The sequence below is a fragment of the Heteronotia binoei genome, chromosome 11 (assembly GCF_032191835.1).
Source record: "Heteronotia binoei isolate CCM8104 ecotype False Entrance Well chromosome 11, APGP_CSIRO_Hbin_v1, whole genome shotgun sequence".
Taxonomy (NCBI): Eukaryota; Metazoa; Chordata; class Lepidosauria; order Squamata; family Gekkonidae; genus Heteronotia; species Heteronotia binoei.
In genome coordinates this window covers 83,650,996-83,718,825 of record NC_083233.1, presented here as the reverse complement: position 1 = coordinate 83,718,825, position 67,830 = coordinate 83,650,996, and the positions used below count along the sequence as shown (strand labels likewise).

Here is a 67,830-nt window from a genome sequence, read left to right as displayed (position 1 = left end):
CAGCAGCGCCAAGGTCCACAACCCGCTCCCCAGGCCTCAGAGGTCACGAGGCCAAGCGGCTCCGCAGAGCAGCTGAAAGGATGGCTCAGAGCCAATGCCGGAGCAACTCCCCCCCCCTCCCATACAATAGATGGGCAGCGCAAGGGGGGGGGCAGGCACTCCTTTGATAGACACGTCCCCAGAGTTCGGAGGGGGGTGGGGAGGAGCATGCAGCAGCGGATAACTCAAGCCAGAGAGAAAGGAGTGCACTGCAGGGCATTCCTGCAGCCATGAACGTAAAAACATAAGAAGCCATGCTGAATCAGGCCAATGGCCCCTCCAGTCCAACACTCTGTGTCACAGAAGAACATCAGAGAAGCCCTGTTGGATCAGGCCAGTGGCCCATCCAGTCCAACACTCCGTGTCACATAAAAACATCAGAGAAGCTATGTTGGATCAGGCCAATGGCCCATCCAGTCCATAAAAACATAAGAGAAGCCATGTTGGATCAGGCCAATGGCCATCCAGTCCAACACTCTGTGTCACAGAAGAACATAAGAGAAGCCATGTTGGATCAGGCCAATGGCCCCTCCAGTCCAACACTCTGTGTCACAGAAGAACATAAGAGAAGCCGTGTTGGATCAGGCCAATGGCCCTTCCAGTCCAACACTCTTTGTCACAGAAGAACATAAGAGAAGCCCTGTTGGATCAGGCCAATGGGCCACCCAGTCCAACACTCTGTGTCACATAAGAACATAAGAGAAGCCATGTTGGATCAGGCCAATGGCCCATCCAGTCCAACACTCTTAGTCACATAAGAGAAGCCATGTTGGATCAGGCCAGTGGCCCATCCAGTCCAACACGAAGCGGCCAAAAAAACCAGGTGCCCTCAGGAGGTCCATCAGTGGGGCCCAGACACTAGAAGCTCTCCCACTGTGCCCCCCATGCACCAAGAAGACAGAGCACCACTGCCTCAGACAGAAGAACATAAGAGAAGCCATGTTGGATCAGTCCAATGGCCCATCCAGTCCAACATGAAGTGGCCAAAAAAAACCAGGTGCCCTCAGGAGGTCCATCAGTGGGGCCCAGACACTAGAAGCTCTCCCACTGTGCCCCCCATGCACCAAGAAGACAGAGCACCACTGCCTCAGACAGAAGAACATAAGAGAAGACATGTTGGATCAGTCCAATGGCCCATCCAGTCCAACATGAAGTGGCCAAAAAAAACCAGGTGCCCTCAGGAGGTCCATCAGTGGGGCCAAGACACTAGAAGCTCTCCCACTGTGCCCCCCATGCACCAAGAAGACAGAGCACCACTGCCTCAGACAGAAGAACATAAGAGAAGCCATGTTGGATCAGTCCAATGGCCCATCCAGTCCAACACTGTGTCACACAGGGGCCAAAAAACCCAGGTGCCATCAGGAGGTCCATCAGTGGGGCCAAGACACTAGAAGCCCTCCCACTGTGCTCTCCCAAGCACCAAGAAGACAGAGCATCACTGCCCCAGACAGCAGAACATAAGAGAAGACATGTTGGATCAGTCCAATGGCCCATCCAGTCCAACATGAAGTGGCCAAAAAAAACAGGTGCCCTCAGGAGGTCCATCAGTGGGGCCAAGACACTAGAAGCTCTCCCACTGTGCCCCCCATGCACCAAGAAGACAGAGCACCACTGCCTCAGACAGAAGAACATAAGAGAAGCCATGTTGGATCAGTCCAATGGCCCATCCAGTCCAACACTCTGTGTCACACAGTGGTCAAAAAACCCAGGTGCCATCAGGAGGTCCATCAGTGGGGCCAGGGCACGAGAAGCCCTCCCACTGTGCCCCCCTCAAGCACCAAGAAGACAGAGCGTCATTGCCTAAACAGAAGAACATAAGAGAAGCCATGTTGGATCAGGTCAATGGCCCATCCAATCCAACACTCTGTGTCACACAGGGGCCAAAAAACCCAGGTGCCATCAGGAGGTCCACCAGGGGGGCAAGGACACTAGAAGCCCTCCCACTGTGCCCCCACCAAGCACCAAGAATACAGAGCATCACTGCCCCAGACAGAGCGTTCCAACAATATGCTGTGGCTAACAGCCACAGATGGACCTCTGCTCCAGATGTTGATCCAATTCCCTCTTGAAGCTGGCTATGCTTGCAGTGCTAGTAGCAGAGCCCTGCCTCTGTTTAAGGAGCCCGCCGCACCCCCTCTTCGCTCATGAAGACTCGTGCCCCTGGGCTGGCATTCACCCCCGCCCAGTAACTGGGAAATCATTGCAGAGGCAGGCTGGTGGCACCAGAGGGCGCTATGGCTCGCTGCTGTTTCCAGCCCACCTTTTGAAGAATGATCGACTGGGCTTGTACGAATTCCATTTTGCCTTATGAAGTTTCAGCATCGCGTTTTATATGTGGTGTGGAGAAATATGGCTGTGGCCAGAAGTAATGCTTGCTTCATATGAAATTCAGACAGGTAACCACGTTGGTCTGAAGCAGCAGTCAAGTTGCCCCTTCAAGACCCACAAAGTTTAATTCAAGTTTTATTCATGCTTCCTCACATACATTGGAATGGCGGTTACCAGGAAGAGACTCCAGCCTTCCAGGACGTTCAATGGGTGACCTCAAAGCAGCTGTTTTATTGCATCTGTTAAATTCTTTTATTTGCTGCTCAGCCGCTACCTGTATGTACCGACTGGAAACCTCAATTTCAAAGTATGAAGAAGTGGGCACGTTCATACCTTGAATAAAACTTTGCTGGTATTAAAGGTGCCTCTGGACTCAAAATTTGCTCTGTTTTTCTTTTATACTAGCACCCATGTTCCAGACCAAAATGGTTTCTTTATTAATTGTACTTCTGTCCCCATTTTCCACCCAGACAACAGGGGCAGGGTCTGTTCACAAGGTCTCCTGTTCAGGCAATAAGCTTCAACAAGACAGGAGAAGGAAAAAGAAGATCATGAGAAGGAGGGCAGGAAGGGCTGCATCAGGGCTTCGTTCTTGTGGCCCCTTCTTACAAGTCCAGGGAAATGCTATTTGCCACTTTGGGGTCAGGCAGCAATTTTTCTCCTGGCCAGTTTGGCCAAGAATCCTGGAGGTTTTTACTATCTTCTGGGCATGAAGCAGGGGTCACTGAGGATGTGTGGGGGGGAGATATTTGTGAAGTTCCTGCACTGTGCAGGGCGTTGGACTAGGTGACCTTGGAGGTCCTTCCCACTCTATGATTCTAAGAAGAGTTGGATTTATACCCCGCCCTTCACTTGGAGTCTCAGGGCTTACAATCTGCTTCCCTTCCTCTCCCCGCAACACATACCCTGTGAGGGCTGAGAGAGCTCTGAGAAAATTGCTCCTGAGAGAACAGCTCTGAGAGAACCCAAGGTCACCCAGCTGGCTGCATGTGGATGAATGGGGAATCAACCCCAGTTCTCCAGACTAGAGTCTGCTGCTCTGAACCAGGACACCAAACTGGCTCTCTGCTGGGTGTCACCCCTCCAGACCAATGGGTTCTGGACTCTGACCTGAATGAAGCCTCAGTATGTAGAGTGGAGTGGACTCAGTTGGGCATTTCCCAAGGGCTAGAAGAGCAGGCTTTTGACAACTGTGTGACTGGCAGAAATCCAGCAGGTGCAGCTGACTCCCAGCTTGAAGAAGCAATAACGCTGGGAGTTTTCCCTGGTGAGTTTCAGCCTGTTAGCTGGTAGTTAAAGCCTGAGGGAATCCAACCACTAAGAAGGCAGCGATGGCTTGGGCCCATGAAAGTCCCTTCTATGTGGACTCTTGAGGGCCGCACCGGATCCCCAGGTGGAGCTGCAGATTCCTGCGCGAGAATTTTCGGAGCCTCAGATCTCGCGAGAGAAGAGAGACCACGGCCACACCACAGACAGCACCTGCCCATCGCTCTCCCCCTCACCTACCACTGACTGAGTTGCCACTGGGGCAACGAGGCTCCCCCCCCTTCCTTTCCCTTGGCCCTCCTCAATTTGCCTGTCTCCCACTCCCTTCTTCTCCCCGGTTGGAGTCTGTGCCCCTCCCTGCTCCCAGGAGCCCACCGGTCTGGCACTCCAATAGTGGTGCAGCTGCCCCCTTCCCCTCCTTTGTGGGGAATGGCCTTTCCCATCACCCCCTCCCTGGACCTCTTTATCTGGAGATGCTGCCGGGGATTGAACCGGGGACCTCCTGCATGCCAAGCACAGGCTCTGCCACTAAGCCACCAGGGCCCCTCCCTTAGCACAGCACCCCCCCCCCACCCCACCTCCGAAGAGAGACAACCCCTGTTGGGTGGAAGGAGGAAACGCAACATTCTGGCATCTGCAATAACACGAGTGACTGGTGAGATCCTGTCTGTATATTGTGATGCTGACTGCCGGCTCCATCCAGAATGCGTCAGTGAGGCAAAGATCCCCACAATAACACAAATCCAAACCACCCTTCGTAATGGCTGCCCCCCACCCAGCCTGCTCCCCACCCACCCAGGGAGGAGAAGGAGAAAGGTGGGTATAAATGAAATAATTCAATAAACATCTGTTCATCATCATCGCACTGGATCGCCCTCTGGCGGCTGCTTGGCATGTGTGCAGAACTTGCCAGGTGACTGGAAAGCTGTCGTCCGCCCTAAGACCAGGGCCAGGGGTGTTCAGTTTAAAATGTGGCCCTAAAATAAAAGCAAATGAGGAAGGATTTTTTTGGGGGGGGGGAGGGACAAAACTGTTCTTGCTTTTCTAAAGAGCCTGAACACCCACCCACCCCCAGCCACTTGAAAGGTTGCCAGATACCCACCCAGAGAATTGTGCAGTTGCCTGGGGGAGCCAGTTTGGTGTAGTGTGCGGACTCTTACCTGGGAGAACCAGGTTTGATTCCCCACTCCTCCACTTGCAGCTGCTGGAATGGCCTTGGGTCAGCCAGAGCTCTCTTATCTGGGAGAACCGGGTTTGATTCCCCACTCCTCCACTTGCAGCTGCTGGAATGGCCTTGGGTCAGCCAGAGCTCTCTTATCTGGGAGAACCGGGTTTGATTCCCCACTCCTCCACTTGCACCTGCTGGAATGGCCTCGGGTCAGCCAGAGCTCTTTTATCTGGGAGAACCGGGTTTGATTCCCCACTCCTCCACTTGCACCTGCTGGAATGGCCTTGGGTCAGCCAGAGCTCTAATAAAGAACCAGTTTGGTGTAGTGGTGAAGTGCAAGGACTCTTATCTGGGAGAACCAGGTTTGATTCCCCACTTTTCCACTTGCACCTGCTGGAATGGCCTTGGGGCAGCCATAGCTCTTGTAGGAGTTGTCCTTGAAAGGGCAGCTGCTGTCAGAGCTCTCTCACAAGGTGTCTGTTGTGTGTGGGGGGGGAGGTAAAGGAGATTGTGACTGCTCTGAGATCCAGAGAACAGGGTGGGATATAAATCCAATATCTTCTTCTTCTTCCTCCACACAGTCCTCACCATTCCCATGGGACAGTGCAAGAGTGCTCTGGCACCAAGCATCGGGAATCCAGTTTCGGAAGCTCAGCAAAAAGCAAACAATTTGTCAAATATTTGAGGGTTCGGCTCGTAATCTGCAGTCACGTTGCAGTACAAATAGGGGTGTAATCTCACACAGCTGAATTATTAATATATTGAGCAACCGCTGCAAGCTGAAAGCACCCTCACAACTTCCCTGCAAAGTCGGCCAGTCCTGTTCCCTGGAGTGGCATACGGGCTGAGAGAGGAGCTGTTGTGCTTCAGGTTGAGGCACAACTTTGTAAGGGAACTTTGGGGTTCTCCGCTCCCAGTTTGGGCTCTCGGTGTGTTTCTTAAGCTCGGCACCCCAGAGGGAGGTGTGCATTCAGCCATCTTGCACCTCAGGAATGCACCAGAGACAAGAGATGCCCTCCAGGAACAAGGAGAGGTAGCTTCCTTGCCCTTTGCCGGCTGAGGCTCGGGGGTCCTGTGAAATCTCCACTCCTGTCAATCTTCCTGCGCCCCCACAGGCCAATGAACATCGGATCAGGCAGACCTGTCGCTTCCCATCACTCTGCAGCAAAGGCCTGACTTCACAGAGCAACTTCCAGACTTTGGAGCAGAGACCCAAAGGGGGCCATGATGCTCCCTTCCTAGGCCCGCTCCCCAGGCGGCTAACCTGCAGCCAAAGAGCACCCCCCCCACACACACACAAATCTGCACTTTCCCATGAGGAGCGGCACTGGCCCAGCATTTCCTTCCAAGTGGGCCGCAAGAAGCAGCGGTGGGTGCGGGCAGGGCTGGGGCGTGGTGGGCCGAGCAGCCCCTGTGCACAAGACGGAGCCCAGTTCAGGCAAGGGGGACGCTGAATGTAGAGTCAAGACTTACACACCCTGCCTTTTGTAACAATACAGATCTAGCCAGAAGTAGCCAGACCTTTTCTTGGTAACCAGTTATGGCATTAGGCTTTTGTGCAGAAGAATGACTATATTAAAACATGTTTCGCAAAAGGGAAAAAAAAATGTCACTTGAAATTAAAGCCAGTATTGATTACCATATGGAAAATAATAGTGTGGAAAAAGTCATGCAACTACTGAGTCAAGATTAAAATGAGAATTAGACGCAGACTTTCTCAAAACAGCCCATTCTATTCTTATAGAACTGGGGTGGGGAACCTTTTTGCTGCCAAGGGCCCTATGGATATTTATAACATCATTTGTGGGCCATAAAAAATTATCAACTTAAAAAACTGTTCCGCCGAGGGAGAATGATTCAGGCCATTGCAAAATTAATACAAATAATTGTTTTTCTATTTCTTGTTTTCTTTCCCTGGTCACATGGAAAGGGCACTTTGGTCAGCTCTTCCAGGAGAAGAAGGAGCATCAGAATAGTGTCAGAGGTCCTGTTTGGTCGAGCTCCGAAATGTGTGGGGTTGCCCAGCCTCTGACTGACTCCGGTTCCCGCATCTTGGGCGGGCAGCACCTATGATCTGCAACCACAAGTGACGAGATCTAAGAGGGCAGCCGTGTGGGTCTGAAGCAGCTGAACAAAGCAGGACTCGAGTCAAGTGGCACCTTTAAGACCAACCAAGTTTAATTGAGAACGTAAGCTTTCGTGTGCTCTCTAAGCACACTTCATCAGACGAGGAATCCAGCACAGTGAGCAAAGCCATACAGAGCTGAGCAGAGCCATACAGAGCTGTATATCTATGTATGCCTCTGCTCAGCTCTGTATGGTTTTGCTCACTGTGCTGGATTCCTCGTCTGATGAAGTGTGCTTAGAGAGCACACGAAAGCTTACGTTCTCAATTAAACTTGGTTGGTCTTAAAGGTGCCACTTGACTCCTGCTTTGTTCAAGTGACAAGACTGACTGATGCTGGACAAAGCACTGTCTTGTGAGCCGCCCTGAGCCTGCCTCGGCGGGGAGGACGGGATATAAATAAAAGTTTATTATTATTATTATTATTATTATTATTATTATTATTATTATTATTATTATTATTATTATTATTATTATTGCCTCCTGATTCCTGCTGCTGTTCTTAAAGGGGCAGTGGCCCCCTTTAACTTTTTCGGGCCTGTTGGCAACCTTTCCCTTCTTATCTTGGCATACTGAGCCGTGTTTGTGGAACTTCTAGCCTTGACTGCTGTAATCTCCCCCCCTCCCCAGGCTGCCCTTGGAGACAATTTGGCAGCTTCTGCTGTTGCAGAATGCAGACTCTGGTTTAGGGTGGCTGGCGTGTCTCCATGCAAGGTTCTGGTTCTCACTCTGGAGCCCTTTGTGGGCAGAGACCCCTTCGCCTAGAAATGATCTCCAGGCTCTCTGTCCCCGCTGGTCTAAGGGTTTTCCTCCTATGCCCATCTCCACTGGGGTTTTATTCCCACATTAAAGGTTTCTGGAGCTTGAAACTGGGACAGGTAGAAACCTTCAAGCCTCACAGCAACCGTCCTCTCTGATACACCACTGGATGGCTTTTTAAAAAATGATTAGAACACACCTAGAGAGGCAAAATCTGTGAACAGCCATTAGCTAAATGGAACCTTCAAGTGTTGAAACAATACCCTTTGGCTACCAGAGCCCCGTGGCGCAGAATGGTCAGCTGGTACTGCAGTCCAGGCTCTGCTCATGACCTGAGTCTGATCCCAGCGGAAGCTGGTTCAGGTAGCCGGCTCCAGGTTGACTCCGCCTTCCATCCTTCCAAGATCGGTCAAATGAGTACCCAGCTTGCTGGAGGGAAAGTGTAAAAGACCAGGGAAGGCAATGGCAAACCACCCCGTAAAAAGTCTGCTGTGAAAACGTTGTGAAAGCATCGTTGGCTTGCACTTTACCAGAGACTAGTCCACGCAGTTCTATAACTGTGTTTTATTACTGCCTTGCCAGTCCCATGATGCATTTTGAGTCTCTGCATTGGCTGTTTCACAGTTTGGTTCAAGGGGCTGTTTAGGGCCCTTCCATCCCTTCCTGACCTGGCCCTGACCCAGCTGAAGCCCCGACTCTCCTGGCTGAGTTCTCCCTGCAGTTCTGCCAAACCTGCCATGATGCAGTCCCAGGCCTTTTCTGTGTTGGCCCCTTCTTGTGGAATGGCTTCCCTGACCCTGCAAGGACTGCACCCCACCAGTGTTCCCTCTAAGCTGAGTTCACGTGAGCCAGCTCACAGGTTTTTAGCCTCCAGCTCACACATTTTTGTCTGAGCTCAGGAAGGACAGCTCCAGAGCACACTGATTGATGCAGCAGCTTACCACTTTAAGGCCAGGAGCTCACAAAGAATTTTTGCTCAGAAGACTCTGCAGCTTAGAGGGAAGATTGCACCCTGCTCTCCTGACTTTTAAGAAGTTGAACTTCAAGAGGACACATGAGGGTGGCTAGTGATGTAGGCAGGCTGTTGACCCATTTTGGGGTTTATTCAGCTTGAGTTATGTGGCTCTGTTATACCTGCACATGGCTTTGGTTCTGTTCAGGAGAAAAATGTATGAGAAGTGTTTGAAATCAGTCAAAGCAGCCCCCCTCCCCTGGTTTGCATTCCTTGATTTGCTCCCATGTCCTTCCTTGGGATCTCCAAGTCTCAATGCTTCCCTTCCTCTGATCCAATAGAAGGATGCTCGGCTCATGGAGCCAGAAGGAAGAACTTCTGTGGTCCCAGAAGGCAGGACCAGAACCAAGGGGTTGAAATTAAGTCAGAAGAGTTTCCGGCTCAACATTGGGAAGAACTTCCCGAGCAGTTCATCAGTAGAACAGGCTTCCTCCTTGGGAGGTGGTGGGCTCTCCTTCCTTGGAGGTTCTTAAACAGAGGCCAGATGGCCATCTGACAGCAATGAAGATACTGTGAATTTAGGGGGAGGTGTTTGTGAGTTTCCTGCATTGTGCAGGGAATTGGACTAGATGACCCTGGGGGTCCCTTCCAACTCTTCTATGATTTTGACAAGCTTCCTCCTCGGGAGATGGTGGGCTCTCCTTCCTTGGAGGTTTTTAAAGAGAGGCTAGATGGCCATCTGACAACAATGAAGATCCTGTGAATTTAGGAGGAGGTGTTTGTGAGTTTCCTGCCTTGTGCAGGGGGTTGGACTAGATGACCCTGGGGGTCCCTTCCAACTCTATGATTCTATGACCCGCAATGGAGCCTGGCCAAGCAGAGGAGGCCTGCCTGCCTGTCATGCATGATGGAGCCGGTGCTCACAAGACCAGGGATGCTCGCCTGGAGCGCATCTCCTCAAACTTCTGCCTTTGCTGCTCCGTTGACTGGCAGCCTTGAGAGCCAGGTCTGTGGAGGAGGAAGAGAGCTCTGAACATCAACCTGACAGAGCACAGCAGGGCAGCAAAGAGGCTGCAGAAGGGCCCGGTGGCTCCTGAAAGGGCCGACGGAAAGACAAGTTGCTTGTTTTCAAGGAGCCCTTGGATGCTGGTCTGATTTTGCCCAGGCTTGGTGCACAGTTCCCAGACAGCCCAGGATAGTGTGACTCCATCAAGTGTGTGTCTGTGTGTGTGTGTGAGAGAGAGAGGGGGGGGATTTGTCTGTTTGCGGGGTGGGGGGAGAGAGAGGGATATAGATTCTCTACCCAAGCCTCCAGATCCAGATTGCAAATACAGGCGAAGAAGAAGAAGACTGCAGATTTATTCCCCGTTCTTCTCTCTGAATCAGAAACTCAGAGTGGCTTACAATCTCCTATATCTCCTTCCTCCACAACAGACGCCCTGTGAGGTGGGTGGGGCTGAGAGAGCTCTCACAGAAGCTGCCCTTTCAAGGACAACTCCTGCGAGAGCTCTGGCTGACCCAAGGCCATTCCAGCAGCTGCAAGCGGAAGAGTGGGGAATCAAACCCGGTTCTTCACCACTGCACCAAACTGACTAACAGAGCCAGGCAGCCAGCAAAGGAGGCCTCCGGTCCATGCACGGTGGTGTTGGGCCTGGTGAGATCTGGATTCTGGGCAGCAAAGAGGGGCCCAGGGAATCCTCCTTTGGGAACTTGCAAGCCAGGTGAGGGAGGTGCAGGAGAGACGTCAGAAGAATCCTGCAGCCCAGCAGCCTGCCTCCAACAGTGGCCAGCCACAGGCAGGGGATGAAGGCAACAGCCCTCTCCAGGTCTTCCCAGACAGTGCCTGGTATACTGCCTCTGAACATGGAAGCTCCATCCAGTTCTCCTGATGAACGGTTTGTGATAGACCAAGACTAGGGATAAGCCCCTCTTAAGCCCCACTGAGGCTGGGGCCCCTCCCCTCTTCTGGTGGCAGTGAGTCCCACAAGCAAATGGTGTTTTGTGAGAAGAAGCTTTTCCTTGCCCTGAATCCACCAGTGTCTTTGGGCTGCCTGAACTTCTAATACTAATATGGAAGAGAGGGGAAAGTTCCTCTCTATTGACTTTCTCCATCCCATGAATAATTTTCTAAACTTCTTTGTGTGTCCCCCCCAATACCCTAACCCCCGCCCCCCCCAGTCACTCCTCCAGAGGGCCAGTTTGGTGTAGTGGTTAAGTGCACAGACTCTTATCTGGGAGAACTGAGTTTGATTCCCCACTCCTCCTCCACTTGCACCTGCTGGGATGGCCTTGGGTCAGCCAGAGCTCAAGCAGAGGTTGTCCTTGAAAGGGCAGCTGCTGTGAGAGCCCTCTCAGCCCCACCCACCTCGCAGGGTGTCTGTTGTGGGGGGAGAAGATATAGGAGATTGTGAGCCCTCTGAGACTCTGATTCAGAGAGAAGGGCGGGGATGCAGGAACTCTGTCATTGCTGCCCCTGGGCTTCTCCCCCCCCCCCAGCCAGCCCCTCCACACCATATCCTTGTGCTTGGCCCCCCCACCCTCCCTCACCCACCCAGAGCTTCCGTGGCCTCCTCAGGCTGCTCTCTTTCTTGCCCTCCTGGCCCCAGGCCCTGACTGAGAATCTCCCCCTCTTCCCAACTGGCCAGTCAGTAGAACACGGCACTTGAGCCCGAAAGATTCTACAAACCCTAATGATGATGCCAGCCGTGAAAACTTGAAATCTTTGGCCAGTCACTCTTGTCCCCCAACAGACCTGCTCAGCAAACCTGGCCCCGGGAATCACCCCAGCTAGGCCTTTGCCCCACAGAGGGCAGGAGCTCCAGAAGGGGTGGGGGTTGCATTTCAGCAGATGCCACTTCCAAAGGACAAGGCACTTCTGCAGCTCACCTGGCAGGTCCACGTGGCCCTCCCAGTGAGTAAGGGAAGGGCCGACTTCTCCGGGGTGGAACACAGCACAGGAGACTGGAGCCCTCCCTAGCAGGGCAGTTGTGAGGGGAAGGAAAGGCCGGGCAGACTGTGCCGCCAGGGTCTCCCAACTGCGAACTGGGCTCCTGCGCAAGGTTCCCTCTAAGCTGCAGGATCTTGGGAGCCAGAATTCTGCTTGTGAGCTGCTCGCATTCCAGTGGGGAGCTCCTGCAGCAACCGGGGTGCTCTGGGGCCACCCTTCCTGAGCCTCAGACAAAGAGGTGTGAGCTGGAGCCTCAAGATCTGTGAACTCAGCTCAGAGGGTCCCGAGTGTCTGTCGTGCCGGGAAGCAGCGACCTTCCTCCCCTCCTGGGGGGGCAGCTGGCCCCTCTCCCTCCAGCACTGCCCCCCCAGGTGGGAGAGGAGGCGGGGCGGAAGGGGCGCAGGCAGCCTCCCCTGCGGGGTGGGGGGACTGGGGGGTCTCTCCCTCTTGCCCAGCTGGTGGCCATGCCCAGGGAAGAAGCCCACCGCCTCCCGAGCAGCCAGGAGGGGCCAGGAATTGGGGGGTCTCTGCGCCCCTCGCCGGCCTCCCAGCAGCCCCGAAGGCCCCTCCCCTCCCCTCCCCTGGGAGCCAGAGGCCGGCCTTCCTCTTCCCAGCCGGGGGCTCCTTCCCGCCCCCTCGCACCGGGCCCTCCCCTCCTGGGGTCTACCTCCTCTCCCCGGGCTCCTGGGGCCGGACTCCTGCCGGGACTTGGAGGGGAGGCGGCATGGCCACGCCAGCGGAGTCCCTGCCCCGGCCGGCGCCCCCCACCCCGCCCCCCGCCTCGACGTCCCGGGACAGGTGGCGGAGGAAGGTGGACTTCCTGCTGTCGGTGGTGGGCTTCGCCGTCGACCTGGGCAACGTCTGGAGGTTCCCCTACATCTGCTACCAGAACGGAGGCGGTAAGGAGGGAGGGCGGAGGCCTTGGCGGGTCCCCTCGCCCCCTCGGAAGGGCTGAGCCCCTCGCTTAGCCAAACTGCCTCGCCTTTGCCTTAGTTGGGCAGCGCCGTCCAGGCAGCCCGCAGCTTCTTCCTGCCTTCTTCGGGGGGGGGGGAGGCGTGGGGGGGTTACAGTTCAGGGCAGGGATCGGAGCCCCCTTCCTGGCTGCTTCGCCCGGGCCAGGGAAAGCAAGGAGGAGTCAAGGCGCCCCTTCGAGAGCGGCCAAATTCTTCCGACGCCGGGGTGGGGAGCCGGGGGCCGGCATGCAGGCCGTCGGGGGGTTAGGAGGGAGTGCAAAGCGATACGAAGCCCGGATCAAAGGGCGAAAGAGCGCAATAATCAGGAAGGCCGTTTGGTGTGGAGAGCGAGGAAAGCTAATAAAAGAGTCGCCTGCTAGTCGCTGCTGCTGCAAGTCGAGGGGAAACGAGACTCAGATGAACAAAGCAGGAGTCAAGCGGCAGCTTTAAGACCAACCAAGTTTTCTCGAGAACGTCCGCTCTCGTGTGCTCTTCAGCCCGCTTCATCAGAGGGGGAATCCGGCCCAGGGAGCAAAGCCATAGAGAGCTGAGCAGACTCCCTGGGCCGGATTCCTCGTCTGATGAAGTGGGCTGAAGAGCACACGAAAGCTGACGTTCTTAATGAAAAGGGTTGGTCTTAAAGGTGCCACTTGACTCCTGCTTTGTTCGGCTGCTTCAGTCAGACCAACGCGGCTGCTGGAGGCAGAGAAAGTCAGTCTCGGAGCGGCGGCCCAAGAAAGCTGCGCGCTCCCTTTGCCTGCCTTGCCGCTGTCCATGGTAGCAGCAGCAGCAGCCCGCGGCTTCCCTTCCCGCTAGAGCCGCGCTTCGCCCGGGGGGGCTGGGGCGTTTGGTGCCGGCGCCAGGGCTCCGTCTCTCCCTTGGGCAAAGGTGAGGAGGGCGCCCTCCTGCCTTGGAGGCTGGGATTCGGGACCAGACGATTCATTCGCTGTGCCCCCATAAGAAGGACTCCAGAATTCCCTCTCTTGCATCTTGAAAGACCTGCTGCCGGATGCAGACGAGAGGCATCTTGCGGGGCAGAACTCCCCCTCCTGCGGGTGACTTCGGGGCGCAGCTGTGGGGCTCTCAGGTCCATCTGCATTCTGAGCACTGCCCCACGGTCTCTGGCTCTGGGGTGCATTGAGTGACCTCCTTCAGTCCCGTCCTTGACAGCCACCGCTAACTGCTCTTCCTCAGAGAGATATATGAACATATGAAGCTGCCTTCTATTGAATCAGACCCCCCTTGGTCCATCAAAGTCAGTCTTGTCTACTCAGACTGGCAGCGGCTCTCCAGGGTCTCCAGCAGACGTTTTTTACGCCTATTTGCCTGGACTCTTTTTAGTTGGCGATGCTGGGGATTGAACCTGGGACTTTCTGCTCACCAAGCAGGTGCTCTACCACTGAGCCACTTTCCCTCCCCAAATATATGAACATATGAAGCTGCCTTCTACTGAAGCAGCTTCTCAGTCCATCAAAGTCAGTCTTGTCTCCTCAGACTGGCAGCAGCTCTCCCTGATCTCAGCCGAGGTTTTTCACGCCTACTTGTCTGGACCCTTTTTAGTTGGAGATGACGGGGTTGAACCTGGGACCTTCTGCTTACCAAGCAGATGCTCTACCAATGAGCCACCGTCCTTCCCCACAGTTGAACATATGAACACATATGAACATATGAAGCTACCTTCTACTGAATCAGACCCCCCTAAGTCCATTAAAGTCAGTCTTGTCTTCTCAGACTGGCAGCGGCTCTCCAGGGTCTCAAGCTGAGGTTTTTCACGCCTACTTGCCTGGACCCTTTTGAGTTGGAGATTCCAGGGTTGAACCTGGGACCTTCTGCTTACTAAGCAGATGCTCTACCACTGAGCCAGCATCCCTCCCCAACATATATGAACATATGAAGCTGCCTTCTACTGAATCAGACCCCCCTAAGTCCATCAAAGTCAGTCTTGTCTCCTCAGACTGGCAGGGGCTCTCCAGGGTCTCAAGCAGAGGTTTTTCACGCCTACTTGCCTGGACCCTTTTGAGTTGGAGATGCTGGGGACTGAACCTGGGACCTTCTGCTTACCAAGCAGATGCTCTACCATTGAGCCACAGTCCCATTCATGGCTCTCCAGGGTCTCAAGCTGAGGTTTTTCACGCCTACTTGCCTGGACCCTTTTGAGTTGGAGATGCTGGGGTTGAACCTGGGACCTTCTGCTTCCCAAGCGGATGCTCTACCACTGAGCCACCATCCCTCCCCTGAGTGACAGATCCAGATGGGTCGCCCTGGCAGTCTGTCTGGAGCAGCAGAAAAGAGCTGGAGTCCAGGAGCATCTTGCAGACTGACACGACTTTTGTGAGTCACTCACTGCTCACCTTTGATATCTGAAGAAGTGAGAAGTGTCTCATGAAAGCTCATCCGCTGTCTCAATCTTTTCTTAGTTTTGAAGTTGCTCCTGGACTCTGGCTCTTTTCTATGGTTCTACCTCAGAGGGTCCTGAATTTCTCCTGTGCTTAAGGGGCATTTCAGTGACCCCAGAGCAGCTCCAAGGCCTCTTATGGGACTCCTGAGGGGGGAGGGCTGACATCAGCTGCTGTGGTTTGTGCCTGGACAGTCAGGAAGCCTCTGAGGAATGGCTGTTCACTACTTTGGGGTCAGGCAGGGTTTTTGTGTGTGTGTGTGTGTGTGTTCCTCACACACTTAGCACAACAAAGCAATGCACCCTGAGTACAGCACAGAAGTTCCTGGGACACAGAGGACACGAAGACGGCTGGTCCCTCCTCATTCCCTGCATTCCACACAGCCACCCTGATTCCCACCGCCATCGGAAGGCAAAACTGCTGAGCGGGGTGCGGGGTTGAGGTGCAGCCTGACCCAATGTGTGTTTACTCCCCTCCAACGCAGCTTGTCTCTGTGGGACTGACTTTGGAGGAAGTGTGCATTGCATTACAGCCGTCACCCCCTTGCAGCTGGGGGTTGAACCCGGCACCTCCCAGACCTGAGCCCTGCTGCAGCTCTCCTGGGATGCTTTTGGGGGTGGGGGTGGGGGAATGGAAGGAGGCCGTGACAGCAACGGCCACCTCAACACATGCTGTGCTAGTGAGATTATTAGTTATGCATGTTGCTGTGCTGGAGAGATGCTCATGCAGGCCACTTTCCCTTCTCTGCTGCTGAGCTTCTAGTTCAAAGGCCGGGATTGATTTGCATCCTCTTGAGGCTGGGTCCCCCATCTCCTGTGAAAGCCTGCTTGGCTGGCGAAGGAGATCAGACCCCTCTCTCCTTCTTTGACCCCAGCCAGGCCTGTAGCCACAGGGGGCCTGTGGGGCCACTGCCCCCTGACTTCCAGGCAGGGCCCCCCTGACTCACAGGGGGGTGCAGTCTGCTTTACCCCCCTGCTTCTTTTTGCTGTGGCTTAACTGGTGAAGCGTCATCCGCGGCAGCTGGAGCTGGGAGAGCTGCGTAGGGCACAGTGCACTGCAACAGCCAGAGCAGCAGGTGGAGGGGAGGAAGCCACATGGAGTGGGCCAGGGAGGTGGGGGTCAGATGGAACTGCTGGCTGCAAAGCCCCAGGGTGGGGAGGAGGGAGGAGGAAGGAAGCCCCCCCCCCGCTTGCACGCAAGCTGCAGTCCCTTCTCGATGCCAAAGTGTTAGGGTTGGCTGCCTTGGCTTGGCCACATTCAGAGCCTCCAGCTTTTGCCCCTACCTCAGAAAGCTTCTGAAAAGTGGCAAGTCCTGCAGTGAATGGGAAAGGGGCCCCCGGACTTCTAAAATCCTGGCTTCAGCCCTGGCCCCAGCACTGCCAGCCACAAGAGCCCAGGAAAAGAAGCCGGAAGGCACCTGCTCCAGCAGAAGTCAGGGGAACTGGGGGGTGGGGCTGCAGAATGTGGACAAAACTTTATTCTCTCAACAGTTAAGCCCAGGGCTGAAAGCAAGTGGTGATCAGGTCCCTCAGCGGCTACTAGCCATGGTGACAAAATGGAGCCTTCAGGTTCAGAGGCAGATCTTGAGAAGAAGAAGAAGAAGATATTGGATTTATATCCCGCCCTCCATTCCGAATCTCAGAGTCTCAGAGCGGCTCACAATCTCCTTCCCCTTCCTCCCTCACAACAGACACCCTGTGAGGTGGGTGGGGCTGAGAGGACTCTCACAGCAGCTGCCCTTTCAAGGACAACTTCTGCCAGAGCTATGGCTGACCCAAGGCCACTCCAGCAGGTGCAAGTGGAGGAGTGGGGAATCAAACCCGGTTCTCCCAGGTAAGAGAGCTCTGGCTGACCCAAGGCCATTCCAGCAGCTGCAAGTGGAGGAGTGGGGAATCAAACCCACTTCTCCCAGATAAGAGAGCTCTGGCTGACCCAAGGCCATTCCAGCAGCTGCAAGTGGAGGAGTGGGGAATCAAACCCGGTTCTCCCAGATAAGAGAGCTCTGGCTGACCCAAGGCCATTCCAGCAGGTGCAAGTGGAGGAGTGGGGAATCAAACCTGGTTCTCCCAGATAACAGTGCTATGGCTGACCCAAGGCCATTCCAGCAGCTGCAAGTGGAGGAGTGGGGAATCAAACCCGGCTCTCCCAGATAAGAGAGCTCTGGCTGACCCAAGGCCATTCTAGCAGGTGCAAGTGGAGGAGTGGGGAATCAAACCTAGTTCTCCCAGATAACAGTGCTATGGCTGACCCAAGGCCATTCCAGCAGCTGCAAGTGGAGGAGTGGGGAATCAAACCCGGTTCTCCCAGATAAGAGTCCGTGCACTTCACCACTGCACCAAACTGGCTCTTCTGCCAGGGAGGGCAAGAAGGGCTGCCTCAGTGCTCAGGTCTCATGGCCCTTTCTGACATGCCCAGGAATTGCTGTTTACCACTCTGGGATCCGGCAGCAGTTTTTCTCCAGGCCAGGGATCTTGGAGGGTTTTTTTTTAGTTTTGCCATCTTCTGGGCACGGAGCAGGCATTGCTGAAGGTGGGGTGGGAAGGTATTTATGAATGTCTTGCATTGTGCAGGGGGTTGGACTAGATGGTCCTGGAGGTCCCTTCTGACTCTACGATTGTAGGATTCTGTGACTAGAATTTTATGATTCTGTGAACTGGATGGCCGCTGAGTGAGGCAGGAGGCTGGACTAGAAGGACTATTGATCTGATGTTCTGATCCAGCAGGTCTCCTGCTTTTTTGTGTGTGAGGAAGGGGCATTTCAGTGAGCCCAGAGCAGCTCCAAGGCCTCTTATGGGACTACTGGGGTGGTGACATCAGCTACTGAGGCCTGTGCCTTGACGGGAGACCTCTGAGAAACACCTCTCCCCCCTCTTGCAAGCTGCCTGGAGGGTGGGAGAGGGTGGCAGGGGTTGGATCAGCACTGGGCAGTACTGAGCAGGTGATTGTCTCTTGACCTGGGCCATTTTTATGCCACCTCTCCAGAGAAGCTGCTCAGAGCTTTGTACAAAATAAAAGATGATAAAGCCAGACACAGGGGGGCTAGATGGCCTCCAAGACCCCTTTTAAGCATGATACTTGGGTTGTGCTGTGGCCACTTCTAGCGCAGCTCCCATCCTGGTATTGTCTGCCTGGGGCATTTCTTGCTTTTACCTTTGTAGCTCTGGCAAACAGCTGATTTAGACTTCATTGCAGCCAGCCATCTTTCTTATGACCCTGAGCTGGAAGCCGGGCCTGTGGGTGGAGGCGCTTCTCAGCAGCCCCTTTCTCCCACAGTCAGTGCGTCTTTCTCCCTGCAGTGAAAAGGGCTTTTCCACATGCTTGACTTGCTCCTGATTTCTTGGCAGTCAATCCACAAGCACTGGAATGAGTTTAAGCAGGGTTCTTCCGCACGCCTGCCCTCCCTGTGCTTTTCAGTCGTGAACTCAATTTATTTTCTTCTACATGTGCCTCAAATAAGAAGGATCGTCCAGGCAGGGTTGTCATGGGAGGTGTCACAGCGACCCCCATTTTTATTTCCTCACACATGTTTATATTGCTTTATTGACTCTGGCTAATGGCACTAAAACATCAATATATTGAAGTAGTGTTGTAATGATAGCTCAGTGGGTTTCCTGAATTCCCACCTTTCATTTAGAAAATTAACAGTAAGTCCGCTTTCCTCATGGACATATACCATAGAATCATAGAATCCTAGAACTGGAAGGGACCTCTGGGGTCATCTAGCCCACCCCCCTACGCAAGGCAGGAAACTCACAAACCCCTCCCCCTAAATTCACAGGATCATCATTGCTGTCAGATGGCCATCTAGCCTCTGTTTCAAAACCTCCAGAGGAGAATCCTAGAATCCTAGAGTTGGAAGGGACCTCCAGGGTCATCTAGTCCACCCCCTGCACAATGCAGGGAACTCACAGACACCTCCCCCTAAATTCACAGGATCCTCATTGCTGTCAGATGGCCATCTAGCATCTGTTGAAAAACCTCCAGAGGAGAATCCTAGAATCACAGAGTTGGAAGGGACCTCCAGGGCCATCTAGTCCAACCCCCTGCACAATGCAGGAAACTCACAAACCCCTCCCCCTAAATTCACAGGATCCTCATTGCTGTCAGATGGCCATCTAGCCTCTGTTGAAAAACCTCCAGAGGAGAATCCTAGAATCATAGAGTTGGAAGGGACCTCCAGAGTCATCTAGTCCAACCCCCTGCACAATGCAGGGAACTCACAAACACCTCCCCCTAAATTCACAGGATCCTCATTGCTGTCAGATGGCCATCTAGCCTCTGTTGAAAAACCTCCAGAGGAGAATCCTAGAATCACAGAGTTGGAAGGGACCTCCAGGGTCATCTAGTCCAACCCTCTGCACAATGCAGGGAACTCACAAACCCCTCCCCCTAAATTCACAGGATCCTCATCGCTGTCAGATGGCCATTTTCCTTATTCCTTATACATTTTCCTTATATTTCTGCAAGGATAGGGAATAGAAACTTAGTTTTTAAAAAAATGAAACCTGGGAATTCAGAGAGCCTACTTAAATTATCATTATTACAGTTTATATATTGATATTTTAACACCTTTTAAAACAAAAAAACCTGAAACCACTTTTTTCAAGATGGGGGAGGGACTGGCTTGATAATGATGACAACCCGGTCACTGAAAGCATGGGCTGCAGGGGTGGGGAGGGGGCAGGACAAAGAAAACTGGCAGGAACACGATGTGTTGGGAAAAGGCAACTCAAAATGGGTTTCCAGAAAAATATCGGCATGAAAGTGGTCTCAAAAGAAATGGGAACAAACTGGAGGGAGGAGAAGAAGAAACCAACGGCTTAAAAATGAGTGCAGAAACTAGGGGATAAACTGAAGCAGCAAAGGGCCTGAACCGATTACAAAAACCCATGTGGAAAAGCCAAAGCTTTGCTTTCCGGGGTGCCAAGATGCTACTCAAGATATCAGGAGAGGCCAGCTTCCCAGTTGGGAGGTTCTCGTGGGGCTGTGGTGTAACACAAGGGCTCTGCCATCATAAGAACATCAGAGGAGCCGTGTTGGATCAGGCCAATGGCCCCTCCAGTCCAACACTCTGTGTCACATAAGAACATAAGATAGATAGATAGATAGATAGATAGATAGATAGATAGATAGATAGATAGATAGATAGATAGATAGATAGATAGATAGATAGATAGATAGATAGATAGATAGATTGTCATTGTTCTCAAAAAAAGAAAATGAGAGCAACGAAATGAGGTGCTCTTCCACAAACATACCAACGCATCAACACCCCAAAAAAAGAACATATACATAGACCATTTAAATGCATCTAAAAACAAATAACCATTCATAACCCTGCATTTAGCCTAACCACGGCACTTGGATAGAAGTTACCCTTGAATCTATTTGTCTTAGCCTTCAACACTCTATATCGCCTACCTGACGGTAAGATCTCAAATAGCAAGTGGCCCGGATGTGAAGGGTCCCTTAAGATCATTTGTATCTTCCTTTTACATCCCATATTATACAGATCCACCAATGAGGGGCGAGAACATCCACAAATCTTCTGTGCTCTTACCATCACTCTTTAGAGCACCCTTCTCTCTGCTTCCGTGCAGCTCCCAAACCACACGCAGAGGCAATAAGATAAAATGCTCTCAATGGAACTACGATAAAAGGCAACCAGCAGACTCCCTGACAGTTGTAGTGATCTTAAGAGTCTTAAGTAGTATAGTCGTTGCTGGGCCTTTTTCTCTAGAGCTAAAGTATTTGCCCCCCATGTTAGATCCTGTTTCATAGTAATTCCCAAAAACTTCCATTCTGTCACCTGTTCTACCATAACACCATCAATGAACAACGGCTGAATGTCCAGACTACTCTTCCTATAATCCACTATAATTTCCTTCGTCTTATTTACATTAAAAATAAGATTATTTTCTTTACTCCAGAGGGACAGCTGATGAACTTCCCTCCTATACGCAGACTCATCCTTCTCAGAGATGAGCCCCACTAACGTTGTATCATCTGCATACTTAATGATTTTGTTACTCAGACTACTAGAAACACAATCAGACGTGAGAGAAGCCCTGTTGGATCAGGGCAGTGGCCCATCCAGTCCAACACTCTGTGTCACATAAGAACATCAGAGAAGCCCTGTTGGATCAGGCCAATGGCCCATCCAGTCCAACACTCTGTGTCACATCAGAACATAAGAGAAGCCATGTTGGATCCGGCCAATGGCCCCTCCAGTCCAACACTCTGTGTCACATAAGAACAGAAGAAAAGCCATGTTGGATTAGGCCAGTGGCCCATCCAGTCCAACACTCTGTGTCACATCAGAACATAAGAGAAGCCCTGTTGGATCAGGCCAATGGCCCATCCAGTTCAACACTCTGTGTCACATCAGAACATAAGAGAAGCCCTGTTGGATCAGGCCAATGGCCCATCCAGTTCAACACTCTGTGTCACATCAGAACATAAGAGAAGCCCTGTTGGATCAGGCCAATGGCCCATCCAGTTCAACACTCTGTGTCACATAAGAGAAGCCATGTTGGATCAGACCAATGGCCCATCCAGTCCAACACTCTGTGTTACACAGTAGCCAAAACCCCCAGGTGCCATCAGGAGGTCCATCAGTGGGGCCAGGACACTAGGAACCCTGCCACTGTGCCCCCCCTCAAGCACCAAGAATACAGAGCATCACTGCCCCAGACAGAGAGTTCCAACAATAGGCTGTGTCTAATAGTCACTGATGGACCTCTGCTCCAGATGCTTATCCATCCTCTCTCCACAGGAGCTTTCCTCATCCCCTACACCCTGATGGCCATTTTCGGAGGCGTCCCCCTCTTTTACATGGAGCTGGCCCTGGGACAGTTCCACCGGGTTGGGGCCATTCCCATCTGGAAGAACATCTGCCCCATATTCAAAGGTAACTTTCTTGAGAAGCAAGCTGGGCCCTGGGACCAGATTCAGGCACCAGCAAAACAAGCGGCATCTTAGACTCCCAGATTAGGAGGGGCCTCTAATGCAATCCCCCCCCCCCAAAAAAAAGCTATGATGAGACCCTGTTTGGGTTATGCCACCAATCTTGCTGCACTTGACTTAGCCTAAGGCCTGAGCATGTCAAGAAGCAGAAGTCAAGTTAAATGAGGGACTTTTCTTTGTAGCAGGAACTCCTTTGCATATTAGGCCACACACCCCTGATGCAGCCAATCCTCTTGGAGCTTACAGTAGGCCCTGTATTAAGAACCCTGTAAGCTCTTGGACGATCGGCTACATAAGAGGGGTGTGGCCAAACATGCAAAGGAGTTCCTGCTACAAAAAAGCCCCATAAATAAGGAACAAGCCACAGCAGGGGGATTCTGTAGGCTTTTAAGATGCGGTTTCCATCATCAGGACGTCAAACAGACTTGGGGTTCAGCATTCAGAGACATACTTAGCTCAACTCCTTCTAAGATTTTGATGAAGATGAAGATATTGGATTTCTATCCCGCCCTCCACTCCGAAGAGTCTCATAGCGGCTCACAATCTCCTCTACCTTCCTCCCCCACAACAGACACCCTGTGAGGTGGGTGGGGCTGGAGAGGGCTCTCACAGCAGCTGCCCTTTCAAGGACAACCTCTGCCAGAGCTATGGCTGACCCAAGGCCATTCCAGCAGGTGCAAGTGGAGGAGTGGGGAATCAAACCCGGTTCTCCCAGATAAGAGAGCTATGGCTAACCCAAGGCCATTCCAGCAGCTGCAAGTGGAGGAGTGAGGAATCAAACCCGGTTCTCCCAGATAAGAGTCCACACACTTAACCACTACACCAAACTGGTGTATTTAAAAAGCTGAGCTGAAGCTGCAGAGTCTCCCCAGGTGCCAGATAGCACTGCCCCTGATTCCTGCTCCTCTCGGACCTCATGCTAATCCTCACTTGGCTCCTGAAAGTGGTACAGACTCACCACGGTACAGCCCACCAGGGCTATACCACATATGACTTCTGAACACCACCTGAAGCTCTGAAGAACCACCACGAATGGCAGCTTCCCCCTAGGCCAGCTTCAGAGCTTTATCCAGCCTCAAAGATAAAAACACAGCAAGACAGAAGAGCGGGTGCCTCCCAGCAACACCCAGCAATGGGCTGAAACGAGTAAAGCTGGCAGGCAAAGCAAAACTTGCACCCGTCATTCTTCAACTGAGACTTTAAAAGAGCAAGAAGATCCACCCTTTCCCTGCTTGGCCTGATAGCAGCTGAAAATGGCCCTGTCCGAACACAAGGACACATCAGCTGCTTTAGGAAGGCAGTCCCCAGACTATTTGTCTCTGTGCCACGTACCGCTTTGCGCATGGATTTCTTCAGGTCTGCAGCTGATACTGCCACCCAGGACAGGCAAAACTATAATAGAAGAAATGTCAGGGTGAAGCTATACTATCAAAACATTTATTACACGGGGGAAAATATGTATTAGGAAAAACCTTGTGGCCTCTACTTCTGAGTAGACTCTACTTCGAAATAATCTAAGATGAACAATATAAATGTGCACACCGGCACTTTAATATTCCAAAGCGTCTACCTTTAAACAGGCCGCAATATGCAACACAAGAGTGCACGCAGGCATGTATGTGTTCTCATGGTTTTGGCTTATGAGTCAAAAGCAGACTCTTAACCTTTAAAAAGTGCCTGTGTGCACTCTGATTGGTTTTTCTGCAGACTGTTTGAATTCATTTTAGTGCAGACTCTTCGGGAAAAGAGGTTACGTCTAAGTGCCTGCGGCCCAACTGGGAGAAGCTCACGAGCACAGCTGTAAGTCGGCCGGGTGCATGCAGATGTGGCCAGCTGCTGGTTCACACACTGCACAGGCAGGCCTGACAGCAACCCCCTGGAGCTCAGGTCTGTTTCATAGAGTTGGATTAGATGACCCTGAAGAGACCTCCAGGGTCATCTAGTCCAACCCCCTGCACAATGCAGGGAAACTCTTGGGTTTCATATTGCGGTCTGTTTAAAGGTAGAAGCTTTGGAATATTAAAGTGCCGATGTGCATGTTTGTATTGTTCATCTTAGATTATTTCGAAGTAGAGTCTACTCAGAAGTAGAGGCCACAAGGTTTTTCCTAATACGTATTTTTTTTCCTGTCATAAATGTTTTGAAAGTATAGTTTCACCCTGATGTTTCTTCTATTATAGTTTTGCTTAAACTCAGGGAGTCCCCTTTTTTTCTGCAGTGCCCAAAGCAGGCATACAGGCCAGGCTGTAGCAACCCTTGCAATTCCTGGAGAAATCACCCTTTTTGTGCCCCTGCAGGGTCTTCAGTCTCCCAAATGAACTCCTAGCTCCCCTTCTGGGCTGGACACCACCTAACCAATAAGATCCATGAGTTCTGGTCCAGGGTGGGTGGGGGGTGGAGGGTGGGGAGGGAAGCAGCCCACGGCCTGCCCTGCTGCAGGTGCCCTTTGGTTCCCCCGCAGGCATCGGCTTTGCCATCTGCATCATCAACCTCTACGTCGCCTTCTACTACAACACCATCATCGCCTGGGCCCTCTACTACCTCTACTCCTCCTTCAGTGCCCCCCTGCCCTGGACCAGCTGCGCCAACCCCTGGAACACCCCCAACTGCACCAGCTACCTGGGGAGGAGCAACATCACCTGGACCAAGGACTCCCAGTCACCCGCTGAGGAGTTTTACATGTAAGGGGCAGCGAGGGAGGGGCTGGAGGTGGCTGCGCCAGAGGGAGGGACGTCTTGCTTCCATCTCTGACTGTTGCATGAAGTCCGTATTCTGAGCAGCAGGAATGCTGCTGGTCCATGTCCTGCCCGCTCTGGCTAGGTGCCATTTTCTAGGGTCAGAAGAAGGGCTTCCTTTTCCCCTGAGAGCTGAACCTTGCGGATGTCCCTCTGAAGGTCAGGCCGCCGTTGGCTCACAGAGGTCCCTGCCTCCTTTCACCCTCAGAGAAGCCCTGGCAGGAAGGCGAGGTGGAGAGGGAGGGAGGAGCGTGGGTGTCCTGTGACCTGCCTCCGTCTCTCTTGGCTGCAGGAGGAGAGTTCTGGCCCTCCAGAACTCCCACGGCCTGGACGAGGTGGGCGGGATCTGCTGGCACCTGCTCTTCTGCCTCTTCCTCATCTTTGCCATTGTCTACTTCAGCCTCTGGAAGGGGGTCAAGACCTCCGGGAAGGTAACTCCAGCCAGGCCTAATTGGGGGGGGGGGTTCCAAGATCCTCTGCACATGCCTCTGGAGGGCCTTGCCCCTCCTCAGGAGTCTGGCCACCTGGCCCTCCACCCAGCCCCAGCATTGGACTACTACCGTCTGCCCTCTTTCTCGGGCGTGGGCAGGGGCCATCTGCCATGAGCAGCCAGCAAGGGCAACTCCCTGGGCAGGCTGAGCAGATACCTGTTGGGGACTGCAGCACAAAATCTGGGCACACTGCCCCCCCTCCCCCGCAAGGGCAGGGCCTTTTCCCCTGCAGCTCCCACTGCAGCGCCACCTTCTTCTGAATGGGAAGCCTCCCCAGCCAGCCCTCAGCACAGTCGCCGGGACTTCTTCCTGTCCTAAAGTCAGGCCGGGCTTCTGTCCTGAGCAGCGTTTTTCCGTTTGGGGAACAAACGAGAAGGGAAGCCTTGGGAAACTGGGAAGGTAAGAGCCCGAGAGAAGCCATGTTGGATCAGGCCAGTCCAGCCCTCTGTGTCACACAGGGAGTGACCAAAACCCAGGAGGCCCACCGGCAGGGCTGAAGCGAAACAGGGCTGTGAGTGGTTTCCTCTGGAAAACCCACACACTAAACCATGCACTGAACAAGGCAGATAAGCCAATATCTGCGTATCTGCTCTAGATGAAGGATGGGCTCAGGGCCAGAGACTGAACCGTGTTCTCTCGGACACCTGAGCTGAGGCTGTAGATGGGCCCCTCAAAGGGGGAATGATTGACAGGGCATGTTAGTGGGCTGGTGGGTGAGCCAGGAGCAAGTCAAGGCGGAAGAGCTGAGATGCGGGGGGAGAAATAATGAAGAAAAACTAACCTTTTGAAATACTGTACACATTTGTCATGTTTGTTTATTTAGTCCATTTACATCTCTGCTTTCTCCCTCATGGGGGCCCAATGTGGCAAATTCATTCGGCTCCATTTTACCCTCTGAAGGAGGTTAGGCTGAGAGAGGGTGGTGACTGGCCCAAGGTCACCAGCAAGCTTCCATGGCAGAGCGGGGATTTGAACTTGGGTCTGCCAGAGCCTAGTCTGACACTCCAACCACTGCATCTCACTGGGGTGTGAAAGGGTGGTGGGTAAAACGCATCTAGTGTGTTTTCTTTGGGGGGGGGCCACTGCCATTGCGGCTGTCCCTCTTTCTCCCTCCCCCCTGCAGGTGGTGTGGGTGACAGCCACTCTCCCCTATGTTGTCCTGCTCATCCTGTTGATCCGAGGGACGACTCTGCCTGGGGCCTGGAGAGGAATCATCTTCTACCTGCGGCCCAACTGGGAGAAGCTCACGAGCACAGCTGTAAGTCGGCCGGGTGCATGCAGATGTGGCCAGCTGCTGGTTCACACACTGCACAGGCAGGCCTGACAGCAACCCCCTGGAGCTCAGGTCTGTTTCATAGAGTTGGATTAGATGACCCTGAAGAGACCTCCAGGGTCATCTAGTCCAACCCCCTGCACAATGCAGGGAATTCACAAATACCTCCCCCCCACACACACACACCTCCCCAGTGACCCCCGCTCCATGCCCAGAAGATGGCAAAACCCTCCAGGATCCCCAAGTGGCAAGCAGCATTTCCCAGGGTGTGTAAGAAAAGGCCACGAGAACTAAGCACTGATGCGACCCTTCCTGCCCTCCGTCCCATGATCTGCCTAAGCTCACAGAATGTTTCCTCAGTCACTGTCGGTATTTCCCCAGACCTTGGATGCCCAGCCCCCACTGTAGCTACAGCATGCAGCCCAATGGAGTGCCACCACAAGGGGAGCAAAAGGCTCTTGCCTTCTCAGGGTGGAGTCTCCAACCAAGGTCTCCGACTCCCAGCCGTCAGCAGCAGGGGAGGGGTGGGGGCACACAAAACAGCTCGGCCCTGTGCTGAGTTTGCAGCACAGAGCAGAGACCCGTGGCCAAAAGGCTGTGCAGCCAGTGGGGCCGGCAGCTCCCTGCAAAGCGTCATTTGTTACACCTGTTGAATCTAGGACACCTCCCCCAAAGAACCCCACAGCCCCTTTTACACATGCATGAGAGCCCCCCCCCCCCTACCTGGCAGACACCTACAGAAGATCAGAGGACTGAAAGAGGTTCATTATTCCCTTGGATGAAGGAGTCCTTTGGAAATGCAAATCTCTAATTGGATCACCCATCTCATTTGTTGTCTCTGTGTGTGGGGGGAGGGGTCATTGGGGGCTGCTCCCCTTTCAGCAAAGCTGGCCCAACAATGGATTTCCTGCCTGCCCTCACCTCTGAGCCCCCCCCCCCACTGGGATTTTCATTAAAGGCAACCGCATGAGGGAGGAGACGCCCTGCAGCAGAAGGGAAGGAGGGGGGGATGGTGAGGTCAAGTATGATGGAGGGGGGGACATGAGCAAGCACACACACATCTTACAGTTAGATCCCAGCGGGGAGTCCTGTTGGTCTGAAGCAGTTGAACAAAGCAGGAGTCCAGTGGCACCTTTAAGACCAACCAATTTTTATTTAGAATGTAAGCTTTTGTATGCTCTTAAGCGCACTTCATCAGACGAGGAATCCAGTACAGCGAGTCTGCTCAGCTCCGTCTGGCTTTGCTCACTGTGCTGGATTCCTCGTCTGATGAAGTGTGCTTAAGAGCTCACGAAAGCTGACGTTCTCAATGAAAAGTGGTTGGTCTTAAAGGTGACGCTTGACTCCTGCTTTGTTCAACATCTTACAGTTGTCAACCTTCAGGTACTGGCTGGAGATCTCCTTTATTGCAGCTGACCTTGAGATGACAGAGGTCATTTCACCCCCTTTGTAACGTGGGCTCTGATGGCATTCCCCTGAGGCCCCTCCCTTCCCCAAACCTCGCCCTCCTCAGGATCTCCCTCCAAAATCTCCAGGCATTTCCCAACTCACAGCTGGCCATTCTCAGGTCACACAAGCAGGCGGTGGGGTGGGGGTGTTCCCGCTCCTTGCTGAATCTGGCTGTTGCATCAGGTACTGGATTCGCGTCCAGGAGCACCTCAGACACCAATAAGATCTTTGGGACATGAGCTTCCCACCCAGGGCTGCCCTCTGAGACTCTGCCTGAAGGGAGGGGCTGAGGGGGGGGTCTCAGGCAACCTGGCAGGAGGTGCAAAGGTTCTCAGTCAGGGCATGGCGGGGGGGGGGGGGGCTCGTATGCCCCAGGGGCCCCCTTAAGGCTCACAGACAGTGCTGCGTTTTAATGCCTGCAAGGATCAGATCTTTTCCCTTCCAGGATTGCCACACCGATCTGAGAACAGAGATTTTGGGGCCAGGGTTTCATTAAAAAGAAAAGGAATGTATGGATATCTGGGGGGGGGGGGGGAGTGATACCAGGTGAAGTGATGGGGAGGGGCTTGAATGAGCATTGAGCCTCTCAGGAGCCAGGCCTCGGAAGGGCCTGTGGGGGGGGGGCAGCTGACTGCTCTTAACAGGAGCCTTTCTGTCTCCGGGGGCCAAGGTGTGGGTGGATGCCGCTGCCCAGATCTTCTTCTCTTTGGGACCAGGCTTCGGGGTGCTGCTCGCTCTCGCCAGCTACAACCCCTTCCACAACAACTGCTACAGGTAGGTGAGCGCTCCGGATCCTGCTCCTCCTTCTTTGGAGACCCCACATTCTTCCTCCCCAGAATCCTCCCAAGGGACAGCTGAGCACTTCTCAGCACTTCTCAGGTGTCCCACCCAAAGCCTCTCTCCACAGCCCCCCCCCACAACGTCTCATCCTGGCTGGACTGGCCAAGCTCAGAGAGAGCAAGACCCCTGCCCTGCCCAGGAAAGCGCAGCTTCTGGCCCTCCTGCCTGGAGCACGAGGCAAGGACCACTCCTGGCTGGGGTTGCCAACATCCAGATGACGCCTGGAGATCCCCCCAAATGACAGGCCACAGAGATCAGTTCCCCTGGCTGCTTTGGAGGGGGGGGTGCTCTGTGGCGTTGGATCCAGCTGAGGTGCCGCCTTTCCCCAAACCCCCCCCAGGAATTCCCCCTCCTTTCCTGGGCCAGATGGTTCTTTGAAAGCCCAAACCCAAAGAGCATCTTGTTCTGCCAAGAAGGGCACAGTCAGGAGGCCAGAGTCAGCCTTGGGCCGGTGGGGGGGGGCTCTCTCCTCTCCTTCCCTCCCTCCCTCTTGCCTGCCTTGCAGGGATGCCATGGTCACCAGCGTCATCAACTGCCTCACCAGTTTCCTCTCAGGATTTGTCATTTTCACTGTCTTGGGCTACATGGCAGAAATGAGGGGCGTGGAAGTGGAGGACGTGGCCAAAGACAAAGGTGGGTGCTGGGCACGTCTCCTCCTTCTGCTGAGTCCCTGGCCCTGCGTCCCTGAGCCCCAGGAATATTCTGGCCCCGAAACTCCCAGAGCTGCCCTGACCCCGGACATGCTTCTCTCCCTGTGGTGCTTCTCTCCCTATGGCCTCAAGTGCTTATTAAATACTTATCAAATTTGCAGATGATACTAAATTGGGAGGGGTTGCAAACACAGTCGAAGACAGAAACAGGATACAGGATGACCTTGGCAGGCTGGGAAACTGGGCTAAAAGCAATAACATGAATTTTAACAGGGATAAATGTAAAGTTCTGCATTTAGGTAGGAAAAATCCAATGCATGGTTATAGGATGGGGGAGACTTGTCTTAGCAGTAGTCTGTGTGAAAAGGATCTAGGGGTCTTAGTGGACCATACACCGAATATGAGTCAACAGTTTGATGCGGTGGCTAAAAAGGCAACTGCAATTTTGGGCTGTATAGCGTCCAGATCACGTGATGTGATGGTATCGCTTTACTCTGCTCTGGTAAGACCTCACCTGGAGTCATGTGTTCAGTTTTGGGCACCACAATTTAAGGATATAAACAAACTGGAGCAGGTCCAGAGGAGGGCAACAAAGATGGTGAGGGGTCTGGAGACCAAGTCCTATGAAGAAAGATTGAAGGAGCTGGGGATGTTTAGCCTGGAGAGGAGACAGCTGAGAGGTGATAGGGTCACCACCTTCAAGTACTTGAAGAGCTGTCCTCTAGAGGATGGTGTGGAATTGTTTTCTGTGGCCCTGGAAAGTAGGACCAAAACCAATGGGTTGAAATTATATCAAGAGTTTCCGGCTCAACATTAGGAAGAACTTCCTGATAGAGCGATTCCTCAGTGGAACAGACTTCCTCTTTGGGAGGTGGTGGGCTCTCCTTCCTTGGAGGTTTTTAAGCAGAGGCTAGATGGCCATCTGACAGCAATGAAGATCCTGTGAATTTAGAGGGGAGGCGTTTGTGAGTTTCCTGCATTGTGCAGGGGGTTGGACTAGATGACCCTAAAGGTCCCTTCCAACTCTATAATTCTAAGTGGCACATCCCATCCCGCTGTAGCAGAAAAGGCAATAATAATTTTTCAAGCTTGCAGGCTGACCATCTAAGCATTAAGGAGGCTCAAGGAGAAAACAAAACAACGGGAAGGTCTATTTCCCCTCCTGGATCACCCTGGATCAGAAAAACTGTCCACCTAGTCCTGCATCCTGTTTCTCACAATTTATGTATTCATTTATTTACATTAATAATGTAACACTGCCCTGGAGAAGGCAGCCAGCAGGGCACCAGCCCTCACCTTCTTGCTGCCCCAGCACTGGCAGTCAGAGCTATACTGTCCCTAAACATGGAAGTTCTATGAAACCACTGGCAAACCTCTCCTCCTTTCAAAGGCAGCTAAGTCCATCTGGTGCATTTTCTGCTCTTCCGCATTTTACCTTCACAACAGCCCTGTGAAGTAGGGGATGCTAAGGGTGAACAACTGGTCCCACCTCTCCTAATGAGCTTCATGACTGAAGGCGGGGGGGGGCGGGGCGGGGTGGACAGGGCTCCCAGGCCCTCAACTGACTCTCCAGCCCCTGCCCACACTGGCTGTCTAGCCTCAGCTCTTGCCATCCCAGCGTCCTGCAGCAGTGAGTCCCACACGTTAAATACTCACTGTGCAAAGAAGTATTTCCTTTTGCCCTTCAGCTTCATGGGGTGCTCCCCACCCCCCAAGATCTGGTATGAAGGGGTCGTTCTCTCTCTCTCCATCCCCTGCCGCATGCGAGGTGCCCCTCTGGTTCTGGGAGCCCAATCTGAGCCATGTGCTCCATTTTGTCACTGCCTTTGCCCAATGGGAGGCAGGTGGGACAATGAGGTTCCTCTCCGCAGGGCCCAGCCTCCTCTTCATCACCTACCCGGAAGCCATCGGCAACATGGCCGGCTCCACCTTCTTTGCCATCCTCTTCTTCCTCATGATGATAACGCTGGGGCTGGACAGCACGGTAAGAGGGGGGGCTGCAGGGGTCCATTGCCACACCTTCCGGAAAGTGGTTTTCACTAACATTGGAAACAAAGGTCACTCCGTTGGAAACCTCCCCAGATGCCAAATGTGCATTCCACCCTTCCTTCTTGAATGCCTGCCTGCATGCTTCCCAGCAAATGGTTGGCGTTTTTGTTCAAGGGACAGACTGCTGGTGGGAGGGGGGAGGCTGGTGGCCACAGTTTGTGGAAGGGATTCACGGGGTCCAACCCTAATCCAGGTTCAAAACTTGGACAATATAAAAGGACTATGTCAATCTGCCCTTCTCCACCAAAGATCTCCATCTGCCCCTCCCCTGGCAGGATGGCTTTGTTGACTCAGACTGAAAAGTCTTCTTATTTGGCGGGGTGTGTGTGTGTGTGTGCTTTGCAGTTTGGGGGCCTGGAAGCTGTCATCACCGCGGTCATGGATGAATATCCGCACCTGCTGGCTAAGCGAAGAGAGCGGTTTGTCTTGGGGCTGATCACCGTGTGCTTTCTGGGGTCCCTAGCCACGCTTACCCATGTGAGTAGCTGGGGCGGGGTCTCTCTCTCTCCCCTACTGCTGCCTATCTCGATGTGGGGGGCGAGGGGGTTGAGGCTCCACACAGCATCTCCAACAACTCTTAGCCCCAGGAGATCTGAGCTGAATTCTGTCAAGAGAAACCCTGGCTAGCTCCTCCCTCTGCTGGTGGCCAGGCCAACAGCCAAAAGTCAAAGCCAAAAAGAAGCAGCAGAGCCCTGTTGGGTCAGACCAAACTGTTTGTTCCGTGGAGCCAGGGATGCTGCTTCCCGAAGTGGCCACACCCCAATGCCCCAGGGGAGGAGGGTCTCAGCCTCAGCAGCTAGCATGCAGATGCAATGCTTATGTACTTGGTGGTGCCACTTTGCTTCTGTAGCTAAAAGCCACCATTAAGCCCAGGACACCTTCCCATTCACCAGGATTCCTCTTCTCTCTGGGATATTGCCCCAGACATTATCAACAGCTGATTCAAAGGGGGAGGGTGGGGGGTGGGAGCAGTCTGCATCTCTAGCTATTGAACAAAGCAGGAGTCAAGTGGTACCTTTAAGACCAACCCATTTTTATTTAAGAGCACACGAAAGCTTACGTTCTAAATAAAAATTGGTTGGTCTTAAAGGTGCCACTGGACTCCAGCTAGAGAGATGCCAGAAATGCAAGGAGCCAGGGTGTCCTTTTTGCCCTTTGAAAACCTCCCCCCCCGCCCCCAATTTATTGACTACATGTGAATTTCATTGTTCAGCTGTAAGTTTCTACAGTCCAAAGGAAGAGCAGATCTAGTTACCACCGGCCTTGGGGGGGGGGGTGGCGAGGGAAAAAGACTGGTTCTGTCAGTAGAAGCTGAATTGACTGTTATTTACCCAAAGATGTTACTTCTCCCCATGAAAAGTTCCAAGCACCCATTTCTACACATTCCGCCTCTGTTAAAAGAACACAATGTCCTGTCCCCCCCATGACCAGATGGTAACCTTCATGTATTAATCTATTTAAAACATTTCTATGCTGCCTTTCCGCCCAAATAGAACCCCCAAGGCAGCGACTCCAAATTCACTCCAGACTGCAAAGCTGACATCCAGACTCCTACTAACCCCAGCCAGGAGGGGCTGTTCCTTGCTACCCCCTTGGATCCCACCCTGGAACATGTCAGCCCCCTTCCTGGAACAACCATCCCCTAAGCCCCACCAGAATTCTTTCGCTCAAGAACAGACTCCGCAGCTTGCTCTTAGTTCTGCCAGTCAGGGAAACCCTTGCAGACTGTTCAGAAAACGCCATCCTTGAATATTATGTAAATCGTGAACTGCAGTCAAAAGAAATGCCAAAAAAACAGCTTTGTCGTATCCCAGCTGAAATCACAATTCTGCCTTCGGTATTGTCCTAGGGAGGGTCCTACATCGTGAAACTCTTGGAAGAGTTTGGCGCTGGCTGTTCTATTTTAGCAGTGGTGTTCCTGGAAGCCATTGCTGTCTCCTGGTTTTATGGTAAGAGGCACTATTCCCGAGGGGGGGGGGGTGCCCTTGGCCCTGCTGTCAAAATCATTTTCCTCCCCTAAGGGGTTGGCACCCGAGCAAAAGGACTGGGCAGGGAAGGCCCACAGGATCTGGAGAAGGCCAAATCCCTGCTTGGTGTGCAGAGTGCCCCAGGTTCACGCTTTGGCCTCTCCCCTCAGAGAACATGAGAGAAGCCATATTGGATCAGGCCAATGGCCCATCCAGTCCAACACTCTGTGCCACAGAAGAACATAAGAGAAGCCATGTTGGATCAGGCCAGTGGCCCATCCAGTCCAACACTCTGTGTCACATAAGAACATAAGAGAAGCCAAGTTGGATCAGGCCAATGGCCCATCCAGTCCAACACTCTGTGCCACAGAAGAACATAAGAGAAGCCATGTTGGATCAGGCCAATGGCCCATCCAGTCCAACACTCTGTGCCACAGAAGAACATAAGAGAAGCCCTGTTGGATCAGGCCAGTGGCCCATCCAGTCCAACACTCTGTGTCACATTAGAACATAAGAGAAGCCCTGTTGGATCAGGCCAATGGCCCATCCAGTCCAACACTCTGTGTCACATAGTGGCAAAAAAACCCCAGGTGCCATCAGGAGGTCCACCAGTGGGGCCAGGACACTAGAAGCCCTCCCACTCTTGCCCCCCCCCCAAGCACCAAGAATACAGAGCATCACTGTCCCAGACATAAGAGAAGCCATGTTGGATCAGACCAATGGCCCATCCAGTCAAACACTGTGTCACACAGTGGGCAAAAAACCCAGCTGCCATCAGGAGGTTCACCAGTGGGGCCAGGACACTAGAAGCCCTCCCACTGTGCCCCCCCAAGCACCAAGAAGACAGAGCATCACTGCCCCAGACAGAAGAACATAAGAGAAGCCATGTTGGATCAGGCCAATGGCCCATCCAGTCCAACACTCTGTGTCACACAGTGGCCAAAAAACCCCAGGTGCCATCAGGAGGTCCACCAGTGGGACCAGGACACTAGAAACCTTCCCACTATTGGCCCCCTAAAGCACCAAGAATCGAGCATCACTTGCCCCAGACAGAGAGTTCTAATAATACGCTGTGGCTAATAGCTGCTGATGGACCTCTGCTCCAGATGTTTATCCAATCCCCTCTTGAAGCTGGCTGTGCTTGTAGAGAGATGGTTTGGGGAAAGGTCCTTTTCTGTCCAACACACTGGAGTGTTGCTGTCAATCACAGCAGGCAATACTGGGCGAGAGGGACCCCACGACCTGACCCAGAGAACAGCAGCTTCCTCTGTTGGGGCTGTTGCCCCAGGAAGCTCCAAGCCAGGCCTGTCCGCTCCAGGAGGGAACTGTCTTGCCTGCTCTCCCATGGCCTGGAATCCACAGCCTCTCACAAAGGAAGAATCGAGGTCCAGGAATTTGTGTTAGGTGATGCTGAGTCTGCATTCCTGCTTAAGAATGTCAGAAGTGCGCCTCGCCCTGACCTCCTTGCAGGAAACATGGAATAAAAACGAGATAAGCAGATGGGAGCCCTGCCTCATCCCGGTGCACAGAGTGCATGCTGGGCCCCTGGAGTGTAGTCACTCACCACGGAGAACACATCTGGCTCAGCCCTGGCGCCAGAGATGCAGCCTGAGGTTCAAGGCTGGCAGTCCCATAAGGCTGCAAGCCAGCTAGAAGGGAGAGGCATAGATGCTCCTTCTCCAGCACAAGGGCAGCCAACTCTCCAGGCTGGAGAATACCTGATGTTAGAGGCAGAGTCTGAGGAAGGGAGAGGCCTTAGTGGGGTCCAACGCCATCACAGTCTTCATCCTCCGAAGTATCTGTTTTCTCCTGGGGAACTGATCTCCGGAGATGAGCTGTAAATCTGATCTCCAGGCCTCACCTGGAGGCTGGCAACCCTCCCCTGCACACATGCCCTCAGTTAGGGGGCAGGGGGCCAAAGATTCATTCACTCCCCTGCACAGGCCTCCATTTTCCCAGGGAAAGGTACAAGCTGGGCATGCATCTTCTGTCTTCCTGCTTCGTAGGGATCCAGCAGTTCTGCAGCGATGTGAAGGCCATGCTGGGGTTTACCCCGGGAATCTACTGGCAGGTGTGCTGGGTGGCCATCAGCCCCGTCTTCCTGGCAGTGAGTACCCAGCAGTGATGATTGATGATGATGCCCCGCGTTGTTCCATCCTTTGCAGAGAGACTTCAGCAAAACAGACAAGCCGTTGCCCTCAAGGTGTAATCTCACAAGGCGGTGGGGAGGGAGAACCAAATGGCCAGGCTAACAATGCAAGCAAACATGCCTGTCTTCTTGAGGTCTAAAGGGAGCCCTAAATTCCCACCAAAGAGCCTTCGGCAGCTGACCTCAAAACTCAGACCCCACTGCCAGCAGACTCAGCAAGCTTCTCTCTCTCAGTATTATCAGAGGCGAGTTCTTATGCTTCCAAATCAGACAGATCTGGCTGAGCACCCTGAGTCTGAGACTGGGCACCAGCTCTGCTCCCAGCTCCTTTGTACCTTCTGCTGATTATTACGTTACACATGAAATTTTGCACTCCTTTTGTTGCTTGCAGCAAAAAAGAAGGGGAAAAAAATCAATTTGACGCTTTTAAATTGGGCATTTGTCAGATCAAAAGGCTGTGCCGTGTATCTGCTGGGTTGCAAATACTCTCTCTGAGTGCTGCTCCAAACCTCTAAGCCAGGCCAAGGGAGAAGATGGGGGAAGGAGGGATGTGTGTGTGAGGAGGCTGGCTGCTGAATCTTCCCTTCCCCTCTGCCCTGCCTTGCAACCCGGGCTTTTCTCTTTCTCCAACTAGTTCATCATCATCAGCTCCCTGCTGGACCAGCCCCCCCTCACCCTCTTCGACTACCAGTACCCGGCCTGGAGCATCTCGCTGGGGTACCTCCTTGGCGCCTCCTCCTTCCTTTGCATCCCTCTCTGCATGGCCTACAAGCTCGTCTGGACTCCAGGATCTCTCAAGCAGGTCAGGGTGGGAGAAACCCAGGATCTGGAGTGGGGGGGGGGGGACTGAGGTTGTAGACCTGACCTCATCTACTTGGCCAGTGTGGTGGGCACAGCCACAGAATGGCTGCCACAAAATGGCTGCCACACAGGAGATGGAGCCAACCACAAAATGGCTGCCACGGCTTCCCTTCAGCCACATGGTCAAGATCCCGGTGCTGCCAAAGCTGTATTTTTTAAAATCTGCACAGCCAATCTAACGGCCAATCAGAAACTTCCCTGGGCAAAACCCTGCCTGGCCCCACCCATCTTCTAAAAACAGGTGGTGGGCACAGGTGCTCAAGGCAACATTTTGGGGATCTCTGTCCTCAAGAATAAGCTCAGTGGCTGGGCTTTTTTTGTAGCAGGAACTCTTTTGCATATTAGGCCACACCTCCCTGATGTAGCCAATCCTCCAAGAGCTTACAAGGCTCTTTGTACAGGGCCTACTGTGAGCTCCAGGAGGATTGGCTACATCAGGGAGGTGTGGCCTAATATGCAAAGGAGTTCCTGCTACAAAAAAAGCCCTGTAGAGCTGGGTAATGTAAGTTAAGTTTGCTCTGCAGCACGCAGATGCTGTAGTGTAATGGAGCTGTGGAACGGAGCCCATGGGGTGGTGAGGCAGGATGAAGACCCTTCCTCAGGGCCTGAGAGCAACTGGAGGGGAGGGGGCACAGCTGAAAGGTATAGTCCCTTAATGCCATTTTAGAAACCAAACAGAAACTGTTCTCCCTTCTGTGGTTCGAAAGGTTGTCTGGAATAGGAGGACTGAGGACCAATTCAATTCAAGCAGGTGTGAAGCAGGAAAGGGAGGGGAGCCTGTCTGCAGCCCCAAGTGCCAAAGAACATCAAGATTCAGAGCAAGAGGGGAACAGGAAGCCTGCAGAAGGAAGTCCATTCGCATCCCTGAAACTAGATAGTTTAACAGGACTGATAACTGATACAGTGATTAAGAATCCAAAATGTTTCTGTCGCCCAAACACTGGCTACTTTGAGTCCTCTGTTAGGAAGGGGCACACAGAAGGGCTCACAAATAAGTTGTGTGTGTGTTCATACACACACAAACACACCGGAGCACTGTTTTTGTTTAGTGGCATCACTCTGCAAGCTCAGATTACTGGCAAAAATTCACTCTTCATAATTTCCCTCTTTCTGTAAAACATTTCCAAGAAGCTCTTAACTCCCGTTATTTGTTTTGCCTGTCTTGGACCCTCTCGGCACCATGACCAGGGAAGGGAACTCTGGAGCCATCCTGCCCCCCCCCCCCAACCTCCTATAACAGATTCTTTTTTCCTCTCGTGCAAATAATGCTGCAAACAGCCTTGAGTTCTGTATGGCAGAAAGGCCATAAATCCATAAATCTCCCAAGCAGCTGGTTCAGGACCGCCCGTCTGGCCTCCCCCAATTCAGGTCTGCACTGGGAATTTGTAGGGCACTTGCTTATGCAAGACGGTTTCAGCAGGGACTGCGGCCGCCCCGCTTTTCTGCCTCCTTGCTGAAGGTACAGAAGCCGAGCTATGGTCCCTAATCGTCTGTCCCTCTTCTTCCATGACCATCCAGCGCCTCGCAGTGTGCCTTCGACCCGAGAAGACAAAAGGGGAGCTACCGCTGGAGTCTGTGAGACCGGCCCCGTAGGCCTCTGCTTTGATCTGCCCCTCCTCAAGGGAAACAGGGACTGCTTTTTGCCAAGACGGGAAATAGCTGAAGAGCCACAAGGAGTAGGAAGCCCCACCGCCAGACAGCTGTCGCTCTTCCAGGCATCTCTCAGCTTCTCACGACGACGGATCAGACGTGGCAGCTCCCATCCCCTTCTGCAAACCAGGCCCAAGGAGGCCTCTGCACCTGCTGATGCCCCCCACCACACCCCCCGCAACCCTCATCTCCGGCTGGAGCCCCACCGCTCGGTTTCCTCCTGCCCTCCTCCTCTATCCCCACCCCTGAGCTCCGGCACATTTCCTGTCTGTCCAGTTTGTCACATGGTGGTTAATGTGAAGATTTGCACTTGAGATGCCTGACTGCAGTGTGGGATTTTGTGCGAGAAAAGAAAGGCACACATCTGGGCAGTGGGCAGACCTCCAAGCAGGGCCTCCTGGTCTTTCACCAGACGAGAACCGCCGGAGACAAAGGCACCGCTGTGCGGAGCCTGGAGCAGGAGTGCTCAACAGATGCCTTTCCCCCTCTTTGCCACACCGCCAAAGGGTTTTGCAAGGTGGGGCTGTGGCTGGATCCCCCCCACACACCCACCCACTGCAGGGCTGGTTCAGGGTCTTTTGTCACAGGGGACTTCCTTCCTGGGCTTGAGCTTCCACTCTTTGCGACCCCCTGGACCAAGATAGCTCCAACCCAGACAGCTCATCTCCTCCAGGGCCACTGACTGCTGGGAACCAGCCAAGCCCTTGCAGAGCAGCGCAGTCGCTGGGGGGCGGGGGTGGTGGTGGGTGTCTTGGCCAGAGACCCAGCCCTGATCCCACACAGGTTGACTCACACCAAGCTGAAGGGGGCTCTCTTTTTCACCCATGTGGTGAAGCTCCCAGCTGCATTTGGAACGGAGGGCCCACCTGGTGAGGCTCATCCACAGCCCAGCCCCTTCCTTGGCTAGCCGGGTGGATCCTAAAGAAGGCTGCAGAGTAATCTCTCCCTCCCTCCCACCCTTCAGCTGACCAAATGCCAAGAGGGTTCTTCCTTGAGTCTAACCCAAGAGGGCATTTTGGCCAGGCTGAGTTGCCACACAAAGCTGAAGGAAAACAGGAAAAGGAAAGGAAAGGTCCCCTGTGCAAGCACCAGTCGTTTCTGACTCTGGGGTGACGTTGCTTTCACAACGTTTTCACGGCAGACTTTTTACAGGGTGGTTTGCCATTACCTTCCTCAGTCATCTACACTTTCCCCCCAGCAAGCTGGGGACTCATTTCACCGACCTCGGAAGGATGGAAGGCTGAGTCACCAACACCCACTGAAATGTCCGTTTTGATAGCTATGTATATGTCCTTCACGTATAGCCCTGCTTTTCTTCCTACAGGGACCCAGTGGGGCTTCTAGCATTCCCCCGTCCTTCATTAGACCCTCACCACAAGCACCCTCTAAGGTAGGTCAGGCTGAGAGGGGGCAATCAGCTGAAGATCACCCAGCCAGCTTCCACACCACAGGAGGGCTTTCGAACCTGGGCCTCTGACACTCCAGCCATCACACCACACAGACACAGGAGGGTCACTGCGTTGGTTGGAAGCAACAGTACACACTTTGAGTCCAGGAGTGCCTTTAAAACCAACAACGTTTAACGTTGTTGGCCTTCAAAGTGCCCAATGGACTCAAACTTCATTATTCAACACAGAGGATTTACTTCTAATCCGCCTCTCAAGGTACAAGAGCCCTGCTGTCCTCTTTTCAGATCTTTCCTGGCTAGGGAACCGTTCTTGCCTCTGACTACTCATAAGAACATAAGAGAAGCCATGTTGAATCAGGCCAATGGTCCATCCAGTCCAACACTCTGTGTCACACAGTGGCCAATATATATATATATGTGTGTGTGTGTGTGTGTATATATATATATATATATATACATACACACACACACACTGTGGTTAATAGCCACTGATGGCCCTCTGCTCCATATTTTTATCCAATCCCCTCTTAAAGCTGGCTATGCTTGTCACCACCACCACATGTGGCAGTGAATTCCACATGTTAATCACCCTTTGGGTGAAGAAGTACTTCCTTTTATCCATTTTAACCTGACTGTTCAGCAATTTAATTGAGTGCCCACGAGTCCTTGTATTGTGAGAAAGGGAGAAAAGTACTTTTTTCTCTACGTTCTCCATCCCATGCATTATCTTCTAAACCTCTATCATGTCACCCCGCAGTTGATGTTTCTCCAAACTTAACAGCCCCAAGTGTTTTAACCTCTCTTCATAGGGAAAGTGTTCCAACCCTTTAATCATTCTAGTTGCCCTTTTCTGGACTTTTACTCGCAAACCCTTGGGATCACCTCCGGCACTTTGCAGAATGCAGGTTTGAGTCTACAGGAAGCAGAGATTTAGCTGGGAAAGGAGGCCTGGCTTGCTCGGCTGCCTCAGAAAATCAGGACTGAGGCGTCATCAGAGGCTTCCACTCAGTACCACCAAGGGCCTGCAGGTGAAGTCGCCATTCAAGGCACCGGAGCAGTGGGGCCAACCCGACTTGTGTCCTCTCTCTGAGAAATGCCTTAGAAGTGCGTGGTGTCCTCTCATGTAGTCCTATTTTAAACCCAGGCCTTTTTTATTTGTAGGAAAAATCCCAGCAGGAACTCATTTGCATGTTAGGCCACGCCCCTGATGTCACCATCATTCCACACAGGGGTTTTTGTAGGAAAAAACCAACAGGAACTCATTTGCATATTAGGCCACATCCCCTGCCACAAAGCCAGCCAGAACTGCGTTCCTGCTCAAACCTATTGGGAAGTGACAAGGTAGGGCTGCCAATCTCCTGGTGATGGGTAGAGGTCTCCCAGCATGATACCTGTCCACCAGGCAAGAGAGATCAGTTCTGAACAAACAGGAGGGTGGGCTGCATGGCGTTATACTCGCTGAACTCCCTCCCGTCCCCAAACCTCCCCACACTAGGCTTCACCCTCTTCCCCCAATCTCCTGGAATTTCCCATCGCAAAGTCGGCAACCCCAAGGAAAGCACTGAGGAAGAGATGGCTCTGGATAGCCAAACTCTTGCTGCTGTCTCAGATGGCCCATAGACAACTCTGGCTCAAGTGTGGCCCCTGAAGGAAGAAGGCGTCGCTCCAGAAACCCTCTCTCTGGGCTGGCAGCCCTTGCAGTCTCCAAAGGCAGTTTCTTTTGGAGCAGAGGGGGCAGGGCGGGGCTCCCAGCTCCAGGAGAATGCAGGGAAAGGCTGCAAAGGGCTCTGGCCAGTCTCCCTGCGTGATTTAAAAGCTAAGGCAAAAAGTGGCGCCTCATCACATTCACACAGCCCTGAGAGGCTATCCGAGTCGCCTCGGAGCAAGCAGAAGAGTAGGGGGGTCTCTTCTCCCTCCCCCTGCTAGCAGCCTGCTGCAAACGTGCAGGCAGTATTAAGAATCTGCAGAACCAGGCCAGGACTCAGAGCTCTAGAAACAGCTGAAGTGTTGCTATTCCTTATTCGTAGCCAAGTTGCCTGCTCTACAGCCGGGGCTTTTTGGGGGGTAGGCAAAGCCCAGCAGGAACCCCCCTGCATGTCAGGCCGGCCAAGCCAGCCAGAACTGCGCCCCTGCTCAAAGGAGGCCAACTGACTTCTGCTTCCCACGTGGGAACTCGGGCCCAGCCCTCCTGCGCCCCTGCCATGCAAGGGAAGGCCTGAGGCGAAGGAGAAGAGCGCCCTTCGGGGCAGGGGCCTTTCAGAGTCCGGCTGAGGCCCTGGGAGACTCCCAGTCCCAGCATGCAATGCTCCGAGGGCGGCCAAAGACCCGCTGGGTCTTAAAGTCCACCAGCGCGCAGGCTGGCCGGAGCCGGGCGCCCCTCCTGCGGTGATCGCTGTCAGCTGGGCCGGCTGCTCCGGCGCCTCGGACAACAGCGCCACCTGCTGCAATCCACAGCGCTTCGCTTCCCGGGCGGGCGAACCTCTGCAGGGCGCAGGAGCCGGACCAGGCGGGTTGTCACCTCCCGCCAGGGAAACGCCTCGACGTTTAGGGCCGCAGCCGGGAGGGCGCCTACCTAGAGACTGCCCCCTCCTCCACCTCCTCCCCAGCAGCCCTTCTCTTTTCGGGGGAGGGGCTCCTCCCGCCCGGCCGGGGACGCTCCAGGAGCTCTCCCGGGGCTGCCGGGAGGGGCAAGCGACCGGCGGAGCCCTGGTCTCGCCTGCAGGCCAGTAGTGGGGTGTGTGTAAGGTTGCCAATCCCCAGGTGGGGGCAGGGGATCCCCCGGTTTGGAGGCCCTTCCCCCCGCTTCAGGGTCATCACAAAGCGGGGGCGGGGAGGGAAATGTCTGCTGGGCACTTTGGAGACCGATGCAAGGGTAGCTCTCCAGATGTTTTTGGTCTACAACTCCCATCAGCCCCAGCCATTGGCCATGCTGGCTGGGGCTGATGGGAGATGTAGGCAAAACACACCGTTGGCCACCGCTGCATGGAGAATCGATCCACGGGTATTTGCGGCATAGCACCCGGCGCCTCTCCTCAAAACACCCCCCCCCCCCGTTTCAAAAGCATTGGGCCAGGGGGTCCAGTTCTAGGGGCCCCAAAGAAGGCGCCCCGTCCTTCCTCGTTTCCTAGGGAGGGAGGCATTGAAAAGGCGCGCCGCGCGGTGCCTTGACATGCGGCGGCCAAACCTCCCTTTGCAGCTCACTCGTGCTTGCCCCATCCTGGCTCCGCCCCCAAAGTCCCCAGATAGTTCTTGGATTGGCTCTGGCAGCCCGGGGGGCGGGGCCGCCTTTTCGCCTCCGCTGGGCAGGCAAGGAGGGAGAGAGGCGGGGCCTGGGGAAGAGGCGGGGCCAGCACTGCTGCTTTCCCTTCGCGCTCGCCGCTGCCCTCCTCCCCGCCCGGCTTGCTGGCCAGGATGCGGCTGCTGCTGCTGCTGCCGCTGCTGCCGGCGCTGGCCGAGGCCCGGCGGCCCTACGACGTGCTGCGGGCGCAGAACCTGGGTGAGGCTGGCGGGGCCGCCGGGCAGGAGCGGGCGGGGAAGCGGCTGAGTCTCCCCCGGGGTGCAGCGCGGAGCCCCCCCCCCCCCGGCAGCCAGAGCCTCGGGGCGGCTTGCAAATAAGCTCCGCCCCCCCCCCCCCCCCCCGCTGGCCCCTTCTGCCGAGGCCCGAGCCCGGCTTCCGTGCGCGGTGGGGCCCACGGCGGGGTTTCTTTGCAGCCCAGGGCTCTGGGCCCGGTGAGTTCTGCAAGCGGAGCCCTCTTCGCCTGGGCGGTTGCAGCAGCTCCGCTCCCCCCCACCCCTTTCTTAGGTGCCCCTCTCGCAGCAGAGGCCGGCAGCAAGGCTACAGATGAAGCTGCCTTCTACTGCAGGGGTGGCCAAGGGTAGCTCTCCAGATGGTTTTTTTGCCTACAACTCCCATCAGCCCCAGCCATTGGCCAGGCTGGCTGGGGCTGATGGGAGTTGTAGGCAAAAAAAAACAACATCTGGAGAGCTACCCTTGGCTACCCCCGTTCTATGGAATCAGACCCTCCTGGGTCCATCAAAGTCAGTCTTGTCTACTGAGACTGGCAGTGGCTCTCCAGGGTCTCAAGCTGAGGTTTTTCACACCTACTTACCTGGACCATTTTTAGTTGGAGATGCCAGGGATTGAACCTGGGACCTTCTGCTTAGCAAGCAGATGCTCTGCCACTGAGCCACACAGCCCTTCCCCATGAAGCTGCCTTGTACTGAATCAGACCCTGGATCCATCAAAGTCAGTTTCGTCTACTGCAGGGCTTCCAAAACTTTAATTTCCCATGGCTCAGTTATTTTTACACTTCTTCATGACCCACTAAAATTTGGGGGTGGAGCCAGGAGACTTTAGGGGTAGAGCTGGGAGACAGGAGTTATGTCATTTCCTGTGGTGTCAAGGGCCAAGTGATGTCACTTTTGGGGCACACTGAACCAAAACTCCACCTTTTCCTGTGATGTCACTTCCAGAATGTCCACCAGTGGGGACAGGGCACTAGAAGCCCTCCCACTGTTGCTTCCCCCCGCCCTCCAAGCACCTAGAATACAGACAGAGCATCACTTGCAGGGAGAGAAAGAAAGAAGGGGGGACAAAGGAAAAAAAAAGCCTTCCTCACCATCAGATGACCTCAGCCAGCAACAATTCTGCCCAGGGGTCGCTTGGTAAAAAAAATAGCTACAGAAATGCCCACTCCCTGCCCCTCCTGGCTGAAAAAAACACACACAGCCTTCTTTGCCACCCAGGCCTCCTGGGGAAATATCCCCAAAAGAACATACTGCAAGGCACACAAAAACTCATACCTTGAAGAACACTTCATGGGTCTTAAGTGCCAGTGGACACCAGCTTTTCTTTCAAACACGGTGGGGGGGGGGTGAAGGAAGGAGAGGCAGCCCAGCTTCTCTCTGCACAACACAGAGACGCGGTAAGGAAGGAAGGAAGCCCAACAGAGCTCAGGCTTTGCAGCCTGTGTCAGTCTTCAAGGCTAGCTTTTCTCTGCAAAGCAGAGAAGGGGGAAGGAAGGAAGCAGAGCAGAGGTCATGTTTTGCTGGGGGCGGGGCTAGCTTTGGCTTTTCTTGTGACCCAGTAGTGAAGCTTCCGTGGCCCGGTACTGGGTCACGACCCTGCAAATGGGAAATACTGGTGTATTAAGACTGGCAGCAGCTCTCCAGGGTTTTTCACACCTATTTGCCTGGACCCTTTTCAGTTGGAGATGCATTTGCCTGGAATGAAATTTGTGAAGCGCAGTTGAGAGAAAGTCATGTACCATTTAGCTCTTGATAAAGTGTGAACTGCCTCAGGGTGGTTCTTCGAAACGCGCAGCAAGTACAGTCGACAGACCCATTGAGAGACTGAGGTTGGATTTCTCCAGCGAGTGAAGAGGAGTGAGGTGAAGAGTCGCTGCTGTTGCCCCACCTCCCCCTTTGAACGGGCTTCCACTCCACCGGTCCTCTTTTGAGCCTTTTCCCTCCTTGTAAGGGCTTGGACTTTATGGTCACATTATTTTATCTTCTTTCAGAACGGGACTCCTTGAAATGAGATACTCTTGCTGGAGCTGGGCTCCATTCATCCTCCGGCACTTTTGATTGTGTTTTGTGAGATATGTTTCAATACAATTTATTGTGATAGAAGCGATCCTTAGCAAGCAGAAACAAGGCACGGGGCGCTTGAGAGCACGGTGTTTTAAAGGCAGCCAGCCGCCTTCGGGTTGAAAGCGGCCAAGTGGCACCTTTCCATGAAGACACCGCTCAGCCACTTTCAACCCGAAAGTGGCCGGTCACCTTTTAAAAATGATGCTCTTTGGAGGCTTCCAGGGAAGCCTCCAAAGAGTGTAGTGCAGGGGGGAAGCGGCAGCATGGCAGCGCGCTCGTGCACCGCCCGCCACTCTCTAGCCCCCCCCCCCCTTAGGATGTGTGTGGAAAAAAACCAAAGGGCAGGCGGACGTGGGCCAGCAGCTGCAGGAGCGTGGCGCGTGTGGCTGGCTCAGCGCGCACCCATCGAAGGTGGCCGCTTTCTTGGGCACGCGCAGTGTGCCATCACACAGGTAGGAGATGAGACGGGCCAGCGGCAACCGCTCCAGCTGCGTGCCCAGCCCGTTGGAGCCGGCAGCGGCGTGGCGCAAGATGCAGCAGTGGGCAGCGAGCAGTGCGCACGAGAAGGTCTCGGCAAAGTCTTGCCTTTCAAGAGCCGTGGCCAGCTCCAGGCGCACTGCCAGCCAGTCCAAGTGCGCATGAAAAAAACCACAAAAGGGAGCTGGAAGGGGGGCGCAGCACGGGGGTCTGCCTCTAGCGGCAGATCCCTTAGCGCCGGCTTGAGAAGTCGTTCCAACCAGCCCACCGTTGACTGCTTTCCTCCGTCTGTGCAAGCTCACGCTCTTCCTTCCTTTTGCAGCTCTGATGGGAAGCGTCTTCGGCATCTTGCTGATCGTCATGATCTTGATGGCTGTGTGTGTCTACAAGCCCCTTCGCCGGCGGTAGCCCAGGGAGCATGCCGGCAGGAGGGCGAAACTCTCCTGCGGCCGGCTGGCATGTAAGTCAGGCCAGACTCCCAGGCTGGAAGATCGACGCTTGCATGGTGCACCGATGGCCGCCTTCCTTGACCCTCAGACCTCTGGAGGACCTCCGGAGCTTCTTGCTGATGGGATTGTGGGGCTGCATGGATCTTGCTTCTCTTCTAGCTGTGGGGACCCTTTGCTCCTGCCTGGGTCCCTCCTCGTGTGTGGTGGCCATGGCCACGTGTTGACAGAGAAAGACCCTCAGGGACTTGTGGGTCAGCAAAGAGGAGCAACGTCTTTAATGTTGGCTGTTTCAAGGATGCTGAGAAACCTCCTGATTCCTCTGGTGCCGAGGGCGGAGGTTGCCGGCATGCTTGAAACTCTCTGGCTGCTTTGTGGTTGCGGGTCTGTTGGGTCAGGGGCTGTTGTTGGCTGTAATCTTGTGATAGAACATTCATATGTGAACATATGAAGCTGCCTTCTACTGAACCAGACCCCCCTGGGTCCATCCAAGTCAGTATTGTCTACTCAGACTGGCAGCGGCTCTCCAGGGTCTCAAGCTGAGGTTTTTCACACCTATTTGCCTGGTCCTCTTTTAGTTGGAGATGCTGGGGATTGAACCTGGGGGCTTCTGCTTAGCAAGCAGATGCTCTATCACTGAGCCACCGTCCCTCCCTTGCTTGTTTAGTTTCCATGAGTTATGCACATATGAAGCCGCCTTATACTGAATCAGACCCTCGGTCCATCAAAGTCAGTCTTGTCTACTCAGACTGGCAGCAGCTCTCCAGGGTCTCCAGCTGAGGTTATTTACCTGGATCCTTTTTAGTTGGAGATGCCGGGGACTGAACCTGGGACCTGCTTACCAAGCAGATGCTCTGCCACTGAGCCACTGTCCCTCCCCAACATATATGAACATATGAAACTGCCTTATACTGAATCAGACCCCCCTGGGTCCATCAAAGTCAGTCTTGTCTACTCAGACTAGCAGCAGCTCCCCAGGGTCTCAAGCTGAGGTTTTTCATACCTACTTGCCTGGACCCTTTTTAGTTGGAGATGCTGGGGATTGAACCTGGGACCTTCTGCTTACCAAGCAGATGCTCTACCACTGAGCCACCCTCCCTCCCTCCTTGTCCCTGACCCACTCTGCTCTCAGCAATGTGTGGATTTATCAATACTGTTTGCACTTCTGAGGAGCTGTGGCAAAGGCTCTTGAAAGATGTCCAGACCGTTCTGCCTGCGCAGCCCAAAAGGTTTTTCTCCCATCTCCTCACTCATATTTGTCTTGTGCTTGAGAAAGTTAAGTGCCCACGACAGCCTGGCAGTGCAATGCTAAGCAGAGTTGCACCCTTGTAAGCCCACTGACTCCAGGGGGCCTCGGAGGACATAACTCTGCTCAGGATTGCCATGTTTATATGAGACAAACTTGGACGTGCGTCTCCAGGTTGTTGCTCAATCAGTGGATCTTCAGTGCCAGATCTCTGGAAGCAGGATGAGGATCCATTCGCTTCTCTCTCTCGGGCCACGGAGAGGATGAACCTGCCCTGAAGTGCTCATTTCTTTGGGGGCTGATGACATCCTAAAGGGCACTGGGGCCATTGAAGTCCATTCAGCTTGCAGGAGCCTGGCTCCGAGGTGAAGCGAGTTTGGAGAAGGCTCTCTATTCCAGTAGCTGAAGCCTTCTGTTTTTCTGTGCTGTGCAGAGAGGACTTGATACGACCTGAGACTAAAACGTGGACCCCAGGATATCTGCTGTGGCATTCAGGGGAGTGGTTCTTCCCAGCTTCCTAAAGTGGCGCGTGGTTCTCCAGGGTGGGTAGGCCCTGTGTTGAGCTGCTGGGCTGGTTCTGTTCCCTCCTCCCATGAGCTGCACTCACGCAAAGCCGGGAGTGCTCCTGGAAGCATTGCAAGGGTCAGCCTTCCGTGCCGGTCCGAGGATGCCGACGTGTTTGCGCTCAGGCTCCTCCCTGCATTTGGGGGGAGGGGCACAAAGGAGTGCTGTCAGGCTCCACCCTCCCCTTGAAACAGATGTGGGCAGGGCTTTTTTTGTAACAGGAGCTCCTTTGCGTATTAGGCCACATACCCCTGATGTAGCCAATCCTCCAAGAGCTTATTGGGCTTTTACAGGGCCTACTGTGAGCTCTTGGCCACATCAGGAGTGTGTGGCCTAATATGCAAAGAAGCTCCTGCTACAAAAAAAGCCCTGGGTGTGGGGCTCCAGCACCCCCAGAAGACAGCACTGGCTGAGCTGATCAGATACCTGACAGTTCTGCTTAGGAGCAGCAGCACTGGGAAGGCATCTCTCTCCTGCCGGCTTTCCACTCCCCCTTCCGGTAGGAGTGCCATGTGCTCACAGCTGCTGGGATTGCAGAAGCAGGTGTTCCAGTTGCAAGGTACAGCACGCAAGCTGGCTGCGGAGGTATCTGTGGGGACAGCTGCTATTCTGTGGATATGTGTGTGTGTTGTGGTGTTTTGCTCTCGTTTGGGGCATTTGTGTATCCAAATGTGTTTGCTGCTGTATAGTTTTGATACGTAACCGAGGACTGAGTTTGTCACTGTATTAACTTATTTTTATTTAGCAGGCCTCAGCTTGGCCTCCCTCCCTCCCTCCCTGTATTGGAGACGTCTCTGGGGTACGAAGGTTGGAGGGCTTTTGAAGTGGGTGATGTTGTGTTGCCGTCAGAAACATGTAATAAAGCAGTGGCTTCACAGAACAGATTCCCGGTGATTGTGGTTTGTTTTCTGCCAGCATTATGGTGAGCCCTTGCAATTGTACATAACCTTAGCCTTACTAGAAGCTTCTAACGCAGACCCACCCAGCTGTTCTCTTTCGAACAGTATACGGCTGAGAGAAGTTCTGGTGCTTCAGCAGCCGGTTCAAGTGCATTGCTTAGAACTGCTGGCCACTGTAACATGACAGAAAGGAAAGGAAAGGTCCCCTGTGCAAGCACCAGTCGTTTCCGACTCTGGGGTGACGTTGCTTTCACAACGTTTTCACGGCAGACCTTTTTACGCGGTGGTTTGCCATTGCCTTCCCCAGTCCTCTGCACTTTCCCCCCAGCAAGCTGGGGACTCATTTTACCCACCTCGGATGACAGAAAAGCTAGCCATAAATCGCAAAATGGAAAGAATTGTGAGCTACTGGCATTAAAGTTGTGAGCTACTGCATAAATTATTGTTCTCTGGGACCATTCTTCCTGAGCTAAGACAGAAATATGTGAGCTGGAGGCTAAAAATCTGTGAGCTAGCTCACACTAACTCAGCTTAGAGAGAACACTGATTGTGAGGGAGGTGGGGCTGAGAGAGCTCTCCCACAACTGCTATTGAACAGAACAGCTCTGTGAGAACTTGAGGCTGTGTAGCACATGGATCCACTACTGCTACTGTTTGTAAAGCAGCGAAGACCATAGCACCCTTTATCCATCCCATAGCAGCCCCTCCCCATTAAAAAAAGAAGCATCTGTTTTCTAAATGATCCCCTTCAAGGCAGGAGTGCGCATTGTGCTTCGTTTATTTCTAAAGCGGTTGTGACAGTTTGCTTCATGACATGAATCTTCTCACACACACCTCAGTATGTGGGACTTTGCTCTCCTCCCACTGGCTCTGGATGTGTGGAAGAATGAGGAGAATGCCAATAAAGAATAAAACAATAAGGGGTAGAGATGTGTACTGCCTAGAAAAGCCTAGAGAGTTAAAAAAGCAGAAATTCAACGTGGTTTTATTGCTGAACAGAAAATGACAGCGCAACATGCACACACACATCATTTTACAAGATGGGTAGAAGTAGAATAGAGGTGTGTAGCACCTAAAAAAAGGTAAAGGAAAGGTCCCCTGTGCAAGCACCAGCCGTTTCCGACTCTGGGGTGACGCTGCTTTCAGAACGTTTCACGGCAGACTTTTGACGGGGTGGTTTGCCCTTGCCTTCCCCAGTCATCTACACTTTTCCCCCATCTAGCTGGGGATTCCTTTTACCGACCTCGGAAGGATGGAAGGCTGAGTCAACCTCAAACCGGCAGCTACCTGAAAACCCAGCTTCCCTCGGGGATTGAACTCAGGTCGTGAGCAGAGCTTAGGACTGCAGTATTGCAGCTTTAACCCTCTGCGCCACAGGGCTCTTCAAAAGAAAAGGTCCCCTGTGCAAGCACCAGTCGTTTCCAACTCTGGGGTGACGTTGCTTTCACAACGTTTTCACGGCAGACTTTTGACGGGGTGGTTTGCCCAGTCATCTACACTTTTCCCCCAGCTAGCTGGGGACTCCTTTTACCGACCTCGGAAGAATGGAAGGCTGAGTCAACCTGGAGCCGGCTACCTGAATCAGCTTCCACTGGGATCAAACTCAGGTCGTGAGCAGAGAGCTCAGACTGCAGTACTGCAGCTTTGCCACTCTGCACCACGGGGCTCTTGCAAAAGGTAAAGGTAGTCGTTTTGACTCTGGGGTGACGTTGCTTTCACGTTTCATGGCAGACTTTTTACGGGGTGGTTGGCCATTGCCTTCCCCAGTCCTCCACACTTTCCCCCCAGCAAGCTGGGGACTCATTTTACTGACCTCGGAACGATGGAAGGCTGAGTCAACCTGGAGTTGGCTACCTGAACCCAGCTTCCGCTGGGATTGAACTCAGGTCATGAGCAGAGGGCTCCGACTGTTGTACTGCAGCTTTACCACTCTGCGCCATGGGGCTCTTGCAAAAGGTAAAGGTAGTCCCCTGTGCAAGCACCAGCCGTTTCTGACTCTGGGGTGACGCTGCTTTCACAACGTTTCATGGCAGACTTTTTATGGGGTGGTTTGCCATTGCCTTCCCCAGTCATCTACACCTTCCCCCCAGCAAGCTGGGGAATCATTTGACCGACCTTGGAAGGATGGAAGGCTGAGTCAACCTCCGGCCAGCTACCTGAACCAGCTTCTGCTGGGATCAAACTCAAGTTGTGAGCAGAGGGCTCCGACTGCTGCAGTGCAGCTTTACCACTCTGCGCCACTCTGTAGCACCTTAAAGACTAACAAAATTTGCGGTAGGGTCTGAGCTTTCACGAGTCACTGCTCACTTCTTCAGATTCATTCTAGCTGTATCTGAAGGTGTGAGCTCTGGAGTCTTTCCTAATATCCACTGACAACAAAACTCCTTCACACTGTTTGTTCAGTGCTCTTTTGCTTACTATTTAGAGCGTGCCTCGCTCCCAGTGTACCAACAGTTGTCCCCAAGGCTATGCCAAAGTGGCCAAAGGAGGAGAGTCTGTTTGCTGCTATCTGTGTGTTCGATGTGCAGAGGGGACCATCTCCACCCAAGAAGGTGGGTGACTCTGGGAGAAAGGGCAGCCTGAGGAAAAGAGGAGAAAGCTTTACTCATCTTGGGAAGGGATTATGGAATTCTATCTCTTCTTGTCTTATCTATCTTCTAAATCTATGTTGTAGTATGGATGAGGCCCAAGCTGCGCCATGCATGAATTCAGTGGGAGGACAGAAAAGGCTAACATTTCTGCATACCTTGTAGAAAGGGCAGGATTCAAATCAAGAACATTCATAGTGCAGCTCATCCGAAGAAGCCTCTTCAGTCTTCCAGCCACTAACAGAGGAAGTGTCCTATAGAGCCAGAGCATGAATCCAGCTCAGCCACCTCTGGCTGCTGTGTGGGCAGCTCCATTCCAGGAACTTCCTTCCTAAGAGTCCTTCTGGTCCATGATCCTTCAGATGTGATAAAGTGGAAGAAGGCCATCGCCACCAGAATAGCACCAACTCAATATTCTGTTTTAACTGCTTTAATCATTGAATATCTGTTTTATTACTGAATGTAATAAATTTAATTGTTTGTGGGATTTTATGTTGTAAGCCGCTCTGAGCCTGCTTCAGCCGGGAGTGCAGGATATAAATCAAATAAATCAATGTGTTAACACCAAGATTGAACCAGGCACTTTCTGCAGGTGTTGCAAATTCTGAAATACAGCTGAGCCCAATCAATTTCACACAGTCCCTCCAGAGTCCTGTCGGAGGCACTTCATAAGGCAGGAGGAAAGGAAGATTTTGCACCCACTGAAATTATTTCCTGTCTTTCCAGATGCAGAACACTGCAACAAATGTTCAGAAAATGAGCACCCCAACAAGAAACAAGATCTTTGTGCCCCCAAAATTGTTACCTTCCCCTCCTATGAAGAAGCACTGGGGGTCGTCCTAACTTTCTTTACCCTGTTTCTGTCCCTAAGCACAGCCTTGGTGTTAGGAGTGTTTATAAGATACCTAGAAACTCCGCTGGTCAAACCAACAACTGGGACCTCTCCTACGTCCTCCTGGTCTCACTCCTGCTGTCCTTTTGCTCTTCCTTCCTGTTCATTGGACAGCCGAGAAAGGTCACCTGCCTTCTCCGGCAAACCACCTTCAGCACCATCTTCTCGGTCGCTGTCTCCTCTCTCCTGGCCAAAACCATCACCGTGGTGGTGGCCTTCATGGCCACGAAGCCCGGGAGCGGAATGAGGAAATGGCTGGGGAAGAGACTGGCAAACTCCATCGTCCTTTCCTGTTCCGCCCTTCAAGCAGGCATCTGCACTGTCTGGCTGGGGCTCTCTCCCCCCTTCCCAGACGCTGACCTGCACTCCTTGCCTGGACACATCACCCTGCGATGCAACGAAGGGTCTGCCGCCATGTTTTATGGGGTCCTGGGCTACATGGGCTTCCCGGCGGCTGTCTGTTTCACGGTGGCCTTCCTGGCCAGGAAGCTGCCGGGGGCCTTCAACGAAGCCAAGCTGATCACCTTCAGCATGCTGGTCTTTTGCAGCGTGTGGGTGTCCTTTGTGCCCACCTACCTGAGCACCAAGGGGAAATACACGGTTGCCATGCAGATCTTCTCCATCTTGGCCTCGGGCGCTGGTTTGCTGGGCTGCACCTTCCTCCCCAAGTGCTACATTCTCTTACTGAGGCCTGACCTGAATACAAGGGAGCATCTCATGATGAAAGTGAAAGATGGCACCTGATGTCATGAGCCCTGACGAGGAGGAGCTGGAAGGGTTAACGGACCTGGAAGAGTTGCCAGCCAGTTCCTCAGCTGAACAAACAGCAGCTGGCCCATCAATCGCTCTCCAGGCACCAGTGTCAGCTGTTGACGATCAATCTCAACAACAACAACAACAAAATTTTATTTGTATCCCGCCCTTCCCACCGGAGCAGGCTCAGGGCGGCTAACAACACAATTTAGGTTTAGTTATACAGAAATATATAAAAATACATTTAAACATTGTAAACATTTTAATTAAAATTCTACGTAGGCTTTAAAAGTTGATTAAATTAAAATTAATAAGTGCTAATGCTATGTTTGCTGTTTATGTTTATGATGGCGGTTTCCTTAGCAATTTCCGTTTTCATCAGCAAAGGCCAGTCGGAAGAGGAAGGTCTTGCAGGCCCTGCGGAACTGTTCAAGGTCCCGCAGGGCCCGCATTTCCTCTGGAAGTTGGTTCCATAGGCTCGGGGCTATAGAGGAGAAGGCCCGGTTACGGGTACTTTGCAGCTTCACCTCTCTCGGTCCGGGGATAGTCAGCAAGTTTTTCCCGACTGACCTCAGTGCTCTCTGGGGTTCATGTGGGGAGAGACGGTCCCTAAGGTAGACAGGTCCTCAACCATATAGGGCTTTAAAGGTAATGACCAGCACTTTGTAACGAACCCGGTATATGACTGGCAGCCAGTGCAGTTCGCGCAGCCCAGGCTGTATGTGCTCCCATTTAGGGAGCCCTAACAACAGTCTAGCTGCTGCGTTCTGCACCAGCTGCAGCTTCCGGGTTCGGTACAGAGGCAGCCCCATGTAGAGGGCATTACAGTAATCCAGTCTCGAGGTGACCGTTGCATGAAGCACCATTGCCAGATCTTGGCGCTCTAGGAAGGGAGCCAACTGCTTTGCCCGCCTTAGATGGAAAAAGGCTGACTTGGCAGTGGCTGCGATCTGGGCCTCCATTGATAATGCAGGCTCCAGTAAAACTCCCAGGCTCCTAACCCGGTGCGCCGCCTTCAGCGGCGCCCCATCGAAGATCGGGAGAGGTATTTCCCCTCCCCGAGCGCCCCGACCCAGGCAGAGGACTTCTGTCTTCGCTGGATTCAGTTTCAGCCCGCTCCTCCTCAACCAGGTTGCCAAATCCTGCAGGGCCCGGTCTAAGTTCTCTGGGACGCAGTCAGGCCGACCGTCCATTAGCAGATAGAGTTGGGTGTCATCTGCATATTGATGGCACCCAAGTCCATGTCTCCTGGCAATCTGGGCAAGGGGGCGCATATAGATATTAAATAAAATTGGTGAGAGAACTGCCCCCTGAGGCACTCCACAATCCAGTGTGCGCCTCTGGGACCGCTCGCCCCCAATTGCCACCCTTTGTCCCCGATCCTCGAGGAAGGAGGAGGGAATCTCCTCCAAGCTCTCCTCCTCCCATCTCAAGAGCTCGAAGCAGGCTCCGGAAAGAACTTTCAGAGAGAAGACATGAGTCACGCCCATGCTTCAGATCTCTCAGCCCTGTGTTCTAGCAGAGTCACTGCCACCCGGGAAGCAGGCTGATTGAGACTCTCATATAGCTCCCACCCAGGATCTGGTAACCTTGTGGAAGCAACAAGTCTTTTCTCTGGCTTGCATCCACGCTCCTTCCTGATTCCTGACCGTCTTGATTTCCTTGGCACCCTAACCTTTTGGCTTTTGGACATTGACTTCTGATTCCGGTTTGTGATTCTGCATTGTTGACTTGGCTCCTGCTTGACTTCCTGGACTTTGACCTTGGACTCCTGCCTGCCTGCACCCTAAGAACGTGACACCTGAGTCTTGAGATACCATTTCTAACTATTTACACTGTGATGAGGCCAATGTTCTTGCCTTGGGAATGAGTGCCATGAACTGCTGGAAGAAGCCAGTCATAGAAATATAGAGCTGGAAGGAATCCCAAGAGTCATCTAGTCCAACCTGCTGCACAAAGTAGGAAATTCACAGCTACATTTCCTTCCCTCCCCCAGTAACCCCTGCAATATGCCCAGAGGAAGGCAAAAGACCTCTAATTTGGCCTGGAGGAAAATACCTTCCTGACCTCAAAGTGGCCATTGGCATTACCCTGGGCATAGAAGAAAGGGCCACGAGACTTCGCTCATCCCTTCCTGCCCTCCTCCTCACAGAATCTGCAGTGCTGTCAGATGGCCGTCTAGACTCTGCTTAAAAACCTTGCTCTGAGCTGGACAGAAACTCAGCAGGGTCAACTCTGGCAAGGACTTGGATAGGAGCCCTCCTTGGAATACCAGAAGTCGGGTAGGCAATGGCAGGCTCTGTTCAGTCACCTCTCTGAATATCTTCCAGGCCCCAGTAGAGGTCAGTCACTAGAAACTGATATAATTCCAGGTGCATGCATGCTCACACACATGCACACACACACACAAAATACACCCCCGCTCTCCAAAGTAGGAGAGCCCACCACCTCCCAAGGAGGAAGCCTGTTCCACTGAGGGACTGCTCTAACGGTCAGGAAGTTCCTCCTAATGTTGAGCCAGAAACTCATTCCTGGTGGAATTTATTTATTATTTATTTATAACTTTCAATTTATATCCCGCCCTCTCCGCAAACGGACTCAGGGCGGCTTACAACATCATAAAATACAATCAATCCAATAAAACATATAAAACCATAATTTATGTATATCAGCTTTAAAACCATTCTATGGCGCTATTTCAGTACTGTATAGGCGGTATTAAATTCTCGACTGTGATCGCCAGCATTCTGTAAGATGTCTGGTGGCAGCCCTTTTTCAAACCGCAAAAGCCTGCTTAAACAAATAGATCACTGTAATTCTTGAGGTGACCGTAGCATGGATTACCGTCGCTAAGTCGTTGCGCTCCAGGTAAGGGGCCAGCTGCCGCACCTGCCGGAGATGGAAAAAGGCAGATCTAACAGTGGCTGCTACCTGGGCCTCCATTGTAAGGGAGGACTCAAGAAGCACGCCTAAGCTCTTGACCTTGGGGACCGGTATCAGTGGTACCCTGTCAAGGGCCGGCAGCTGGATCTCTCCCCCCGGACCGCCTTGACCCAGGTAGAGAACCTCCGTCTTCGTCGGATTCAATTTCAGCCGACTCAGTCTGAGCCAAGAGGCCACGGCTTGTAACGCCAGGTCTAGATTTTCCAGGGTACAGTCAGACTGGCCACCCATCAATAGATAGAGCTGGGTGTCATCCGCATATTGATGGCAACCCAGTCCATACCTCCTGCCAATCTGGGCAAGGGGGCGCATATAGATATTAAATAGCATCGGGGATAGGACCGCTCCCTGCGGCACCCCACAACTAAGAGAGTGCCTCTGGGATGCTTCCTCCCCTATCACCACCCTTTGTCCCCGATCTTGGAGAAAGGAGGTCAGCCACTGTAAGGCAGATCCCTGAATCCCCACATCGGCAAGGCGGCTAGTCAGTAGCTGATGGTCAACCGTGTCAAAAGCGGCTGACAGATCTAATAACAACAGCACCGCAGAGCTGCCCTGACCCAGCTGTCGCATGAGGTCATCTATGAGAGCGACCAGAACTGTCTCTGTCCCGTGACCTGGCCGAAAGCCGGACTGGAATGGATCCAGTGCGGAAGTGTCCTCCAGGAATCCCTGCAGCTGAATTGCCACCGCCCACTCTATGACCTTACCCCAAAAGGGAAGGTTTGACACCGGCTGCCAGAGGAGGGTAGGGCCCTGCAAGAGCTCACACACTTCCACAGGGCCTGTAAAATGGCACTCTTCCGCCAGGCATTTTTGAATCAAAATCTATAACAGGACAGCAGAACAAATCCACTGGCCCACCTCAAACATCACAATGTGACTGGGGACCTCCTCTCACAGGACAGCCAGCAGAAGTAACTGAAGAACAAAACTTTAATATTAACATAGTTGGCAGTACCCGCCATCTTTAACACACCGTTATATTTTAATGTATCAATAGCACCTATTACTACTTTATGTAACTGTTTTATTTGTTTTATTATGATGCACTTATGTTTTATCTTGTTTTAATGTTGGCCTTGTGGCCTCCAAGTGTAAGCCGCCCTGAGCCTGCTTCGGCCGGGAGGGCGGGATATATAATAATAATAATAATAATAATAATAATAATAATAATAATAATAATAATAATAATAATAATAATAATAATAATAATAATAATAATAATAATTTTTTATTTCTATCCCGCCCTCCCCGCCGGAGCAGGCTCAGGGCGGCTCACAACAGAAAACACACATTACATCAATTATACTTATAAAACATGGTTAAAACAATTACAAATTATTAAAATTAACTTAACAATATGGCGTTATAAACAGGTTTCAGTAAATTTCCGAGAGTAAAAGCATTTCAAGAATAAAAGCATTTCCAGCAGCATACCTAGTTTGTCACTAGTTGAAGGCCATCTTGAAGAGGTGGGTCTTGCAGGCCCTACGGAATCCATCTAAACATTGTAGGGCCCTCACCTCCTCAGGGAGTTGATTCCACAGTAATGGAGCGGTAATAGAGAAGGCCCGGTCCCGGGTGGCCTTCAGTCTGGCCTCCCTTGGCCCAGGGATATTCAACTGGTTTTTCCCAGATGACCTCAGTGCCCTCTGGGGCTCATATGGGGAGAGACGGTCCCTTAGGTAGGTAGGTCCTCGGCCATATAGGGCTTTAAAGGTAATAACCAGCACCTTGTAGCGAACTCAGTATGCCACTGGCAACCAGTGCAGCCCGCGCAGCCCCGGCTGTATGTGCTCCCACCTTGGGAGCCCCAGCAACAGTCTAGCCGCCGCGTTCTGCTCCAGCTGCAGCCGCCGAATTCGGCACAAGGGCAGCCCCATGTAGAGGGCGTTGCAGTAGTCCAGTCTCGAGGTGACCGTAGCATGGATCACCGTTGCTAGGTCGCGGCGCTCCAGGAAGGGGGCCAATAAATTTAATTTCAACCCATTGGTTCTGGTTCTACCTTCTGGGGTCACAGAAAACATCCTCCAAGCCCAGCTCCTTCAACCCTTCCTTGTAGGACTTGGTCTCCAGACCCTTCTGCATTTTCACTGCCCTCCTCTGGACATGTTCCATGAATCATGAAACCGAACACCTGTCATTCCACTTGTTCAATACTTTACATCTCTTGGCTGATTGCAGTCTGCTTCCAATTAAATTTGTGTGAATGTTTCTAATGCTCAGTTTGCAACTTGATGCCGCTTTGTTAGATTTGGGCAGTGCGGTGGTGGTGGTGGGGTGTTTGTTGTTGTTACCGAATTGGTTCTGCACCCACCCACCCACCCCACCCCCGTAGTTGTGTCAGCATATGCTTGCTAGTCAGACCTCAGACTGGAGTCTGGTGCACATGATCTATGGCAGTTCCTGACAGCTTCCCTTAGCAGGTGCATACCGGTTCTGTCCAGAGGACTTGCGCCTATACAGGATGACTCAGCACTGTGTGCTGATTGGTGCTTGTGTATAGCTATATGTATGGGAAGAGTCTGTGCAGTGTATCGCGGCTCTCAAGCGTGTTGTCTGGCTAAGCACTTTGTTCAGTGTATACCAGAACAACTATAAACGTGTAAATCTGTAAATAAATGTAAATAGTTAGCACAAGTCTGTGTGCTGTCTATTCTTAAGCCTCACAAATCCAGAGTATACCAGTGAGTACGCCAACAAGTTGATGTACCAGTGAGGATATTTTCACACCGAGGCTTTTGCTTTCCTTGTCCCTCCATCCCGTGTTTCTCACTTGTGTTGTCTACAATCCCACATTTGGCATCCAGTATCCAGAGAGTTGCTTCTGCCATTCATATATGAGCAGGTATTTTGAAAAATGTCCTGCTTGTGAGATGTAGAAATAACATAAGTTGTTTATCAAAACTTAAAACACAAGACCAACTACTCAATATAATTTGGCCCCCAAATGAGAAGGGAGCGCTCCCTGGAGAAGACTCTGATGCTGGGAAAGACAGAAGGCAAAAAAAGGAGGGGACATCAAAAGAGGAGATGGCCGGACAGCGTTACTGATGTAACTAACATGAATTTGAGCAGACTTTGGAGGATGGTGGAAGACAGGAGGGCCTGGCGTGACTTGGTCCAGGGGGTCGCAAAGAGTCGGACTCGACTGTGCAACTGAACAACAACAACAAACACAAGACCAAGATTTCATTCAACAAAAGGAAGAGCAACAGGAAGGAAGGAAGGAAGGAAGGAAGGAAGGAAGGAAGGAAGGAAGGAAGGAAGGAAGGAAGGAAGGAAGGAAGGAAGGAATATTTTGGGATTGTTATTTCTTTTATTTAAGTTATTTATTTGCTGCTTCACCATGCATTCTGCTAGAAGCTGTCTACATGAATAAAAAACAAAATCAGATTTAAAAATCTATAAAATTTATCATCAAGAACAACAAAACAGCAGATTCCAAAAGCAGCATGAAATGGGGCAAGTCAGAGCCTTGGATAACCCCACATGAAAGGAGAACCCCTAAAACTCTGGGAGCTCCAAAGAGAAGGCCTGCAGAGGCGGGGGGGGGGGGGCGGCATCACAGGAAGAGGCAATTGCCTCAGGTAGCACCTTTTGAGGTGGGGTGAGGCACCTCACCTTCTGGGGAACTGGATAGGGAATGCTTCTGATCTCTTCACTCCCCCAAGCCTCTGCATAACTGGGGCAGCCAGCCACGCATGTCCTGCTGGGCTCCCCAAAGGCTTGCCAGATCCACTCCTCTCGCAGTGAGCCAGCCATGGTTCCTGTTGCCTACGTGATCTGGATATTCTTTTTAGTACTAGTGGCAACAGCTGGAATCATGTAGTTATTTATTTATTTAAATTAAATAGCTGGCTCCAGGTTGACTCAGCCTTCCATCCATCTGAGGTCGGTAAAATGAATCCCCAGCTTGCTGGAGGGAAAGTGGAGATGACTGGGGAAGGCAATGGCAAACCACCCCATAAAAAGTCTGCCGTGAAAATGCTGTGAAAGCAACGTCACCCCAGAGTCGGAAGCGACTGGTGCTTGCACAGGGGACTACCTTTACCTTTTTCTTAAGCTGCTCTGAGTCTCTGATTCGGAGAGAAGGGCAGGGTATAAGTCTGCGGTCGTCTTCTTCTTTGTGCACACGAGGATGTGTTGTGCAAGGCCTGAAATGCTCACCTTCGAGAGCTGCACAATCTGGGCTGAAACTCTCTTCCACCATGGTCCAGATAAGGTTTTATAATAGCATGTGTTAGAGAGCTTGCAGGCCACACAACAGCTTCGCGAAACAGAGGGCCATGATGATGGGACAAGGAGTCAGATGTATGGTGGGAATTTCCCCATTTCCTTCTTCTCTTCATCCATGAAAGGAGCCGATGGTCAACCATTGCTTGTCAACCCCAGTCACAGTGGATCTCTACCCCCTTCCCAGCCTGGCTTGTAGAGCTGGGGAAAATGGTCGCCCAAACATGCTGGGAGAAGAAAGAGAAATGCATCAGCCCACAAATTATGGATTTTTCAGTGAAATCCCCATACACACTGACAGTTTGCAAGTGCTGTGTAACAAGGGAGCAACGCTCCTTGTCCACAATGTCCACAATCCATAGAAAACCTTTTCAGATCTAATGCTCACAGAGCTAGAAGCAGGAACTCATGTGTCACCAGAAGAATTTGTCAGGAGGAGTCAGTTACAACCTCACCTTTGTCCAGGTCACGTCTGTTGATACCAGACCACAAGAGTCAGGGACAAGGAACACTCGCCCAGCTCAGCGAGGAGAAAGCTCCGTGGGCCGGAGCCATAGAGGCATCTTCTTCACCAGACCTAGAGAAACCCAAGGACAGACTCCTTGTGGTCCCAAATGAAGATGCTGTGGAAGCAAAGGGAAGGAGACCATGGGAGAGCCAGATGTGGTGCAGTGGTTAAGAGCGGCGGACTCTAACCAGGAGAGTCGGGTTTGATGCTCCACTCCTCCTTCACATGCAGCCAGATGGGTGACTTTGGGTCAGTCACAGTTCTTTCTGAGCTCTCTCAGCCCCACCTACCTCACAGGGTGTCTGTTGCGGGGAGAGGAAGGGAAGGTGATTGTAAGCTGCTCTGGGATTCCTTCGAGTAGTCTCAGAGTGGGGTATAAAAAGCAGCTCTTTTTAACATAAGAACATAAGAGAAGCCATGTTAAATCAGGCCAATGGCCCATCCAGTCCAACACTCTGTGTCACACAGTGGCCAAAAAAAAAATATATATATATATATATATACACACACACACACACACACATACACATATACACACTGTGGCTAATAGCCACTGATGGACCTCTGCTCCATATTTTTATCTAACCCCCTCTTGAAGGTAGCTATGCTTGTGGCCGCCACCACCTCCTGTGGCAGTGAATTCCACATGTTAATCACCCTTTGGGTGAAGAAGTACTTCCTTTTATCCATTTTAACCTGTCTGCTCATTGAATGCCCACGAGTTCTTGTATTGTGAGAAAGGGAGAAAAGTACTTCTTTTTCTACTTTCTCCATCCCATGCATTATCTTGTAAACCTCTGTCATGTCACCCCACAGTCGATGTTTCTCCAAGCTAAAGAGCCCCAAGCGTTTCAACCTTTCTTCATAGGGAAAGTGTTCCAGCCCTTTAATCATTCTAGTTGCCCTTTTCTGGACTTTCTCCAATGCTATAATATCCTTTTTGAGGTGCGGCGACCAGAACTGCACACAGTACTCCAAATGAGACTGCACCATCGATTTATACTGGGGCATTATGATACTGGCTGATTTGTTTTCAATTCCCTTCCTAATAATTCCCAGCATGGCGTTGGCCTTTTTTATTGCAATCGCACACTGTCTTGACATTTTCAGTGAGTTATCTACCACGACCCCAAGATCTCTCTCTTGGTCAGTCTCTGCCAGTTCAAACCCCATCAACTTGTATTTGCAGCTGGGATTCTTGGCCCCAATGTGCATTACTTTGCACTTAGCCACATTGAACCACATCTGCCACGTTGACACCCACTCACCCAGCCTCAACAGATCCCTTTGGAGTTTTCTCCCATCCCTCCCTCACCCCAAGGCCACGAGGTCCAGTCTGGCACATGGCAAGGGCTGTCTCCAGCAGAGCACAAGGGAGAGTTCAGACTGCCTCTTTGGAGCCAGCACAAAGGAGACCCTCCTCCTCATGCCCAGGGACTTTATCATCTCTCCTCCTCCTCCCACTGAGCGGTTCAGACCAGGTCAAAGAAGCTTTTCCTGAAATCTCCAAATCTCAGTTCCCTGTTAGCTGTCACATGTCCATGTGTCACATGTTTAGGACTTAACCATGCCATTGGGTCTGCCAGGCCGGCTCTTAAAGGCTTTGTGGGTGAAGCTGGAGAACAATTCTCTCTTTCTCTCTCTCACGCACACAGCCCTGTACTCTCTAAGAGAAACTCTTTTTAAAACTCAAGGTGAAGGTTTTGCTCTGTTCAGACCTCCAAAGTAAAATGCGCACTTCCACAAGCCGGGAAAGCTGCTGTGGATTATTCAAGTGAGGATGTGTGTTGGTGGGTGTGTCTGTGGGTGTGTCAGTCTAAGGGGCTTGATCTGATGGGCCAGAGTCTCTGACTAAAGGGAGCAAGGAAACCAGTCCAGCGGCAGGATTCGATTCCAGGAGAAGCTTTGACGGACTCCTGGTTGTTTCCACTTCGCTACAATTCACGCTTCAGGAACAAGTCATCAGGGGGATGGGTCTTAACTAGGTGTTGGTTTTTTTAAAGCAGGAACACACAGGAATGCAGTTCCAGCTGGCTTGGTGTCAGGGGGTGTGGCCTAATATGCAAGTGAGTCCCTGCTGGGCTGTTTCTACCAAGAAAGCCCTGGTTTGAAGCACTCTCAGTACCTCGTCCCTGGGCTGGAGCTCCGCCTGAGGACTCCTCAAGATGGGACCAAGGGGGAAGCCAAAGGGAGGAGGCTTATCTCTGTGAGGAAATGGTGCTTGATTTTGGAAGTGCAGGACTGCCTCTTAGCCTCAGACTTTAAAGTGGGGGGTTGCTATAGAGAGCCAGATGGGCCAGGAACCCTGAGCTGCCTGCCTTCCTACTGCTGTCCTGCTATCTATCCCTCTGATGTTTGAGATCTGCTCCCAGGGCAACTTCCTTCCTCCCTTCCAGTGCCTTCTCTCCCTTCTTCTCCATCTTGCCCATGCTTCCTGCATCTCCATTCATCCAAGTTAGCTAGAGTAGATCCGAATCCTCTCTTTCCTGTATCCTGTCTTACAATAAAGGACTCACATTAGTTTGTTAAGATAACAGGGCTCTGAGTTAATTTTATTTCCTTAGCATCTGCATCTCTCTCTCTCTCTCTCTCTGGCAATTCAGCTGTGCCTCGAGCCCTTTGTGGATTCCATCAGTTGGGGCTTGAGAAGAGGCTGAAAGACTGAAAGAGCAGAGGACAGGGCCAGATCTGAGGGGGCACTTGCCCTAGGTGCCACTGGAGGAGGGGTGCCAAATTGCATGTAGAGTCCATTCTATTCTATGGGCCCATAAGGGGGTGTCATTTTTTAATTTTGGCCCCCCTCAAAAATATAAGAAGAGAAGCCATTTTGGATCAGGCCAATGGCCCATCGAGTCCAACACTCTGTGTCACATAAGAACATAAGAGAAGCCATGTTGGATCAGGCCAGTGGCCCCACCAGTTCAACACTCCGTGTCACATAAGAACATAAGAGAAGCCCTGTTGGATCAGGCCAATGGCCCCTCCAGTCCAACACTCTGTGTCACAGAAGAACATAAGAGAAGCCATGTTGGATCAGGCCAATGGCCCTTGCAGTCCAACACTCCATGTCACATAAGAACATAAGAGAAGCCATGTTGGATCAGGCCAGTGGCCCATCCAGTCCAACACTCTGTGTCACATAAGAACAGAAGAGAAGCCACGTTGGATCAGGCCAATGGCCCATCGAGTCCAACACTCTGTGTCACATAAGAACATAAGAGAAGCCATGTTGGATCAGGCCAATGGCCCATCGAGTCCAACACTCTGTGTCACATAAGAACATAAGAGAAGCCATGTTGGATCAGGCCAGTGGCCCCTCCAGTCCAACACTCTGTGTCACATAAGAACATAAGAGAAGTCATGTTGGATCAGGCCAGTGGCCCCTCCAGTTCAACACTCCGTGTCACATATGAACATAAGAGAAGCCCTGTTGGATCAGGCCAATGGCCCTTGCAGTCCAACACTCCATGTCACATAAGAACATAAGAGAAGCCATGTTGGATCAGGCCAGTGGCCCATCCAGTCCAACATTCCATGTCACATAAGAACAGAAGAGAAGCCACGTTGGATCAGGCCAGTGGCCCCTCCAGTTCAACACTCCGTGTCACATAAGAACATAAGAGAAGCCCTGTTGGATCAGGCCAATGGCCCTTGCAGTCCAACACTCGGTGTCACATAAGAACAAAAGAGAAGCCCTGTTGGATCAGGCCAATGGCCCATCCAGTCCAACACTCTGTGTCACATAAGAACAGAAGAGAAGCCACGTTGGATCAGGCCAATGGCCCATCCAGTCCAACACTCTATCACAGAAGAACAGAAGAGAAGCCACGTTGGATCAGGCCAATGGCCCATCCAGTCCAACACTCGGTGTCACATAAGAACAAAAGAGAAGCCCTGTTGGATCAGGCCAATGGCCCATCCAGTCCAACACTCTGTGTCACATAAGAACATAAGAGAAGTCATGTTGGATCAGGCCAGTGGCCCCTCCAGTTCAACACTCCGTGTCACATAAGAACATAAGAGAAGCCCTGTTGGATCAGGCCAATGGCCCTTGCAGTCCAACACTCCATGTCACATAAGAACATAAGAGAGGCCATGTTGGATCAGGCCAGTGGCCCATCCAGTCCAACATTCCATGTCACATAAGAACAGAAGAGAAGCCACGTTGGATCAGGCCAGTGGCCCCTCCAGTTCAACACTCCGTGTCACATAAGAACATAAGAGAAGCCCTGTTGGATCAGGCCAATGGCCCTTGCAGTCCAACACTCGGTGTCACATAAGAACAAAAGAGAAGCCCTGTTGGATCAGGCCAATGGCCCATCCAGTCCAACACTCTGTGTCACATAAGAACATAAGAGAAGCCATGTTGGATCAGGCCAATGGCCCATCCAGTCCAACACTCTGTGTCGCACGGTGGCCAAAAATCCAGGTTCCATCAGGAGTTCCACCAGTGGGGCCAGGACACTAGAAGCCCTCCCATGGTGCCCCCCCCCAAGTGTCAAGAATACAGAGCATCACTTGCCTTGGGCAGAGTTCCATGAATACCCTGTGGCTAACAGCCACTGATGGACCTCTGCTTCATATATTTATCCAATCCCCTCTTGAAGCTGGCTATGTTTGTAGATTTTGTAGATACATGTAGATCCTGCCCTGGTGGTGGACAGACTGTTGTGGATTGACTGAAGGACTGTGTGTGTGTGAAAGAGAGTGAGTGCATGCATGCGCACAGGGTCTTTGTGTCTCTCTCCAAGGCCTGAAGGGGGGCTACCAGACCTGCTGCCCTGCAGGAGTGAATTGGGGCAGGCGTCTCTGTAAATGAAACAGAGACAGCCCAGATGCCAGGAGACTTGGAGGCTCTCTCCTCCAAAGGGAAGCAAGTCATCAGATTAGCGCTGTCCCCCTGCAGAAGCGGAGAGCATGTCCAGTGGCTGCATTCAGCTCTTCCAGCCTCAGAACAGTCAGGGCTTAGGCACCCACCCAGAAGAGAGGACTGCCTGGAGATCATTCACCGCCCCACCCACTCTCCCCTTCTGCTTGCAAAAGATGCCTTTAAGAATGGGACGCTCACCTCCCCTAACAGTAGACCCAGGATGCAGAGGAGAAGGCCAGCCACAATAATTCGGGCAACGTTTTCACGGTGGAGATTTCCTGAAGTCCCTGCAACGGAGAGGGAGGATTTCCAGAGAGAAAAAGCAAATGCCAAAATAGAATCACTCTTTGATTTTTGGACAAAGGTATCCTTGTGAAGCTGATGTTTCTCTCCTCATGGAAATTCTTGAGGTTTCTGAGAAAAGGGGTACCCTGGATTATAGCAAACTCCACTGTAGGAACTCTGGCCTGGATGGCCCAGGCTGGCCCGATCTCATCAGATCTCGAAAGCTAAGCAGGGTCAGCCCTGGTTAGGCCTTGGACGGGAGACCCCCAAGGGAGTCTGGGGTCGCAACACAGAGGCAGGCAAGGGCAAGCCACCTCTGAAAGCCTCTTGCCTTGAAAACCCGATGAGGGATTGCCATAAGTGGGCTGTGATTGGACAACTCCCCCCCTCTTGTAGAAACAGTGACCGATAGGAACAGAGACAGCTTGAACAGCCGTGGCCAATTGGCAGTCTGGTGTAGTGGTTAAATTGTGCACACTCTGATATGGGAGAACCAGGTTTTATTTCTCCACTCCTCCACTTGCAGCTGCTGGAATGGCTTTGGGTAAGCCATAGCTCTGGCAGAGGTTGTCCTTGAAAGGGAAGCATCTGTCAGAGCTCTCTCAGCCCCACCCACCTCACAGGGTGTTGTTTGTGTTTGTGTTTGGGGTGGGGGGAGGTAGAGATTGTGACTGCTCTGAGATTCAGAGTATAGGGTGGAATATGTCCAATATCTTCTTGGTGGAGTGGTTAAGTGTGCAGACTCTTATCTGGGAAAACCAGGTTTGATTCCCCACTCCTCCACTTGCACCTGCTGGAATGGCCTTGGGTCAGCCATAGCTCTGGCAGAGGTTGTCCTTGAAAGGGCAGCTGCTGTGAGAGCCCTCTCAGCCCCACCCACCTCTCAGGGTTTCTGTTGTGGGGGAGGAAGATAAAGGAGATTGTAAGCCGCTCTGAGACTCTGATTCAGAGAGAAGGGTGGGGTATAAATCTATGGTCCTTCTTCTTCTTCATGTTCCAGGCATTTCCATCACATTTAAGATCTACATTCACTCTAAGGAGATTACTCTTGCCTTCCAAGGGGCAAAGCTTTCTTAAAAGGGGAGGGGGGTCTCACCAGATGTTTGACCTCTACCTGAACATGACAGAGAGTTTACCTGGACTCAAGTTGTTCGGTTCAGGATCCTGCACCCAGAAAGGCATTAGGCAACCCACCTGAGCTGCCAGGTTGGAGGCCTCGTCTTCTCATCTGTGGGCAATGTCTTAGCCAGGTTTGCATGGTACGTCTCTTTCATTGCTCACTAAGGAAGCACCTAGCCTTGTGGGCCACAGGAGAACGAGGTGCCACGCACCCCCTGCCTCAGAATACTGTGCACTCTCTCCATGGCTCCCCGCCATGGATCTGCTCTGAAGGACTCTTCTAAAGGACAGGGGGTGGGGGACATGTACTAGCCGACACCAAAATAACTGGGTCTGCGAGGGAGGAAAGCACAGAGTTCTTGGATCGCCACTCTAAGCCAGGGAAGCATTTGGGGTCGCAGTGCCCACCACTGTATTGAAGCTGAGCATGCCTATGTTCAGGCTTCCAACCCCCTCCCCCCAATTTTGGGAGGTACCTCTAATTTTTGGCCCAGAACGAACTTCCAGGCAGGTGCAGCTCAAGCCAGTGATTTATATTAATCTCTGCCCGAGGTTGTCTGTCATTTACACAATCCAGTGAGGACTACCCTTCCGTTACCTTGAGTCACCGTGAGGTTCACTGCTGCCTGGACTTTGACACCCGGGGCTCGTATGGTGGCCTGGTACGTTCCGGCATCCTTGAAGCGCACGCTGTAAATCATGAGGGTGCCATTCCTGAAGATGTCCACCCGCTGCTGGTACTCTCCAGTCACTTCTTTGTGAACGCTGCATTCCTTCTCCCACCACTCGAGGACGGTTCTGCTGCAATTGCCTATGAGGAACACCAGGACAGATATGCTCCTGTTGGTGGTGATGAGCTCCCATTTGACACTGAGGAATGTCCAGGCAGGGCCCAGGGAGTGGAGGGTGATGGGTAGCCAAGCTGTGTGGTTGACGGCAGCAGAGATTGCCCTGGGAGGCAAGGAAACCAATTCAGATGATGGCAAAC

General features: G+C 52.6%; 2 protein-coding genes and 1 non-coding gene across 3 annotated transcripts; 2 read left to right on the top strand and 1 right to left on the bottom strand.

Annotated features, from left to right (window-relative positions):
- The first annotated feature begins 12,308 nt into the window (after positions 1 to 12,308).
- On the top strand, positions 12,309 to 37,956 carry LOC132579052 (sodium-dependent serotonin transporter-like). The gene is made up of 13 exons (XM_060249188.1): positions 12,309 to 12,483; positions 21,709 to 21,843; positions 24,361 to 24,580; positions 24,927 to 25,065; positions 26,249 to 26,383; positions 28,518 to 28,621; positions 29,193 to 29,320; positions 31,209 to 31,321; positions 31,732 to 31,863; positions 33,236 to 33,335; positions 35,360 to 35,460; positions 36,137 to 36,304; positions 37,882 to 37,956. The coding sequence occupies exons 1-13, from the start codon at positions 12,309 to 12,311 to the stop codon at positions 37,954 to 37,956; spliced, it is 1,725 nt and encodes a 574-aa protein (XP_060105171.1).
- Positions 37,957 to 42,832: 4,876 nt separating this feature from the next.
- C11H12orf76 (chromosome 11 C12orf76 homolog) lies at positions 42,833 to 45,985 on the top strand. The gene is made up of 2 exons (XM_060249186.1): positions 42,833 to 42,917; positions 45,813 to 45,985. The coding sequence occupies exons 1-2, from the start codon at positions 42,833 to 42,835 to the stop codon at positions 45,896 to 45,898; spliced, it is 171 nt and encodes a 56-aa protein (XP_060105169.1). The 3' UTR covers positions 45,899 to 45,985.
- On the bottom strand, positions 43,547 to 43,623 carry TRNAS-GCU (transfer RNA serine (anticodon GCU)). The gene has a single exon. It is a non-coding gene; the product is annotated as a tRNA-Ser (tRNA).
- Positions 45,986 to 67,830: the final 21,845 nt, after the last annotated feature.

Bases quoted from the DNA above. Each gene is read 5' to 3' on its own strand.
- LOC132579052 (XM_060249188.1), top strand. From the start codon at position 12,309: ATGGCCACGCCAGCGGAGTCCCTGCCCCGGCCGGCGCCCCCCACCCCG. The intron at 29,321-31,208 runs GTGGGTGCTGGG...TCCTCTCCGCAG, and splicing joins GGACGTGGCCAAAGACAAAG to GGCCCAGCCTCCTCTTCATC. The intron at 31,322-31,731 runs GTAAGAGGGGGG...TGTGCTTTGCAG, and splicing joins CGCTGGGGCTGGACAGCACG to TTTGGGGGCCTGGAAGCTGT.
- C11H12orf76 (XM_060249186.1), top strand. From the start codon at position 42,833: ATGCGGCTGCTGCTGCTGCTGCCGCTGCTGCCGGCGCTGGCCGAGGCC. The intron at 42,918-45,812 runs GTGAGGCTGGCG...TTCCTTTTGCAG, and splicing joins GCTGCGGGCGCAGAACCTGG to CTCTGATGGGAAGCGTCTTC.